Below are 72,089 nucleotides of genomic sequence, written 5' to 3'. Positions count from 1 at the left end.
CATACTGGAGCCGGGACTGCTGACCGAAATCTTTGTTGCCAACTATAATGTGGAAACTCAGCCCCGTGGTGGGGCCCCTAATCGAAGCTTGTGCAGGGGGGACCATGTGACCTACACCCGCCACCGGGGTGAGCAGGGGTAGTATGCCAAGAATGTCCAACAATATGAGCCTACTGTGGCGCCCTCTACTGCCATGACTGAGATTAACAACAGTCGTCCCCTGGTATTTGGCCTAGCGGATGCTAGCACTACTACCACCGTGCGTACCGTTACTCCTGCAGGATCTGCTGTAAAAATTGACATCCATATCAAACCTGCTAATGACTTGACCACACCGGAGAAACAAACCCACAACGGTGATACAGCATCGGATGATAGTTCGGATACAGACCTTCCCCGGTCAGGAAGTGTGCGTTTCCGACTGGTGCCATGCAACCTACCGTCGCGAGGATAAACCTCGAAAACCTGAAACTGTAAATAGTTAACTAACTGTCTCTTGCTCTTTTTCTACTTAAACCCGTCTAGGGTTAATCCTTAAGGGGGCCCCTTTGTTTACCCGGGATCCCTATTGTTTTATGTTTTCTTTTGCACAAGTTCATCACTGTTTAAAAGGACTGCCGAATCATGGACGGTAAATGATTCACAAACTGTTTTGTATATAGTTCGCACCTTCTTAAAGGTGCCCTTTACTGGTTTCATAACGAAAGAAGGCTTTGTGAAGAGACTGTTTTTGAATGCAGCACAGAAGCTCTTGCTTTCTAACCGACTTGCAGACAGAGAGAATTTGCACTACCTCAAAGAGACTTGGTTCCCTCTTAAAGGGAATGTTCACATGTTGCACTTAAGTATGATGTTGCCTTAGGAAAGTTAAATTTGTAATAATGTTGAGATTTAGACACTGTTGATAATGTTACTAGAGATTGAGGACAGGAAAAGTTGGAAGCCGAATTTCCACATAGTGAACCCGTAGGGGTTAGAGAGAGTCCTCCTGAGAACCATAGGAAGATGGTTGGTTGCTGATAGAAAAGCAAAGACAGTAGGCCCAGCCAAGGAGCTAGGCGGTCCTGCATTGTGATGTTAGAAAAATAAAGAAAAGTTGAGTTTGCATTAAAGTACTTTATAGTAATCCTTTAGTGGGTTCAGTCTATACGCCCTTAAAGGAGAAGTTAAATTATTGTTCAGGGTTTGAACTTAGTAGAATACCCGGCAGGGTACCAGAAGTTATTTATAGTCAGAATGTTATTTAAAATATTTAACCTTGTTTTTGTTTGTAACGTTCAAGTGTCCTCACCTCCTCCCATAAAGGGAAGTATTGTTATATTTACTTGTTTCAAGCATTCCAAAATTTTGCATGTCTTTTGCTGACATGTATTGTTGTTCTTCTTCCCAGTCCAGGAGTACTGGATTTAACCGGGGGGAGTGCAGCGCCCCAGAGACCTGGTCATTGCAGTAATGTCGCTCTGCCACAAAGGGGAGTGACTGAGAAAACACTGACACAATCTAAGCTGGACAAGAGAAAACAAATAAATAGCACAAAATTATTAAGCACACAGCATGTGTGCCACAGAAAAAAAAAACCCAAACACTTATCTTTGCTGAATTGGCAGCAAGGCAGGAGGAACCAGACAAAGATCCAAAACCTCCCTGAACCATGGACAACTGGCAAGGACTAATGAATCCTGCACACCTAAATACCCCAGTCAGAACTGCAATCAGCAGATACACCTGACCATGACTGCCACTCAGGGACAACTGCATTACCACCTACAACCACTGGAGGGAACCCAAAAGCAGAATTCACAACAGTACGAAAGCCTTTAGTGATCTGTATGATTTTGTTGGTGTTTCTAAAAAAGTTTAGTTGCACATGTTACTGAAAAATGTTAATAAAACTTTTTGGTTGAAAACTATCTTGTATTTATTCATTAGGGACAAATAACACTTTTGTTAAACAAGGTTTATTGGTAAGAGGTAAAGTACTTTGGGTACAACCCAAACAGAGGCACATCTTGTTTAAAAGGTAAAACCAAACAGGTACACAACATGGATAAAAGGTAAAACCAAAGTGGTACACAGCATGGGTAAAAGGAAACAGGTACACAACATGGGTAAAAGGTAAAACCAAATAGGTACACAACATGGGTGGTAACAGTTATTACTAGGTTACATACAAAGTGTTTGAACTCTCTCATCCTGCCAGTGTATTCTACCTTCGGGTGAAATAAAATATTCTGCAAAGTGATCCCGCATTCTGGAAACTGTGGCAGAACTTCTGTACATCTGGTTGCTATAATCTGTCAAGGTGGTTTCGGCAGAGTGGTCCTCAATGGAAAGCTGTTCCATGGATATAACATAATTGTGCAGGGCAACACACGCTTTCACTACCTCATCCACAGTGTCTGTCTTCAAGTTAGTGGATTTCAGGAGAACTCTCCATTTGGTGGTTAGGATCCCATACGCACACTCCACCATTCTCCTTGCACGTGTGAGTCTGTAGTTGAAAATTCTTTTAGTATTGTTTAAACCATGGCTGGAGTAGGGTTTCAAAAGATGCTTGGAAAGCTGAAAAGCTTCATCCCCAACACAAACGAATGGCATTGGTGGCTCTGAGGTTTGAGGCAGTGGTTTGGGGGGGGGGGGAATTGAAGGGTTTGCCCATATAAATGCCGCCCCATAGAAGACAGTTTGAAAACTTGCGAATCATTAGAACGGCCATATGCCCCAATGTCCACCGCTACAAATTTGTAATCCGCATCAGCAATGGCCATCAGCACGATGGAAAAGTACTTCTTATAGTTGAAATACTGAGATCCAGAACCAACCGGTTTCACGATGCGGATGTGTTTCCCGTCCACCGCACCCAAGCAATTGGGAAACTGATGGAGCGCCCCCAGACACAGGGCCGCGGGTTACTCGGTACCGGTCCTCTGCTGGCTCAGTTCTGGGGATGTCACGGTGGCTGGACCCGGTCCGTGACCCTGCTAAGGGGCGTCCAATAAAGGGTGATGGTGCGTAGTGCGAGGAATAACGAGGACACAGGGTTCAGTTTCTTTACCTTTTACTGAAGGTTTCAGGATCCTCAATCCAGGGCACTGTCAACAGGGCTGTCTGAGACCGGCCAGTCCGAAGGCACATCCAGAGTTCCCTTTGCAGGTGGAAATCAGTGTCTACACCGCCTGTATGTGTAGTGCTTCCCTGCTGAGCATTCAGGATAGTCCTCACAACTTCTGCTGTCGTTCTTTCTAGATCTTTCTCTTCGCCGTCCCCCAGGTATGTTATGGCTGGGACGCACCTTTATGACAGGTAGGCCTGGAGTTATTCTGGAACCCTAGTGTCCCCCCTCTCCCTCGATTGCCTATGTCCTTCTTAGGTGCTGTATGGTAGACAGCCAACCTGTAATTAACTGTCCTGCCGCTGTTTGAAGTAATGCACGACAGTTACTTCCTCGGTGCTCCGGCCACCGGCTATGAGCCTCAGTAGGATGTTGCCGTTCTTGGGGCACGACTCCTACTGGTTCTCCTTGTGCTGATCTCGTTTCTCACTGTTCCACAATATCCTTTGCTTCGTGTCCTTTCTTTGGATACCGCCGCAAGGTAGTGCAGGCGCGGTTCCGTAACAATCTGTCCTTTCGCTAGGTACCTGCCAGATTTCCCAGTTCTGACAGGTCCTCCCTGGAGCTCTCCCAGGCTTCGTTCTCCCTAACTTCCTGTCCAACCCCTAGTTTTACCAATGTGAGGAGTGGCCCAATAAATAAAGCCTTTTACTCCCCCTAGTGGCCGGAGTGTGAAGTGTAATGTGTGCTGGTGTTACCTGGTCAAAGAACTCCTTTAGTGCAGTCAGACGTACCATCACTCCCCTTAGTGGCAGAGAACCGTTACTGCAATGACCAGATCTCTGGGGCGCTGCACTCCCCCCCGGTTAAATCCAGTACTCCCGGACTGGGAAAAGAAGAACAACAATACATGTTAATAGAAAACACACAAAACTTTTTATATATATACTATGAACAAATAAATATAACAGTGCTTTCCGTTATGGAAGGTAAGGACGCTTGACCGTTGCAAAAGATTGGTCATGCACAGTCCATGACTCCCAGTTATGTAGGTGCAACCATAGAATAGCAGGGACCCCGGGTAAACAAAGGGGCCCCTGTGAAAGTTTTGGAGTGATTCACTGTCCATCACACCATTGTCCATTTTTAACCTATAACACAGATATTTACACATGCATTTTCAACCAAATAGCAACTATCCTTAACATCGCCAAGGTCTATAACGAAGTGGAGTCTGATTCTTGGTGCTACGCGTCGACCTCCACAGCGCAGGGGCTGCTACTGGCCTGACAGGACCCGCTACGCTTGCTACCGCTAGTGTAGTGCATTGTCTTCTAGCTACACTTCTAGTGAGTCTGGGCAGCACTGGCATACTAGAGTCCTCAGTGCTACCACTATTAGTGGTGGGCATGGCAGATTCACCGCTGACAGAGGGAGGACCCGCTGGTTCGACCGTTGGCATCGCATCTTCTGGTGGGGTAGGCTGCACTGGCGGGTCCAGCTGCCTTGGCACCACATTTAGTTCTGGCGGTCTCGGTTGACGGAACGTTAGGACAGGTACCACAATGGCCTGATTTATTTGAGTCCAGGACTGGGGAAAATCACCAAGAACAGTGTGTATCATCTTCTCTTCTTCCACGGGCGGAGAAGTCCTGGGATCTATTTCCCCATCTTTCTGCTTATCAGGGCATATTTTCAGGTGGTCTCTGGATATGGCCGCTGAAGTCTCCCCTCCGTCTTTACTGATGAGACAGACCTTTGTATTGTCGAAGTCGGAGTGGAGAATGGTATACGGTTCCGCTTCCCATTGATCATCAAGCTTGTGTAGTCTCCTCTTTCTTTTGAGTACTTGCTCACCAGGTGCCAATGAAGCCGCGGGAGCATGCTGGTTGTAGTCCCTCTCTTGCTTCTGTCTGTCATGAGCGAGACTTTTTTCCACACATTCCTGTACTTTGCGGTACCTCTGCTGCCTCTCGGTATCCCAATCCGCATCTGGTGATATATCTTCGGGGGTCAGGACCCTCATGTCCAGATCGACGGATAACTTGCTAGACCTTCCTCGCATCAGGTACGCTGGGGTGCAGTTGGTGGAATTCACTGGTATGTGGTTGTACATGTCTACCAAGTCTGGTAACTTTGTAGGCCACAAGTTCCGCTCCTCTACAGGTAAGGTTTTCAGTAAGTCGATCACCACTTGGTTCATCTTCTCACACATCCCGTTGTTCTGTGGATGGTACAGCGTGGTTCTGATCTTCTTACACCCGTACAAATTGCAGAACTCCTGGAACACCTCCGCCTCAAATGCCGGCCCTTGATTGGTCAACACCTTCTCTGGGTACCCATCGGGTCGACAGAAATACTGCTGGAAGGTTTTGGCAGCCGTCCTAGCCGTCAGATCTTTGACTGGTACGACTACCAGGAATCTGGAATAGTGGTCCACAATGGTGAGAGCGTAGCTATACCCTGACCGGCTAGGTGTTAGCTTTACGTGATCCAGCGTGACCAACTCGAGCGGCCATTTGGTGATGATGGGCTGCAAGGGAGCCCGTTGGCTGTCACGATCTTTCCGGCGTAGGCTACAGGGGCCACACTCTCGACACCACTTCTCGATGGCCTTCCTCATGCCGACCCAGTAGAACCTCCCACGGAGTAGCCTCTCCAGCTTCCTCCATCTGAAGTGTCCTGCCCCATCGTGGTACGCTCCCAGGACCATGGGCACATCTTGTCTGGGGACCGCAACCTGCCACATTAATTCGTGAGTGCGAGGGTTGATGCTCCTTCGGCACAGCTTGCCATCGTGAAGAAACAGTTTGCCCCTCTCCTTCCACAACTGTAATGTCTCCGGTGGATCATTCGGGCCAGGATGCAAACCTGCCTGCGTCAGGAGCTCCTTCACCCGACGGACCGCAGGGTCACCATCCTGGTTCTCTGTCCACCCGTGGTGGGGCATGGGATTCAATGGGGCGCCCTGTTTGTTTCTGCGCCTGTTCTCCACCTGATGGGAACACTGAGTTGCCTTGGGACGATGGAAAGCGGGCAGCTCCACTTCTTCAAATGCTTCTGGGTCTTCCTCCATTTCGGGTAGGTGAGGCATTCGGGACAATGCATCGGCATTCGCATTCTTGTGCCCCGCCCGGTACTTGATGGTGAAGTCATAATTGGACAACTGGGCCATCCACCGCTGCTCCAAGGCGTCGAGTTTCGCTGTGTCCAAGTGCGTAAGTGGATTATTATCCGTGAAGACGGTGAATTTCGCTGAGGCCAGATAGTGCATGAACCTCTCCATCACGGTCCAAACGACGGCGATGAACTCCAGCTTAAAGGAACTGTAGTTGTCTGGGTTCCTTTCAGTGGGGCGAAGCTTCCTGCTGGCATAAGCGATTACTCGTTCCTTGCCCTTCTGAACCTGGGACAACACCGCTCCCAGCCCCACGTTGCTGGTGTCTGTATACAATATAAACGGTTGGTCGTATTCCGGGAAGGCTAGTACTTCTTCTCCCGTCAGTGCTGATTTTTAGCAAGTGAACGATCATTCCAGTCCATCGTTCCAATCCAACGGGGTATTCTTACCCTTGGGTTTCTTGGGCTGGCCCACCAACAGGTCTTGCAACGGCGCGGTCTTCTTGGTGAAGTCCTTGATAAACCTCCGGTAGTAACTCACCAACCCGAGGAACTGCCGGACCTCATGAAGGTTACTGGGCTGCGGCCAGTCCTTGATCACCGTGACCTTGTCGGGGTCTGGGGCCACTCCTTCGGCACTCATCACATGGCCCAGGTACTGTACTTTGGGTTTGAGCAGATGGCATTTGGACGGTTTCAGCTTTAAGCCAAAGTTGGACAGTGCTTCAAATACCTCGGCCAGGTGATTCAGATGGTCTTCATAGGTCTTAGAGAAGACAATGACATCGTCCAGATACAGCAGCACGGTCTCAAAGTTCTTGTGTCCCAAACAGCACTCCATCATCCTCTGGAACATCACCGGGGTGTTACACAATCCGAAGGGCATGTAGTTGAACTCGCAGAGACCCATAGGCGTCGTGAAGGCTGTCTTTTCCTTTTCCGCCTCTGCCACAGGAACCTGTCAATACCCACTGGTGAGATCTAAAGTAGAGAAGTAATTAGCAGACTTTAACGCGGCCAAGGACTACTCTATCCTAGGCAGGGGGTATGCGTCCTTATGTGTAATGCGGTTTAATTGCCTATAATACACACACATCCTCATGGTGCTATCTTTCTTCCTAACGAGGACTAACGGAGCTGCCCAGGGGATACAGCTGTCTCTCACTACCCCAGCCTCCTTCATCTCTCGTAACATGTCCTTGGCACACTGATAATGAGCTGGGGGTACAGGACGGTATCTTTCTTTTACGGGTGGGTGATCTCCGGTGGGGATGTGATGTTGAATCCCTTTTACCCGCCCGAAATGAAGGGGGTGTTTGCTGAATACCCGTTCATACTCGTGAACCACCCTGTAGGCCCCCTGTATCTGGTGAGATGGAGTAGCATCAGTGCCCACATGTAATTCCTGACACCAATCTTTTGATTGCTCTGCAGAGCCGTTGTCCTCCGCCGACTTGGACGGAGCCAGGGGCCCGGGCGCGTGTATCACACTATTATTAACAGTAATTTGGTTAGGTGGACTTCCTCCTCCCCGCAGTTAAGAACACGCACCGGCACCATCCCCTTGTGGACTTCAACCACCCCTCTGGCTGTCAGGAGGGTACGCCTATTCTCTGAATACACAGGTTCTACCAGGGCCTGATAGTCCTTACCCCCGAGGCCTATGGCTGCCCGACACCATATTAACATTTTACTCCTGGGGGGTATTGCAATGGGATTCGAATCACTCACTGTGACCCGGCCAATTTCACCACCAGTCAGCTCCACTTGCTGTCTCCGCATTAGGGCTCTGATTTCTTTCTGCAAAGCACATTGTTCACTGTGACCAGCTGTCTCTGCTACTTGCTGCAACAAGACAATAACTTCTGCAAGACAATTTGCTATGACATTAGTACCGATGGTCATCATGGGGTAACGTTCACGTCGGTCAATATCAACAATGACAATTCCTTGGGCCTCCAATTCTACCCGCCCCACCTTAATAGTGACCTCTTTATATCCCACTTGCGGCAGTGGCTGACCATTGCTAGCTATTATGGTGAAATCATCATCAGGGGAACGGGTAATGTCAGTGTCCTCCCAATAACGCCTATAAAGAATGTAGGGCATAGTTGTCACCTGGGAACCGGTGTCCAGCAAAGCGTTCATGGGGATACCGTCGATCACGATGGGGAGAACAGGACGCCCCCCGACGTATTTGGCTCTCCAATTTTGCGGGCCTGGGCATTCTACTCCTGGGGGTTGGCCCTTGGCCCCAGGGGTTGCTCGTTTAACTGACAGTACCTTGCAAGATGGCCCACCTGGTGGCAGCGGCGGCAGATAGGTTGTCCATCCTGATGAAAACGATTGTCGTCTCTGCCTCTGGTCGATGGAACCCTCCTTGGTCGTTGCCAGGGGACATCCTCCGGTGTGGAAGCGAGCTGGATCTTCTCCTTGGGGGCCTCCTGTAGGGACTGGACGGTCCGGGCTAGGGCAGCAACGCTCCTGGTCAGTTCCTGTACCTGGAGGCGCAGTCCTGCAGGGGAGTCGTCTTCCAGGATCTGGGCATCGGCCTCGGCGGAGACAGGTGCATCCGGCGCCACCTCCTGGTGGTATGTGAGGGCTTGCTGCCTGGGAAGTGTGGCACGGCTGGGCTGCCGCTCCGGTAGCACCTGGATAGCTTTATCTTTGAATTGTGCGAAAGTCAGATCTGGATTCTGCATGGCCAGGAAGTGTAGCTGGGCCCTTTGGTTACTGCACAGGAGCCCTTCAACGAACCGCTCTTTCAGGAGTTTATCTTCATCTTGCATGCTGTTTGGGTCACTTTGCTTGATGGCCCGCAGCGCCTCCTGCAGATTAAGGGCTATACTGCGGCCTCTGCTTGCACCCATAGAACGTCAATATAATTTCCGTAGCGGTGCGGGTGTCAAAGGTGGCTTTAAGCTTGGCAAATACTTGTTGCACAGTTTTCTTGTCCACAGAGGGCCAGGACTTTACTTCCCTCAATGCCGCTCCAAAGAGTTGGCCAATTATTATATGAACCTTCTGAGGCTCCGTCAGGGGATAAAACTCGAGCAGGCTACAAATCCCTTCTTTAAAGTAAGTTAACATATGGGCTTCTCCAAAGTATCGTGGGAGCCAGGTGGCCCCTGGTAGGTACGGCATAGAGAAGGGCATTATGGCTGCTGTAGCGGAGGCAGTATCTGGCTGGTTGGTGGGAGCGGTAAGCCCCGTGGCCTCTAGCGGTGATACCGGGTTTGTGGCTGCGCTTACCGCGGAATCCGGAAGTGCTCCCGAGTCTGCAACTGTGACCACCGCCTCCGCTCCTCCAGAAACCGACATGGCCGTTCCTCCCCCTTGCTAATCTGTCCGGGTCGGGGTTCTCCTTCCGGGGTCGGCGCCTCACCGCGTCTTCCGCTCCACGTGCTTTTCCAGCCGGCTCCACCCACGAAGCTATGGCTCCTCCCTTCGCGCCCCACACGGCGTGGCAATGGCGGACTTTTGGCGGCAAATAGCAATACACAGTCTTTGCAATAAGTCACAGTTCCAAGGCACACATGACCTGATTCTTCAGGCTTAAGTGCAATCCTGTTCGTGACGCCAAGTTGGAGCGCCCCCAGACGCAGGGCCGCGGGTTACTCGGTACCGGTCCTCTGCTGGCTCAGTTCTGGGGATGTCACGGTGGCTGGACCCGGTCCGTGACCTGCTAAGGGGCGTCCAATAAAGGGTGATGGTGTGTAGTGCGAGGAATAACGAGGACACAGGGTTCAGATTCTTTACCTTTTACTGAAGGTTTCAGGATCCTCAATCCAGGGCACTGTCAACAGGGCTGTCTGAGACCGGCTGGTCCGAAGGCACATCCAGAGTTCCCTTTGCAGGTGGAAATCAGTGTCTACCCACTAGCGCCTGTGTGTTGTAGTGCTTCCCTGCTGAGCATTCAGGATAGTCCTCACAACTTCTGTTCTCGTTCTTTCTAGATCTTTCCCTTCGCTGTCCCCCAGGTATGTTATGGCTAGGACGCACCTTTATGACAGGTAGGCCTGGAGTTATTCTGGAACCCTAGTGTCGCCCCTCTCCCTCGATTGCCTCCTATGTCCTTCTTAAGTGTTGTATGGTAGACAGCCAACCTGTAATTAACTGTCCTGCCGCAGTTTGAAGTAATGCGTGGAGATTGTTACTTCCTCGGTGCTCCGGCCACCGGCTATGCGCCTCAGTAGGATGTTGCCGTTCTCGGGGCACGACTCCTACTGGTTCTCCTTTTGCCGATCTCGTTTCTTACTGTTCCACAATATCCTTCGCTTCGTGTCCTTTCTTTGGATACCGCCGCAAGGTAGTGCAGGCGCGGTTCCGTAACAATCTGTCCTTTCGCTAGGTACCTGCCAGATTTCCCAGTTCTGACAGGTCCTCTCTGGATCTCTCTCAAGCTTCATTCTCCCTAACTTCCTGTCCAACCCCTAGTTTTACCAATGTGAGGAGTGGCCCAATAAATAAAACCTTTTACTCCCCCTAGTGGCCGGAGTGTGAAGTTTAATGTGTGCTGGTGATACCTGGTCAAAGAACTCCTTTAGTGCAGTCAGACGTACCATCACTCCCCTTAGCGGCAGAGCGACGTTACTGCAACGACCAGATCTCTGGGGCGCTGCACTGACACACTTCCAGGAATCTGTCAGCTACTTCCAACCATGTCTGCATTGTGGGATGTGGAATGTATTCTTCATGCAGAGAGTCCCACAGTGCACGGCAAGTGTGCTTCACTATTCCAGATATGGTTGAAATGCCCAGTCTGAACTGAAAATGTAGTGAAGACAGGGATTCACTAGTTGCTAGGAATCTGTGGGCAAAAGCAAGGCTGAAATTACTGCGAATTCAAAATATCAACGAAAGTGCCCTACAAGAGTAGATCCAAAAAGAATGCTTACCGAAGAGTGACCATCAGAAGCTCAGCCGGGGTAATGCAGAATCGGCAATAGGTATCACTCCTTCTTATTAGATGTTCAACCCGCTCCACCAATACATCAAAGTTCTCAGCTTTCATCCGCACATAGCTGAAAAACTTGTCAGGGTCACCTCGTAGCTCCATATACAAAGTGGAAAAGACTCCACGGGTCATTCTCTGTGCCGTGATGGGGTGGATCCACAAACGGCGGCGTCGCAGACGCATGACACGCTGTCTCTCTCGCTCCTTCTCAATAACAATTGCTTTCAATCAATTCACCTCCACGATGAAATCCACGTTTTTCTGCAGAATCTTCGCAATGATGCCGTCCATCTTGCTCTGTATCTTGCTCCTCTCCAACCCATTACAGATGTTAGGAACACTGTATATATAGTTTTCAGCGGGCCAATCACCTTTTTAGCCTTTCAGGGGGCGTTTTTAAAAGCCGGATTCGTAAAAAAACGGAAAGAAAACAGGACGAAACGGATGGTAACCGGATGGGACGGATCCGGTTTTTCGCCGGATCTGGACACCTGATCCGGCTGAAAAACGGATCCGTCTCATCCGGTGTTCATCTGGTTTCTACAAAAAAAGCCGGATCCGGTGCTGCGTCGCAACGCCGGAACCGGCATCCGGCAAAAAACCTGATGTGTGAAAGCAGCCTAATACCCCATTTTCTACATATTTTTTTAGTAATGTAACTAGACGAGGAGGCAGAAAACGCAAACGTCAGGAGAAAGCGCAAGCAAGTCTCCTGGAGGAAATAACCATAGAAGAAGAAAAAGAGGACCTTCAAGTAATAAATCTGTCTTAAAGAACTCTTAAGGTACCTTCACACTGAGCGACGCTGCAACGATCCAGACGACGATCCGGATCGCTGCAGCGTCTCTGTTTGGTCGCTGGAGAGCTGTCACACAGACAGCTCTCCAGCGACCAACGATGCCGGTAACCAGGGTAAACATCGGGTTACTAAGCGCAGGGCCGCGCTTAGTAACCCGATGTTTACCCTGGTTACCAGCGTAAAAGTAAAAAAAAACAAACACTACATACTTACCTTCCGCTGTCTGTCCTCCGACGTTCTGCTTCACTGCCCTGTAGCAGAGCAGTGACGTCACAGCTGTGCTTTCCGGCCGCTGTGCTTAGAGCAAGGTAAAGGTACCATCACACTAAGCGACGCTGCAGCGATACCGACAACAATCCGGATCGCTGCAGCGTCGCTGTTTGGTCGCTGGAGAGCTGTCACACAGACCGCTCTCCAGCGACCAACGATGCCGGTAACCAGGGTAAACATCGGGTTACTAAGCGCAGGGCCGTGCTTAGTAACCCGATGTTTACCCTGGTTACCATCGTTAAAGTAAAAAAAACAACCACTACATACTTACCTACCGATGTCTGTCCTCGGCGCTCTGCTTCTCTGCTCTGGCTGTGAGTACAGCGGCCGGAAAGTACAGCGGTGACGTCACCGCTCTGCTTTCCGGCTGCCCGGCGCTCACAGCCAGAGCAGAGAAGCAGAGCGCCGAGGACAGACAGCGGTAGGTAAGTATGTAGTGGTTGTTTTTTTTACTTTAACGATGGTAACCAGGTAAACATCGGGTAACTAAGGGCGGCCCTGCGCTTAGTAACCCGATGTTTACCCTGGTTACCAGCGAAGACATCGCTTAATCGGCGTCACACACGCCGATTCAGCGATGTCAGCGGGAGAGCCAGCGACGAAATAAAGTTCTGGACTTTCTGCCCCGACCAGCGATATCACAGCAGGGGCCTGATCGCTGCTGCCTGTCACACTGGACGATATCGCTAGCCAGGACGCTGCAACGTCACGGATCGCTAGCGATATCGTCCAGTGTGACGGTACCTTAACACAGGGCAGAGAAGCACAGCAGGGGACAGACAGCTGAAGGTAAGTATGAAGTGTTTTTTTTTTTTTACTTTTATGCTGGTAACCAGGGTAAACATCGAGTTACTAAGAGTGGCTCTGCGCTTAGTAACCCGATGTTTACCCTGGTTACCAGTGAAGACATCGCTGAATCGGCGTCACACACGCCGATTCAGCGATGTCTGCGGGAGATCCAGCGATGAAATAAAGTTCTGGACTTTCTGCCCCGACCAACGATGGCACAGCAGGATCCTGATCGCTGCTGTGTGTCAAACTGAACGATATCGCTAGCCAGGAAGCTGCAACGTCATGGATCGCTAGCGATATCGTTCAGTGTGAAGGTACCTTTACAGCGGACCATATCTCACTTTTATCTAAAGGACTTAATTACTGTTTGCCGGAAGAATTTGACCTCACGGACTTTAAAATAGATTTGTTCAAGAGTGTAAGAAAACTGCACCTACAAAAACATTTTAGCAAGGGCAAAAAACAAGATCTATTGAGCCAAACTTCACTAATTTCTTTGGAAAACAAAAACTCTATTGGTACATTAGGCTTCATGGCATACCCGCCTGAAAAATCAACTGATACCGATGATGCATTGTTGCTCCTTAGCATAAACAATCCTACTTCACTACATAATACTAATAGGGAGATTATAAGGACCCCCCAAGAAATCCCATTTAGAGGAGGAATATCGTCTAAATCAGGGGTCCCCAACTCCAGGCCTCGAGGGCCGCCAACAGTGCAGGTTTTCAGGATTTCTTTAGTATTGCATCGGTGGTAATGTGATCATCTGCACAGGTGATGATTCCAACCCCTGTGCAATACTAAGGAAATCCTGAAAACCTGCACTGTTGGCGGCCCTCGAGGCCTGGAGTTGGGGACCACTGGTCTAAATACATGCCCCCCATCTCACCAGGTAATACCATTGATCTTTTTCAAGATCTAGTAATAAAAGATGTGGAGGCAATTTTTTTTATCATACACCGAGTAGAAATTTAACAAATAGAGAACTTTTAGCATTAAAAGAGCTAAAAAAATTGGATTACATAGTGATTCGTAATGCAGACAAAGGGGGTAACCTAGTAGTCTTAGATCGTGAGTACTACATTGAAGAAGCCCTTAAACAATTAGGAGATTCTGTCACATACTGTCCTCTAACTAATAACCCAACCCAGAAATATAAAGCAAAATTAAGATCATTGCTAAGAAAATATGTAGAAAATGGGATATTAACGAAAAAACATGCAGAAAGTTTGCTACCAGAATTTCCACAATTCCCTCATTGGTAAAGTATACCTAAGCTCCACAAATGCATGAAAAGGCCACCAGGTCGCCCAATAATATCTGGCATTAATTCTTTAACAGAATCATTATCCCAATATATAGATTGGTTATTAAAACCATATTTTCCAACAATTCCATCATATATTAGAGATTCTGAATACCTGGTGCAGGCCTTAAAAGAAATAGATTGGCAATGTACATTTTCATTAACATCAACAGATGTAGTAAATCTTTATACCTGGGCCGTATCCCACAAGAGAAAGGCTTAAAAGCAATTCAGAAGGTTCTGGAAAAAACAAACACAGAGACAGGGTTAACCTTGTTTATTCTGGAAGGTTTAGAATTTATTTTATCTCATAACGCTTTTAAGTTTATGGATAAATGGTATGAACAAAGAGTCGGGACCGCGATGGGTACGCCCACCGCATGTACATATGCCAATTTGTTTCTAGCAATCTTTGAAGAAACATACATCACTAACATAACTAATCCATTTTTGAAGCATATTCGCTTTTATGTTAGATTTGTGGACGATATTCTGATAATTTGGGATGGGGAAAGGACAGAGTTTAATAATTTCGTCGAATATTTGAATGCAACTAACACAGAAAATATGTTATTCACGTCTTGCTATGGGGCTAATAGTTTAGAATATCTTGATATTAAAATAGAGATCTTGGAAGGAGAAATCATCACTAAGGTATATAAGAAGCCAACAGCTACTAATAATTTATTATATTTCAATAGTGCGCATCCACTGCACACGAAGAAAGGGTTACCTTATAGTCAGATGGTAAGATTATGCAAGATTAATAATAATGATGACATTTTCAATGAACAAGTGAATGAGTTAAAATTGCGCTTTAGAAAAAGAGGCTATCCCTCACAATTGTTGGAAGAAGCTGAAAATCGGATTAAGAAACATACACAGATAGATTTTTTAAAAAGTAAATCCCAAAAAAGGGGGAATACTGTAGAAGAAAGATTTTCCTTTTGTTTCAAACATAAAAGATAAAACATGAAAGAAAAACATAATTCTGATCCAGAGCTGTTAGGCTATGTGCACACGTTCCGGATTATTTGCGGATTTTAAGCGTTTTTGCGCTATAAAAACGCTATAAATCCGCAAATAATCCGCATACTTTAAGCATCCAATCATTTAACATGAATTCCGCAATTTTAATGCACATGCAGCGTTATTTTCCGCGAAAAAAACGCTTTGCGGAAAAATAATGAGCATGTCCATTAATTTTGCGGAATTTGCGCGGATTTCCCACTGGCTAAGCAGTGAGAAATTTTGGGGAAAATCCGCGCAAATTCCGCGGCAAATCCGCGGTATTTTCGCGGTAATTCCGCGGTAAAACCGCGGTAAAACCGCGGTAATTCTGCATGCAGATTTGTAGCGGAATTCTGGCAGAAATGTCCGGATTTTCTCCGGAAATTTCTGCTAGAATTCCTGAACGTGTGCACATAGCCTTAAGGTTCGCTGGTTCGGAAATTGTAAAATGTCCTCCGCAGGGAGGCGATCACAATAAATGGTTAATGCAAAAAGAAGCCAGATGGATACTGAATGCTAACGCACAAAGTCCGACAGGGCTAAATGACAGATTAGACCTGTTGTTTTTCTTATAAACGCAACTGATGTTATAATTAATGCCAAAAAGTTTTGAAAATGTTGCTTAAAGTTATAAGTCTGTTTGTGTTTTATGATTACTTGTTCTTAATGCACTTTCACGATTGTTTTACTTATTTGTTAGTTTATATCTGTGCACATACGTCTAACCCTCTTTAAAAGGAAATGACGAGCAGTAATCAATCACCTGGGCAACTTGAAGCACATTCCGTGCGAAACGGCCCTCGTCCTCTTTCTCTCTCCGCACCCTCCTGCACGCCTGATTTATTTCATGCACATGTAACTACTACTTCTTCATGTCGGTCCTATAAAAACAGCACGATTTCACAAGCAAAAAGGGTGAGTGCCGCATTTCTTTCTATTTTTTGTATCACGGACTTCATGCTTTTGATGCTGAGCACCTTGATCCCTGAGATTTCGTGCAAGCTGTTAAATTGGATTCACTTGTATCCAAGTCTGGATAGTATACTCCTCTAGTGCCGTTCACTTCATAAACTTTTCCCTATTTGTTCTACAATTAAAGTAGTTATATTCTTGTACATAGGAGCAGTATTATAGTAGTTATATTCTTGTACATAGGGGCAGTATTATAGTAGTTATATTCTTGTACATAGGGGCAGTATTATAGTAGTTATATTCTTGTACATAGGAGCAATATTATAGTAGTTATATTCTTGTACATAGAGGCAGTATTATAGTAGTTACCGTATATACTCGAGGATAAGCCGAGATTTTCAGCCCATTTTTTTGGGCTGAAAGTCCCCCTTTCGGCTTATACTCGAGTCATACCCAGGGGTTGGCAGGGGAGGGGGAGCGGGGGCTGTGTAATTATACTTACCTGCTCCTGGCGCGGTCCCTGGACGTCCCTGCTTCTTCCAGCGCTGCAGCTTCTTCCTGTACTGAGCGGTCACATGGTACCGCTCATTACAGAAATGAATATGCGGCTCCACCTCCCATAGAGGTGGAGCCGCATATTCATTACTGTAATGATCAGTAACGGTGACCGCTCAATACAGGAAGAAGATGCAGCGCCGGGGAAGAAGTAGGGACTGACCAGCGCCAGGAGCAGGTAAGTATACGGGGAGGGGGAGCGCAGCACTGCGCAATATTTACCTGCTCCTCGTTCCTGTGTGGCTCCGTCTCCAGCGTCCTCTGGATGTGACGCTCAGGTCAGAGGGCGCGGTGACGTAGTCAGTGTGCGCCCTCTGCTGAACGTCAGTGCCGAAGACGGAGCCGCACAAGGAGCAGGTAAAAGTGTCGGGGTCCTGAGCGACGGAGAGGTGAGTATGTGATTTTTTTTTTTTTTATGGCAGCAAAAGCAAATTGGTCAAGTGGCTGTGCGGAGCATCTGTATGGGGCCATAACACTTGTGCAGCACTATAAGGGGCAAGTGACTGTGCGGAGCATCTGTATGGGGCCATAACACTTGTGCAGCACTATATGGGGCAAGTGGCTGTGCGGAGCATCTTATGGGGCCATAACACTTGTGCCGCACTATAAGGGGCAAGTGGCTGTGCGGAGCATCTGTATGGGGCCATAACTCTTGCGGAGCATCTTATGGGGCCATAACACTTGTGCAGCACTATAAGGGGCAAGTGGCTGTGCGGAGCATCTGTATGGGGCCATAACACTTGTGCAGCACTATAAGGGGCAAGTAGCTGTGCGAAGCATCTGTATGGGGCCATAACACTTGTGCAGCACTATAAGGGGCAAGTGGCTGTGCGGAGCATCTTATGGGGCCATAACACTTGTGCCGCACTATAAGGGGCAAGAGGCTGTGCGGAGCATCTGTATGGGGCCATAACACTTGTGCAGCACTATAAGGGGCAAGTAGCTGTGCGAAGCATCTGTATGGGGCCATAACACTTGTGCAGCACTATATGGGGCAAGTGGCTGTATGGAGCATCTGTACGGGGCCATAACACTTGTGCAGCACTATAAGGGGCAAGTGGCTGTGCGGAGCATCTGTATGGGGCCATAACACTTGTGCAGCATTATATGGGGCAAGTGGCTGTGCGGAGCATCTTATGGGGCCATAACACTTGTGCCGCACTATAAGGGGCAAGTGGCTGTGCGGAACATCTGTATGGGGCCATAACTCTTGCGGAGCATCTGTATGGGGCCATAACACTTGTGCAGCACTATAAGGGGCAAGTGGCTGTGCGGAGCATCTGTATGGGGCCATAACACTTGTGCAGCACTATAAGGGGCAAGTAGCTGTGCGAAGCATCTGTATGGGGCCATAACACTTGTACAGCACTATAAGGGGCAAGTGGCTGTGTGGAGCATCTTATGGGGCCATAACACTTGTGCCGCACTATAAGGGGCAAGTGGCTGTGCGGAGCATCTGTATGGGGCCATAACACTTGCGGAGCATCTGTATGGGGCCATAACACTTGTGCAGCACTATAAGGGGCAAGTGGCTGTGCGGAGCATCTGTATGGGGCCATAACACTTGTGCAGCACTATAAGGGGCAAGTAGCTGTGCGAAGCATCTGTATGGGGCCATAACACTTGCGGAGCATCTGTATGGGGCCATAACACTTGTGCAGCACTATAAGGGGCAAGTGGCTGTGCGGAGCATCTGTATGGGGCCATAACACTTGTGCAGCACTATAAGGGGCAAGTAGCTGTGCGAAGCATCTGTATGGGGCCATAACACTTGTGCAGCACTATAAGGGGCAAGTGGCTATGCGGAGCATCTGTATGGGGCCATAACACTTGTGCAGCACTATAAGGGGCAAGTGGCTGTACGGAGCATCTTATGGGGCCATAACACTTGTGCAGCACTATATGGGGCAAGTGACTGTACGGAGCATCTTATGGGGCCATAACGCTTGTGCAGCACTATATAGGGCAAATATCTCTATGGAGCATCTTATGGGGCCCTTACTACCCTTTATGCAGGATTATATGGGGCATATTTTAATATGGAGCATCTAATGGGGCCCATCAAACTTTATGGAGCATTATATGGGGCTCCTGATTCAATATGGATATTCAAAAACACTTAACCTACTGATGTCTCAATTAATTTTACTTTTATTGGTATCTATTTTTACTTTTGAAATTTACTGGTAGCTGCTGCATTTTCCACCCTAGGCTTATGCTCGAGTCATTAAGTTTTCCCAGTTTTTCGTGGCAAAATTAGGGGGGTCGGCTTATACTCGGGTCGGCTTATACTCGAGCACATACGGGTATATGCTTGTACAAAGGAGGCAGTATTATAGTAGTTATATTCTTGCACATAGGGTGCTGTATTATAGTACTTATATGCTTGTACAAAGAATGCAGTATTATAGTCAGGGGCGCCGCTATCATGAGGCAAGTTGAGTACTTTGCCTCAGGCGGCGGAGCATCCCTAAAGACAGGGGGCAGCAGAGCGGCAGTCAGAACACGTGGGGCCGACTCTCCCTGTAATCCCTGCTGACACTGTCACAACAATGTTATGACCTGGAGGTTAGGAGCACCAGGAATGACCTGATAGTTAAACCTCAAACAGGACAAGCTCTGGGATGTGGGAGCTCTGCTGACCGCAATCCCTAATCCTATAACATACACTAGAAATAGCCGTGGAGCGCTCCTGACGCTCCCTAGGCGCCTTGTCACAGCCTAAGAACTAGCTAGCCCTAGAGATAGAAAATAAAGCCTACCTTGCCTCAGAGAAATTTCCCCAAAGGAAAAGGCAGCCCCCCACAAATATTAACTGTGAGCTAAGATGAAAGTCACAAACACAGAAATGAAACAGGTTTTAGCACAGGGAGGCCAGACTAACTAAATAGACAGAGGATAGGAAAGGTATCTTTGCGGTCAGCACAAAAACTACAAAAGACCATGCAGAGTGTGCAAAAAGACCCCCGCACCGACTCACGGTGCGGAGGCGCCACCCTGCATCCCAGTGCTTCCAGCTAGCAAGACAAAATAATGAAAGCAAGCTGGACTAGAAAACCATGAACAGAAAATAACAAACGGGGACTTAGCTTCTTGCAGGAAGAGACAGGTCTCAGAAAGATCCAAGAGCGAACTGAAGCAATGCAGAAACATTGACAGCTGGCATGGAGTAACGATCTAAGTGGAGTTAAATAGAGCAGCAAACCAAAGGATAAACCCCGTCACCTGTGTAAGGAACCTCAGAAGCAGCAGCTCCACTCACAGCCACCAGAGGGAGCCCACGGACAGAACTCACCGAAGTACCATTCACGACCACAGGAGGGAGCTCGACAACAGAATTCACAACACAACAACCTAATGTGCCTGACAGCAGGTGACTGTTACCACTTACCTGGGCTGAGGTGCAGAGGCGGTGCCCCGTCTCCTGACCTGCTGGGACACACACATTGCTGGGACTAGTCACACAGAGCAGTGATAGTATGTTTCCACTGTCAGGATTGCATCAGGATTTGACACAGGTAAAATCTGCACCAAATCTGCACCAAATCTGCACCTGAGGTCCCTGGCAGGTCACCTGCGTTTTTAATGAATTTTTACATGCGTTTTTGATGCGTTTTTTTCGTGCATTTTTTTCATGTGGATTTGTTTGTGTTTTTGTAAGCTAAATATATACCAAAAAAAAGAATTGTGATGTAATTTTTTGTCCAACCTCTTCATTTACATACTCCATTGAAGAATAATGTTTACACACACAGAAAGATAGATGATAGAGGATAGATAGATAATAGATAGATAGATAGATATGGGATAGATAGATAGATAGATAGATAGATAGATAGATAGATAGATAGATAGATAGATGTTATTCTGGATGTTATTCGGGATGTTATTCTGGATTATCTCAATGAGAATAACTGTTTAACTCCATATCAGCATGGGTTTATGAGAAATCGCTCCTGTCAAACCAATCTAATCAGTTTTTATGAAGAGGTAAGCTATAGACTGGACCACGGTGAGTCATTGGACGTGGTATATCTCGATTTTTCCAAAGCGTTTGATACCGTGCCGCACAAGAGGTTGGTACACAAAATGAGAATGCTTGGTCTGGGGGAAAATGTGTGTAAATGGGTTAGTAACTGGCTTAGTGATAGAAAGCAGAGGGTGGTTATAAATGGTATAGTCTCTAACTGGGTCGCTGTGACCAGTGGGGTACCGCAGGGGTCAGTATTGGGACCTGTTCTCTTCAACATATTCATTAATGATCTGGTAGAAGGTTTACACAGTAAAATATCGATATTTGCAGATGATACAAAACTATGTAAAGCAGTTAATACAAGAGAAGATAGTATTCTGCTACAGATGGATCTGGATAAGTTGGAAACTTGGGCTGAAAGGTGGCAGATGAGGTTTAACAATGATAAATGTAAGGTTATACACATGGGAAGAGGAAATCAATATCACCATTACACACTGAACGGGAAACCACTGGGTAAATCTGACAGGGAGAAGGACTTGGGAATCCTAGTTAATGATAAACTTACCTGGAGCAGCCAGTGCCAGGCAGCAGCTGCCAAGGCAAACAGGATCATGGGGTGCATTAAAAGAGGTCTGGATACACATGATGAGAGCATTATACTGCCTCTGTACAAATCCCTAGTTAGACCGCACATGGAGTACTGTGTCCAGTTTTGGGCACCGGTGCTCAGGAAGGATATAATGGAACTAGAGAGAGTACAAAAGAGGGCAACAAAATTAATAAAGGGGATGGGAGAACTACAATACCCAGATAGATTAGCGAAATTAGGATTATTTAGTCTAGAAAAAAGACGACTGAGGGGCGATCTAATAACCATGTATAAGTATATAAGGGGACAATACAAATATCTCGCTGAGGATCTGTTTATACCAAGGAAGGTGACGGGCACAAGGGGGCATTCTTTGCGTCTGGAGGAGAGAAGGTTTTTCCACCAACATAGAAGAGGATTCTTTACTGTTAGGGCAGTGAGAATCTGGAATTGCTTGCCTGAGGAGGTGGTGATGGCGAACTCAGTCGAGGGGTTCAAGAGAGGCCTGGATGTCTTCCTGGAGCAGAACAATATTGTATCATACAATTATTAGGTTCTGTAGAAGGACGTAGATCTGGGGATTTATTATGATGGAATATAGGCTGAACTGGATGGACAAATGTCTTTTTTCGGCCTTACTAACTATGTTACTATGTTACTATGTATAGATAGATAGATAGATAGATCGATCGATAGATCTATCTTTTATCTATCTATCGTATATATCTATCTATTATCTATCGTATCTATCTATAAATATATCTATCAATAGATATATAGCTAGATAGATATATCGATAGATAGATAAAAGATACGATAGATAATAGATAGATAGATATATCTATAGATAGATAATACCAAGCCCGATGTTTAGTAATAAATATAATAAAATGGTAATAAAGAGTTAGGCCGGGATCACACATGTGAGAAACTCGGACGACTCTCGCATCTTAATACCCAGGACTCCTGCCCTCACTCGGGAGCGGACTGTGCTGTTGCATATATTTCTGTGCAGCCGCACGCTCCGCTCCCGAGTGCCGGCGGCAGTGCAGGTTATTGAGGTGCGAGACTTGTCCGAGTTGCTCGCATGTGTGATATCGGCCTTAAATAAAGACACACACACACAAAATCTGCGTTAGGCCGGAGTCACATTTGCAAGAAACTCGCACGAGTCTCGCACCTCAATACCTGGTGTCATGAATCCTAGCAGTTTCTAGTTCACTTATAGCTGGACAAGAGCTTACATGGCAGGAAATGCTGGTCGTAAATACTTCTGCTCTCCGAGCTAGAGGTAATAAACTCTTCTTCCCCCATCTACATTGGCAAAGCAGCTCTTGGCTGAGTGAAAGGGAAGGGGGGCTTGTTAGCCCACAGACTTGAGCAAGAGAAGCTACTTATATGATATTTCATACCATATCATGACACCTCCCCCTTTTGGTGTGCGCTAGGGAGGTAGAACCCCACGGTATGCCTCCATGAGCACCTCAGTAGGTTCACCCTGGCGGGACAGTCCATCTGCATTCCCATGCTCTTTGCCCGTTTTGTGTTCAATGGTGAAGTCAAACTGCTGAAGGGCAAGGCTCCAGCGTAGCAACCTGCCGTTGGTTCCACACATGGTGTTTAGCCAGCGCAGAGGGTCGTGGTCGGTCACTACAGTGAAGGTGCGACCGTACAAGTAGGGCTGCAAGCGCTGCAGGGCCCAGACTATGGCCAGGCACTCCTTCTCGATGGTGGAGTAGGCCACTTCCCTCGGCAAAAGTTTCTGGCTCAGGTATAACACGGGGTGCTCTTGGTCCTCCGAGTCAACCTGGCTGAGTACAGCACCAAGGCCAAACTCGCTGCCGTCGGTTTGCACCAAGAACGGTCGACTGCTGTCAACTGCTTTCAACACAGGGGCGTTGCACAGTGCGGTTTTCAACGCCTGGAAGGCCCCCTCACAGCCATCTGTCCAGTTGACAATGTGAGGTAGCTTCTTCCCTGTGAGGTCCGTCAAAGATTTTGCCAGGCTACTATAGTGCTGTACGAAGCGCCTATAGTACCCTGCAGTGCCCAGGAAGGACATCACCTGTTTCTTGGTCACGGGAGTGGGCCAGTTCACGATCGCGCCCACTTTCTCCGGCTCTGGCTTCAGGGTGTTCCCGCCTACCCGGTGCCCCAGGTAGTGAACCTCCCTCATGCCCATCTGGCACTTTCCCGGCTTGATAGTCAGTCCTGCTTGGTGAATTCGCCTGAGCACCTCCTCGAGATGCTGCAGGTGTTCCTTCCAGGAGGGGCTGAAGATGGCAATGTCATCCAAGTACGCCACGGCGTACTTCTCCAGTCCCTGAAGCAGGAGGTTGACCATCCGCTGGAAAGTGGCAGGGGCATTCTTCATGCCGAAGGGCATGACCGTGGGCTCGTACAGTCCAAAGGGTGTGATAAAGGCGGACTTCTCCTGTGCCTCAGGGCTCAGGGGAATCTGCCAGTATCCTCGACTCAGATCCATTATTGTTAGGTAATTTGCGCCAGCTAACTTCTCAAGCAGCTCCTCGATGCGTGGCATGGGGTGCGCGTCAGAGGCTGTAATGGCGTTGAGCCCCCTGTAGTCCACGCAGAACCGGGTGGTCCGGTCCTTCTTTGGCACGAGAACTACAGGTGATGCCCACGCGCTCTTTGACCGTCGAATCACCCCCAGCTGTAACATCTCATCGATCTCTTGGCGCATAATCTGCTGCACCTGGTCAGAGATTCGATAGGGTGTTCGCCGTAGTGGGGCGTGATTCCCGGTGTCCACCTCGTGGACTGCTAACTTAGTCCTCCCAGGTCGGTTGGAGAACACGACCTGGAAGGGTTCCAGTGTGGTTTGCAACTGCGACCGGAGGCGCTTACCTCCACGTCCTCTATGGACCCATTGGCCTTGGCTTGGGCCAGCATATCCAGGAGGGTGTCTTCCTCCCCGTCTTCGAGCAAGCTGCAGATCGGTAGGATGAAAGGTTCACGTTTGTGATGAGCCTTCATCATGTTGACGTGAAAGGCCTTTTGCCTACCCCGAGCGTGGTCAAGCGTGACCACGTAAGTGACCGGGTTGAGCTGTTGGTGGACGACGTACGGGCACTCCCAGGCTGCCTGAAGCTTATCCGTTGGTACGGGAACCAGCACCCACACCTTTTGACCCACCTGGTAGGTCCGCTCTCGGGCGTTCTGGTCGTACCAGTGCTTCTGGTCAGCCTGAGCCTGCGTCATGTTGTCATGCACCAACTGCGTCAAGGTCTGCATCTTGTCACAGAAGCGCATGACATACTCCACTATGGACACTTCAGAAGGGTTCGGCTCCTCTTCCCAGGATTCTCTTACCAACCCAAAGGGTCCCCGAACTCGTCTGCCGTACAGGAGCTCGAAGGGGGAGAACCCCGTCGAGGCCTGCGGTACCTCTCGGTAAACGAACAGCAGGTGGGGGAGGTACCACTCCCAGTCGCACCCTTGAGTCTCAACCAGCATGCGTAGCATCTGTTTGAGGGTACCATTGAAGCGTTCACACAAGCCATTGGTCTGTGGGTGATACGCACTCGATACCAGGTGCTTCACCTGCATTCTCTTACAGAGAGCCTCCATTAGGCGAGACATAAATTGGGTCCCTTGATCAGTAAGCATTTCCCTGGGAAATCCTACACATGAAAAGATAGCCAACAGGGCATCCGCCACCTTATCTGCCCTAGTTGACGACAGAGCTACTGCCTCTGGGTACCGGGTAGCATAGTCTACCACAGTAAGGATGTATTGCTTTCCAGAGCTGCTGGGGACGGCCAGCGGGCCCACAATGTCCACCGCGATCCACTGGAAAGGCTCCTCTATCACTGGCAAAGGGATCAGGGGAGCCTTAATAGCAGGCCCCGCCTTCCCCACTCTTTGACAGGTGACTCAGGAGCGGCAGTAGTTTGACACATCTGTCCCCATCTTAGGCCAATAGAAGTGTTGAGACAGCCGGGCCTTAGTTTTGCTGATCCCCAAGTGTCCAGCTAGCGGGATCTCATGGGCAATCCGCAACAACTCACCCCGGAATTGCTGTGGGACGACCAGCTGTCTTTCCCTCAACCAATCCTTTTGTGATTCTCCGGGTACTATCTCCCGGTACAACCTTCCTCGTTCCCAGAACACCTTCTCCTTATCAGCCTCGGAGAAGAGCGTCCCGGCAAGTTGTCTCAAACTCTCTAGGCTCGCATCTGTGTGCAGAGTGGCCTGAAACTCCTGGCTAGGGGAAGGCAAAAGCAACATCAGGGTCCCTTCCCCACGGGAACCCTCTTGGACCTGCTCTGGGTCCACCTCTGGTTCAGTCACAGTGATGACTGAGGAGGGTCCGGAAGGCAGACAGTTATCTGCGTTCCGGGCACTCTGACTGCGGGTGACAGCAGCTACGTAGGCTGTCTCCCCGGGGGTTTCTACAGTCCCATCAGCCGGCGCTGCTATGGGCTCTACCTCCCCATCCACCCCCAACACTCCAGGGGCAGTGCTACTTATGGGCCAGTTACCTTCCTCGGTGGCACTGGTCACCTTCATGGCGTCACCTTCCTCACGGTTCCCATGCATCTCCCCATTTCCTGTTGCACCAACACTTGCCCCTGTTAGGGGTTCCTAAGCCGTCTCACTCCGCAGAGCGACGTGGCTGGGCACGCCTGTACCTTTGGACACATTAACCTTCACAGAAAAATCATTATCAGGTTCAGCTGGCACAGGTACACCATTTTTACCATCAATCCTAGGGAAAAAATGGTTATTAGATGCATCATTACAAGATAAAGCATGGTCAGGTAACACATGCGATTTCCCATCATCATCATCATCATCATCATCATCAGGGTTAACGTTACCCTTATTAGTAGATTGGGGAGGGGTGTCAGGGACATAGTGTGCAACCAACCTCCCCAAATCAGTCCCCAACAAAACATCAGTGGGCAAATTATCAGACAGCCCCACTTCTTTCACCCCGCTCCCGACACCCCAATCAATAAAAACCCGGGCCATCGGTAAGGGACAGCTGATGCCCCCAATCCCAGTGACAGTTAGGGTTTTCCCCGGAATGATTTCTTCAGGGGCCGCCAGTTCGGGTCGGATGAGGGTTCGTTCAGCCCCGGTGTCCTTGAGACCTGTAGCAACATGGCCTCCCACAGTGACGTGCTGTACGTTGTCACACACCCTCCCAACCACACCACCCACCAAAAGAACTGCTGCATTAGGCCCTGGGGCCTTGGCTGGGGTGTTCTTCTGCTTGGTTGGGCAGGAGGGACTGAGATGACCAGTCTGATTGCAGGAGAAACACTTGCGAGGTTCGGTGGTAGGTCTGGCGCTGTTGGCTACGGGGACAGGACCTCTGGTGTGCTGGCTGGCAGGGGTACTGGCGTTGGTTGCAGGCTTACCCCTTCTCCAGCTGGTGGTGACTGGCTTCCGCACTTCCGATCTACGGTTGGCCTCATAGGCATCGGCAATCTGCGCTGCTTTCGTCACGTCTTTGGGTTCTCTGTCCTTCACGAACTGTCGCACCTGAGCTGGGCAAAGATGAGCTGGTCTTTGATCATCAGGTCTCGCAGCTGTGCAAAGGTGGTCACTGACAGTCCTTGGGTCCACTGGTCAAAGTGGGTCCCCAGTCCATGCACCACATCACTGTAACTGTCGTGTGGGCCACGTTGGAGGGTCCGAAACTTTCTACGGTACACCTCGGGTGTAAGCTGGTACTTGGCTATCAGAGCCTGCTTGATGGCCTCATAGTCACCATCTTGTTCTTGAGGGAGGGCAGCAAACGCCTCCAGAGCTTTGCCTCTCAGCCCTGGTGTCAGGTATCGTGCCCATTCATCTGTAGGCAGCCGGTACTGTCTGCAGGCTTTCTCAAAGGCCCGCAGAAAAGTGTCCAAGTCTCCGTCCTTCTCCATAACAGGAAAGTGATCGGGCCGGGGCTTAGGTATCTGAGCGCTGCTGGGCTCACGGCTGGACTGGGACGACCCCTGCATTTGCAGTTGGGCCATCCGCAGCTGGTACTCCCGCTCCACTTGCCGCTCGGCTCAGGCCTCCTGCCAGTATTGCTGAATCAGCTGTAGGCGTCCATCATGGTCATCATTGGGGAGTTCTCCCAAGGCCGCCTGCAGGTGGGGGTCCAATTCACCCGGATTGCTAACAGGGCCAGCATTCAGTGGTTGGACCTCTGCTGCAGCACCATGTTCGCTTGTGCTGGCTTCTGCGGCTACTGAGCTCTGAGAGTGGTCTAGAGCGGCTTCCCATTGCACCAGATCTGCGACCAGTTGGGCTTTGTTCTTGCTTGCAAAGTCAATGTGCTGTGACTTGCATAAGGCAACAAGGGTGTCTCTGGTCTGCTGCTCATAAAAGACTTCTCCCAGCACAACCATGGTTGCCAAATAAAAGATAGGATAGAAAAACGAAGAGAAAGGGAGTGGATAATTACCAGTACACAATTGTCTCAAGACTAATAAGTACTGAATTCGTTCTCCAAACTTATTTGCGCAGAGTCCTCGCAAGAACTTTCTGCAAGTTTTTAGTGAGGGGAATGATTGCTCAAACCAAATCACTAATGCTCTAAGATCCCACCGCCTTGCCACCAATTTGTCAGGAATCCCCTGACCGCTGCCACCAATTTGTCACGATTCACACAGTGACCGTCACCCCTACGTCACGGGTTGGGGTGACTTTAGACCAACAGACGGCTATCACATGTGCAGGGGGGCTTATCTTAGTTATCCCTCCACTCCACAATGTGATGAAACTACACACACAAGGCTATTGACCTCTCAGTTTACAGCAGAGGCTTATTTTAGGTATCCCACTGCTTTTCAATATACCACGAGCTACAGGGATTTATGTATATCCCGCTTACAGTTCCACTTAACACTTGCAGCTCTCTGGCACGCCCCTTACTCTCAGGCCAGATTAGGTACTGCACCCTGGGTAATTAGTCGCCAGACAGGCTGCCTGCTATGTACTGGCTATTGGGCACGCTGCAGCGACGCGATAAACTACTCCCACTGAGGCAGGAACAATAATTATCAACGCCACAGTCGCTACAACATCACCCAAAAGTCTGCACACGGTATCGCTGCCACCAGCTTCGATTAAACGGGTCCGAAGCTAACCCAACACAGTAGCGTATTTCTCTTAAGGAGACTTAGTACGTTTTTAGAGCATGGAGAAAGAACTGGCATGAAATAATATACCCCACCAAAATTTAGGCAGTGTTTTATCAAAATATTTTACAAAGATGTTACAAATGAGACAATTGCAAATATGTACAAGATAATTATAACATAAAGGGATTAAAGGAGAAAAGATAACACTCACATGTTCTCAGTTCATTGCATTGCAGGCAACCATACGTCCCAGTTCAATGGACGTGCTCAGGGCTCTTCCAGAGAAGACAAGAAATCAAGAAGAAGACTGAGCTGGGGATCCTGCCACAAACTTAAAACCTGCAGCTAGTGACATCACAGAAAGGCTGACTTATCCAGACCCTCCTCTCTCTACATTCTGAGTACTTCAATCTTAAATTTATCTACTTTCTATAACTTCGCTACAAAACATGTCATAGTCATAACAAACCCAGCATTCATCTCGGATTAACGTGGGCATTCTAATGAGATCAAATATGTCCTATCTGGGATACATATTTACAGAGAAATCCCTACTTCTTTACCAGATGGAGTTAGAAGCCCGTGTTTCGAGGGATGGGTAGATCCACCGAGGGAGATTACGAATATATATTTTCGTGTTCTTAACGTAAACGCTTTGCGTAATATCTTACAAAAACAAAACAAAGAACTTCCATGGATTTCTGGAAACTTCTAGACACTTCCAAACAATGCTCTCTGCTGGAGGAGAGTTTACACTGCAGGTAATGCCGGTTGTAAATACCTTTGCTCTCCGAGTTAGAGGTAATAAACTCTTCTTCCCCCATGCCTTGGAAAGGAGAGCTCTTGGCTGAATGAAAGGGAAGGGGGGCTTTTTAGCCCACAGCCTGCTAGCAAGGGAAACTACTTATATGATATTTCATACCATATCGTGACACTGTATAATGACCGCACATGATGCTCCATACTGTATAATGACTGCACATGATGCTCCATACTGTATGACTGCACATGATGCTCCATACTGTATAATGACCGCACATGATGCTCCATACTGTATAATGACCACACATGATGCTCAATACTGTATAATGACCGCACATGATGCTCCATACTGTATATTGGCTGCACATGATGCTTCATACTGTATAATGGCTGCACATGATGCTCCATACTGTATAATAGCCGCACATGATGCTCCATACTGTATAATGACCGCACATGATGCTCCATACAGTATAATGACCGTACATGATGCTCCATACTGTATAATGACCGCACATGATGCTCCATACTGTATAATAGCCACACATGATGCTTCATACTGTATAATGACCGCACATGATGCTCCATACTGTATAACAGCCACACATGATGCTCCATACTGTATAATGACTGCACATGATGCTCCATACTGTATAATGACTGCACATGATGCTCCATACTGTATAATGACCGCACATGATGCTCCATACTGTATAATGACCCCACATGATGCTCAATACTGTATAATGGCCGCACATGATGCTCCATACTGTATAATGACCGCACATGATGCTCCATACTGTATAATGACTGCACATGATGCTCCATACTGTATAATGGCCACACATGATGCTCCATACTGTATAATGACTGCACATGATGCTCCATACTGTATAATGACTGCACATGATGCTCCATACTGTATAATGACCGCACATGATGCTCCATACTGTATAATGACCCCACATGATGCTCAATACTGTATAATGGCCGCACATGATGCTCCATACTGTATAATGACCGCACATGATGCTCCATACTGTATAATGACTGCACATGATGCTCCATACTGTATAATGGCCGCACATGATGCTCCATACTGTATAATAGCCACACATGATGCTCCATACTGTATAATGACCACACATGGTGCTCCATACTGTATAACAGCCACACATGATGCTCCATACTGTATAATGACTGCACATGATGCTCCATACTGTATAATGACTGCACATGATGCTCCATACTGTATAATGACCGCACATGATGCTCCATACTGTATAATGACCCCACATGATGCTCAATACTGTATAATGGCCGCACATGATGCTTCATACTGTATAATGACCGCACATGATGCTCCATACTGTATAATGACTGAACATGATGCTCCATACTGTATGACTGCACATGATGCTCCATACTGTATAATGACCGCACATGATGCTCCATACTGTATAATGGCCGCACATGATGCTCAATACTGTGTAATGACCGCACATGATGCTCCATACTGTATAATGACTGCACATGATGCTCCATACTGTATAATGACCACACATGATGCTCAATACTGTATAATGTCCGCACATGATGCTCCATACTGTATAATGGCCGCACATGATGCTCCATACTGTATAATGACTGCACATGATACTCCATACTGTATATTGGCTGCACATGATGCTCCATACTGTATAATAGCCGCACATGATGCTCTATACTGTATAATGACCGCACATGATGCTTCATACTGTATGACTGCACATGATGCTCCATACTGTATAACGACCGCACATGATACTCCATACTGTATAACGACCCCACATAATGCTCAATACTGTATAATGACTGCACATGATGCTCCATACTGTATAATGGCCGCACATGATGCTCCATACTGTATAAGAGCCGCACATGATGCTCCATACTGTATAATGACCGCACATGATGCTCCATACTGTATAATGACCGCACATGATGCTCCATACTGTATAACGACCCTACATAATGCTCAATACTGTATAATGACTGCACATGATGCTCCATACTGTATAATGACTGCACATGATGCTCCATACTGTATGACTGCACATGATGCTCCATACTGTATAATGACCACACATGATGCTCCATACTGTATAACGACCCCACATGATGCTCAATACTGTATAATGACTGCACATGATGCTCTATACTGTATAATGACTGCACATGATGCTCCATACTGTATAATGACTGCACATGATGCTCCATACTGTATATTGGCTGCACACGATGCTCCATACTGTATAATGGCCGCACATGATGCTCCATACTGTATAATGACTGCACATGATGCTCCATACTGTATATTGGCTGCACATGATGCTCCATACTGTATAATGACCGCACATGATGCTCCATACTGTATAATGACTGCACATGATGCTCCATACTGTGTATTGGCCGCACATGATACTTCGTACCGTATAATGGCCACACATAGCTACTCCTACACACGCGGCTGCGCTCCGTACACTTTGCACACACGGCTCCGCTCCGTACACACGGCTCCACTCCATACATCTCATACACACACGGCTCCGCTCCATACACCTCGTACACATTCAGCTCCGCTCCATCCACCTCGTACACATTCAGCTCCGCTCCATACACCTCATACACGGCTCCACTCCATACACCTCATACACACACGGCTCCGCTCCATACATACATCTCGTACACACGGCACTACTCCGTACACCTCATACACACACCGCTCCGCTCCATACACATTGCACACGCTGCTCCACTCTGTATACCTTGCACACACACACGGCTCCGCTGCGTACACCTCATACACATACGGCTCCTCTCCATACATCTCGTACACACACGGCACTACTCCGTACACCTCGTACACACACGGCTCTGCTCCGTACGCCTTGCACACACACAGGTCCGCTGCGTACACCTCATACACATACGGCTCCTCTCCATACATCTCGTACACACATGGCACTACTTCGTACACCTCGTACACACACAGCTCCGCTCTATACACATTGCACACTCAGCTGCGCTCCGTACACCTCGTACACACGCGGCTGTGCTCCGTACACCTCGTACACACGCGGCTGTGCTCTGTACTCCTCGTACACACGCGGCTGTGCTCCGTACACCTCATACACACGGCTCCGTACACCTCTTACACACGACTCCACTCCGTACACCTTTCACATGCTGCTCCGCTCCGTACACCTCGTACACACGCAGCTGCGCTCCGTACACCTCGTACACACGCGGCTGTGCTCTGTACACCTCGTACACACGCGGCTGTGCTCCGTACACCTCGTACACACGGCTCCGTACACCTCTTACACACGACTCCGCTCCATACACCTTTCACATGCTGCTCTGCTCCGTACACGTTGTACACACGCGGCTGTGCTCCGTACACCTCGTACACACGGCTCCACTCCATACACCTTTCACGTGCTGCTCCGCTCCGTACACCTCATACACACGCGGCTGTGCTCCGTACACCTCGTACACACGCGGCTGTGCTCCGTACACCTCGTACACACGGCTCCGTTCTCCTCTTACACACGACTCCACTCCATACACCTTTCACATGCTGCTCCGCTCCATACACCTAGTACACATGCAGCTGCGCTCCGTACACCTCGTACACACGCGGCTGTGCTCCGTACACCTCGTACACACGCGGCTGTGCTCCGTACACCTCGTACACACGCGGCTGTGCTCCGTACACCTCGTACACACGCGGCTGTGCTCTGTACACCTCGTACACACGCGGCTGTGCTCTGTACACCTCGTACACACGGCTCCGTACACCTCTTACACACGACTCCGCTCCGTACACCTTTCACATGCTGCTCTGCTCCGTACACGTTGTACACACGCGGCTGTGCTCCGTACACCTCGTACACACGGCTCCACTCCATACACCTTTCACATGCTGCTCCGCTCCGTACACCTCGTACACACGCGGCTGTGCTCCGTACACCTCGTACACACGCGGCTGTGCTCTGTACACCTCGTACACACGCGGCTGTGCTCCGTACACCTTGTACACACGCGGCTGTGCTCTGTACACCTCGTACACACGGCTCCATACACCTCTTACACACGACTCCGCTCCGTACACCTTTCACATGCTGCTCTGCTCCATACACGTTGTACACACGCGGCTGTGCTCCGTACACCTCGTACACATGGCTCCACTCCATACACCTTTCACATGCTGCTCCGCTCCGTACACCTCGTACACACGCGGCTGTGCTCCGTACACCTCGTACACACGCGGCTGTGCTCCGTACACCTCGTACACACGGCTCCGTTCTCCTCTTACACACGACTCCACTCCATACACCTTTTACATGCTGCTCCACTCCATACACCTAGTACACATGCAGCTGCGCTCCGTACACCTCGTACACACGTGGCTGTGCTCCGTACACCTCGTACACACGCGGCTGTGCTCCGTGCACCTCGTACACACGCGGCTGTGCTCCGTACACATCGTACACACGCGGCTGTGCTCCATACACCTGGTACACACGGCTCCGTACACCTCTTACACACGACTCCACTCCGTACACCTTTCACATGCTGCTCCGCTCCGTACACCTCGTACACACGCGGCTGTGCTCTGTACACCTCGTACACATGGCTCCGTACACCTCTTACACACGACTCCGCTCCGTACACCTTTCACATGCTGCTCCGCTCCGTACACCTCGTACACACGCAGCTGCGCTCCGTACACCTCGTACACACGGCTCCGTACACCTCTTACACACGACCCGGCTCCATACACCTTTCACACGCTGTTCCGATCCATACACCTCATACACACACAGCTCTGCTACATCCACACTGTAAACACCTCCTGACCTCACACATACACTTACCCTCCTCTGGCGCCATGGCAACCAGCAGAGTCCTGTACACGGAGGTCCTCCCGATCATGTGACCCCTGACTCCTCCCATCCTGTGACCTCATCACAGGTCCTGTGTGCACAGAACAGCCATTATGTGGTCTGTGCTGCTGTGCGGGCCGGATGCAGGGACTCAGGGAGCTCTCAGCTGAACGGGTGATATACACACCTCCCAACCAGTGCGGGACAATTAATGTCCCGCCCGGGATCGCGGGGCTGACTGTCAAAATCAGGACAGTCCCGCTGGATCCGGGACAGTTGGGCGGTATGGTCAATTCCGGCGCTTAGCCTCTCTCTTCCCACTCTCCCTGTAGCGGTGGGATATGTGGTAATAAGGGGTTAATGTCACCTTTGTATGGTGACATTAAGCCGGCTTAGAAATGGAGAGGCGTCAATAAGATACCTACCATTACTAATCCTATACTTGTAAAAGGGTTAATAAAACACACAGACATGCAGAATAAAGTATTTTAATGAAATAAAACACCACACAATTTTGACCATATTTTATTGTACGCTCAATCCAAGCGATGTCTTCGTCTCCTGGAAAAAAAAGAAAATAATAAACCAACAGCATACTCCCTCAGTCCGACGTAGTCCTTAATAACGAGTGTCCCATGACGAGTCCAGCTCTGCTACATCTGGATGCCTGACATCCAGATGTAGCAGACTTTGTAGATAACCGCCGAAGATAAATCTCCAGCGATCACCCACACTGCAGCATTCTCACAATCAGCTGATCATGAGAACCAGACTAGTGACCGGAGATAACCCCCGGTCACATGCACGGAAGTTCTCGCGGTAAGCCAAGTTATCGCAAGAACTTAGCTTACTGCGAAAACTGCAGTGAACATGGACTTCCGGTGGTGGAACAGGTAAGAGCTTATTTAAATTAGGAGACATGCGTAGTGGAGCGCCCCCGTTAGGGCAATGGGGTACTCGGAGCCGGGCCCTTCGGTTCTCAAGGGGGATGTCACGGTGGCTGACCCACTCCGTGGCCCTAGGGGACGTCCATTGATAAAAGGGGGAAAGGTCTTTAAAGGGATAATGTTCGTGATGCCACCTGTGGTATTCGGTCAGGGTGACCGACGCTGCTTAGAGGTCCGCTGGGGTGATGTTATGGCAGCTAGATGGTATACCTTCCCACAGGTGAAGTATGTCCCCAGGGCTTCCCAGAGTGTAGATGGTGATGGTGTGACGCGCAGTGAAGAACGAGGACACAAGTTTGCAGTCACCACTGCAACCAGACCACAGGGCGGTCAGAGTCCAGCCGGTCTGAAGGCAATTCCAGAGTCCCCTTATCCAGGTGGAAATCAGTAGCCTTCCTCTAGCGCCTGAGTGTTGTCCCTCCCTGCTGAGCTTCTCGGTGAGGTCCTCACAACTGTTGTTGGTGTTCTAGATATTAAGTCTTTCTCTCTGTCCCCCAGATGGACAGGAACAACCCGTATGACTGATGGCCTGAGGCTTTTTACAGGGACCCTATCATGCCCCAGCCCCCACAAGTTGCCACCATGCCTCCTGGGTATAAGTTCGGGCAGCCAACATGGAATTAACTGTCCTGCCAGTCTCTGAAGTAAAGCATAGAGATCCTTACTCCCTCGGTGTTCTGGCTACCGGCTTCTGGGCCTCAGAAAGGAGGCAGCCTTTTACAGGGCAGAACTCCTTCTGGTTTCTTTTCCTTTTGCTATGACTTCGTTTCTCACCCGCTACAACATAATTCTCTTTGAGTCCTTTCTTAGGATGCTGCCGCACGTCGGGCAGGCGCAGCTCTGTGGCCTTCTATCTAGGCCTCTGACAGGATCCCACCCCTCTCAGGGACCACTCTGTCTGCAGCTCTTAGATGTTCCTCCTTCCCCTGTCTGCCTGACAGGTGCTGCCTGGGTGAAGCCCAGTCAGCTTCTGCCTAACTTCCTATCCAGCCCACCAGTTTTACCTAATTGTGAAGAGTGCCCTACTAAATTGGAGCGTAGCTCCCCCTGGTGGACTGGAGTGTGAAGTGTGGTGTATGGTTTGTGATACCTGGTAAGAAGATTTCCTTTATTGCCATCAGACGTAACATCACTCCCCTCTAGAGGAGAATGATATTACCGCAACGACCAGGACCCTGGGGCGCTGCACATAGTAACCTGCCTTTACACAGGTACTACACATGTGACTAATCATTAGATGCGATTTTACCACATCTAATGATTATCTATGAGAAAGTTACGGTGCGGCGATGGAGCATCGCCGCATTGTAAACAGACATGCTGCGTTCTGAAAAGATGTGCCGCATGTCTGTTTACGCGGGTCTGCCGCATGCGTGTTTTAACGACCATCCTGGTATATATATCCTCATCCTGATATATGTCCACCGTTCTGCCAATGTTCTTTAATGTATGGAGAAAAAAAAACATTATACTAACCAAGGGAGTACATAGAAGTCATGGGGCTCTATAGATGCATAATGCACTCCCCATAGTCCTACCTATATCATAATGCACCCCCACAGTCCTCCATACAGTATATTGCACACTCATAAGCTTCCATATAGTATAATGCACCATAATAGTCCTCCATACAGTATAATATATAGCCCATAGACCTCCATATAGTATAATGCACCCCATAGTCCTCCATATAGTATAATGCACCCCATAGTCCTCCATATTGTATAATGCACCCACATAGTCCTCCATATAGTATAATGCACCCCATAGACCTCCATACAGTATAATGCACTCCCCATAGTCCTCCATACGGTATAATGCACTCCCAATAGTTAACCATGTAGTAGTATGGCCACCATGTACCCACTGATTTAAAAAAAAAAAACAACTCCTCCCATTCACTCCTTCACCGTGCAGCATCCTTTGATTTCAGCATGCAACTGACGGGAGTGCATCATGTCACAGCCTTGCGCCCCCAGTTACATGCACACCAACTTCAGCTACTGGCTTCTGATTGGTCGGCAGCATGTACTGCTATACACTGACCCGAAGGGTCTGAGCAGCAATGTGTGTCCAAGGACTCACATCTAGCTGCAGTACATGCTGGAGTCAGCGGGCCCCTCAGCCACCGGGCATGGTCATAGTGGCAACATCGATTGTTACACCCCTGTTAAACACCTTAGAGAGAGCTACAAAGAAATTAGCTAGTCGTTATTTAATAGCCTGTTTAGACTTGAATACCGCGCTATCCATGCGCACAGAACAATCTTGGCATCACATGTTCTCGGCAGCACATGTTCAATGTTCACAGGACAATAAACCATTCTATACAAACAGTAGAAGAGGTTGATTTACGGCTCATTGAAATTCTGCTCGGCAGGTCACTATACACCGCTTCGTCTCTGCCTGTCTGCCCACACTCAGCAGGCAATGTTTGCTCCCAGATAGTCGGTGTATAAATATATCTCTGGACATTATATATTATACATTTACCTGGACATTATATATTATAGATCTCTGGATATTATATATTATAGATCTCTCTGAACACTGTATATTATATACTAGCTAAAGAGCCCGGCGTTGCCTGGGCATAGTAACTAACTGTGGTTATAACAAATTATACACAGCCTCATACTGCAGCAGCATCTCACTTCTCTCATTTTCCCATCACGCCTCTCATTTTCCCCCTCACATCTGTAATTTTCCCTCTCACATCTCTCATTTTCCACTCACACTTCTCATTTTGACTTCACACCTGTCATTATCCGATCACTCTACTATTTTCCCATCATTCCAGTATTTTCCCCTCCTCTCATTTTCCCCTCCACTCATTTTCCCCTCACGCCTCTCACCTGCACAGCAACTTCCTATTATGAGCACAGCGGTGTAATCAATGAGGCTCCTCCCTTTCCCTTGACATCATGCCTCCCAGGAGCAACTCCATTTTGGACACGACGGAGCTAGATGTGGCACTGATACTCTGAAGGCGGCGGCCCTGATTGTAGCTCGCAGCAGCTGGAATATTGCAGCCGGTGAGTTTTGCAGGGTGGCTTTTGAGGTGAATGTGTCTCCACCCTTGTGCGCTAACAACGTGGGCCGCATGGACAGGGCTTTGCATGTGGAGTGAGTGTGACTATGCAGAGTGGGTGGGGCTATGTGGAGTGGGCGGGGCTTGATACACATACGTATACATAAACTCAGCTTTATATATATACAAGCTTTGTTATACTGAGAATGTCCTTTGTTGCCTATATTAACCAATCAGAGCTCAGATTAATTAACTGTAGCAAAATAGAAGCTGAGCTGTGATTGGTTGCTATTGGCAGCCTGATAAATCCCCAGCCAACAGGAAGCCCTCCCCTTTGGCAGTATATATTAGCTCACACATACACATAATAGACAGGTCATGTGACTGATAGCTGCCGTATTTCCTATATGGTACATTTGTTGCTCTTGTAGTTTGTCTGCTTATTAATAAGATTTTTATTTTTGAAGGATAATACCAGACTTGTGTGTGTTTTAGGCTACTTTCATACTTCCGTCAAAGTGCCTACGTCGCAATGTGTTGTTTTGGAGAAAAAACTGCATAGTTGCCCGCAGGATGTGTTTTTTCTCCATAGACTTGCATTAGCGACGCATTGCGACGTATGGCCACACGTCGCATCCGTCGTGCGACGGATGCGTCGTGTTTTGGTAGACCGTCGGCACAAAAAAAGTTCCATGTAACTTTCCTTGTGTGACGTTTCTGTCATTTACGACCGCGCATGGGCGGCCGAAACTCCGCCCCCTCATCTCCAGACATTACAATAGGGCAGCAGATGCTTTGAAAAACTGCATCCGCTGCCCCCGTTGTTCATTTATTTCACAACGTCCGTTGGTACGTCGGGCCGACTCATGGCTACGGCCCCGTACCGACGGAAGTGTGAAAGTAGCCTTAGGGCGAGTTTCATGTGTCAAGTTGTGTGTGTTGAGTTGCGTGTGGCGACATGCATGTAGCGACTTTTGTGAGATGAGTTTTGTGTGGCGACACGCGCGTAGCAACTTTTTGTGTGTCGAGTTGCATGTGACAGTTTAATGTAGCAAAATATGTGCCGCAAATTTTTCGCGTGGCGAGCTTTATGTGTGGTACGTTTTGAGTATGTGCAAGTTTTGTGTGAGGCAACTTTTGCATGCGTTGCAACTTTTGGCCATGTGGCAATTTTTCCGCGTGTGCAAGTTTTGTGTGTGGCAAGTTTTCCATGAGGTGAGTTTTGCACGTGTGGCGAGTTTTGCGTGAGCCTAGTTTTGCATGTGGAGAATTTTCCGAGTGGCGAGTTTTAAGTGGTGACTTTTGTATTTCGACTTTTATGTGGCGAGGTTGGTGTATGTGTGGTGAAATGTGTGCTGAGGGTGGTATATGTGTTCAAGCACGTGGTAGTGTGTGGCGCATTTTGTGTGTGTTTTCATATCCCCGTGTGTGGTGAGTATCCCATGTCGGGGCCCCACCTTAGCAACTGTATGGTATATACTCTTTGGCGCCATCGCTCTCATTCTTTAAGTCCCCCTTGCTCACATCTGGCAGCTGTCAATTTGCGGCCAACACTTTTCCTTTCATTTTTTCCCCATTATGTAGATAGGGGCAAATTTTGTTTCGTAAATTGGAAAGTGCGGGGTTAAAATTTCACCTCACAACATAGCCTATGACACTCCCGGGGTCCAGACGTGTGACTGTGCAAAATTTTGTGGCTGTAGCTGCGACGGTGCAGATACCAATCCCGGACATACACACATACTGTTAATAGATACATACATACACACACATTCAGCTTTATATATTAGATAGCTCTGGACATTAGATATTTTAGGTCTGTGTGTATGCGGGTGTCTGTGTGTGTGTACGGGTCTGTGTGTTTCTGTCTGTGTAGCCAGGCATTGTCTGATGGGACTACTACTCCCATTCGTCTATGTCTACTGTCACATATAACAGTGACAGCATGAGACGATGATGGGACAGTAGTCTCATTATCCTGCGACTGTGTTCAATTGTAAACCAAAAAAAAAAACATTCATACTCACCAAACACCTAGTCCTCAATGCCCGCATCTCCTGCAACAAAAATTAAATAATAAACCAACATATACTTACCTTTCCGCCGTAATCCAGGTAATCCAGAGTGTCCCACAACGATCTTGTGTGTAGAACAGTCACATCAGGAGATGTAATCCTCCCGCAGTGTATAACTCTGTTGATTTCTGAAGCTGAAACCATACAGTGAGTAGTATTCTTAATCCTTTATTTTCTACTACTTAAACAGAAATTTAACAAGTGTAAAGATCGATGTTTCAAATGTATACACTTTTAAATAGGAATATATTTTACATGTGCGTCAGGTTAGGTGAGTAAAGAGCAAACCAGATTTATTCATTCTGATTTTACTACGTGGGTGGGGGGGCACCGTTTTGCAGTTCGCCTCAGGCAGCAGAAAGGCTAGATTCACCCCTGATTATAGTAGTTATATTCTTGTACATAGGGGCAGTATTATAGTAGTTATATTCCTGTACATATGGTCAGTACTATAGCAGTTATATTATTGTCCATAAGGAGCAGTATTATAGCAGTTATATTCTTGTACATAGGGGCAGTATTATAGTAGTTATATTCTTGTATATAGGGGCAGTATTATAATAGTTATATGCTTGTACAAAGGATGCAATATTATAGTAGTTATATTCTTGAAAATATTGGCAGTATTATAGTAGCTATATTCTTGTACATAGGGGCAATATTATAGCAGTTATATTCTAGCACAAAAGGAGCAGTATTATAGTAGTTATATTCTTGTATATAGCAGCAGTATTATATTAGTTATATTCTTGTACATATGGGGCATTATTATAGTAAATTCTTGTATATATGGGTAGTATTACAGTAGTTATATTCTTGTACATAGGGGGCAGTATTATAGTAGTTATATTCTTGCAGAAAGTGGGCAGTGTTATAGTAGTTATATTCGTGTACAAAAGGAGCAGTATTCTGGTAGTTATATTCTTGTATACACAGTCATGGCCAAAAGTATTGACACCCCTGCAATTCTGTCAGATAATACTCAGTTTCTTCCTGAAAATGATTGCAATCACAAATTCTTTGGTATTATTATCTTCATTTAATTTGTCTTAAATGAAAGAAACACAAAAAGAATTGTCCTAAAGCCAAATTGGATATAATTCCACACCAAACATAAAAAAGGGGGTGGACAAAAGTATTAGCACTGTTCGAAAAATCATGTGATGCTTCTCTAATTTGTGTATTTAACAGCACCTGTAACTTACCTGTGGCACCTAACAGGTGTTGGCAATAACTAAATCACACTTGCAGCCATTTGACATGGATTAAAGTTGACTCAACCTCTGTCCTGTGTCCTTGTGTACCACATTGAGCATGGAGAAAAGAAAGAAGACCAAAGAACTGTCTGAGGACTTGAAAAACCAAATTGTGAGGAAGCATGAACAATCTCAAGGCTACAAGTCCATCTCTAAAGACCTGAATGTTCCTGTGTCTACCGTGCGCAGTGTCATCAAGAAGTTTAAAGCCCATGGCACTGTGGCTAACCTCCCTAGATGTGGATGGAAAAGAAAAATAGACAAGAGATTTCAATGCAAGATTGTGCTGATGTTGGATAAAGAACCTCAACTAACATCCAAACAAGTTCAAGCTGCCCTGCAGTCCGAGGGTACAAAGTGTCAACCCGTACTATCCGTCGGCGTCTGAATGAAAAGGGACTGTATGGTAGGATACCCAGGAAGACCCCACTTCTTACCCCGAGACATAAAAAAGCCAGACTGGAGTTTGCCAAAACTTACCTGAAAAAGCCTAAAACGTTTTGGAAGAATGTTCTCTGGTCAGATGAGACAAAAGTAGAGCTTTTTGGGCAAAGACATCAACATAGAGTTTACAGGAGAAAAAAAGAGGCATTCAAAGAAAAGAACACGGTCCCTACAGTCAAACATGGCAGAGGTTCCCTGATGTTTTGGGGTTGCTTTGCTGCCTCTGGCACTGGACTGCTTGACAATCTGCATGGCATTATGAAGTCTGAAGACTACCAACAAATTTTGCAGCATAATGTAGGGCCCAGTGTGAGAAAGCTGGGTCTCCCTCAGAGGTCATGGGTCTTCCAGCAGGACAATGACCCAAAACACACTTCAAAAAGCACTAGAAAGTGGTTTGAGAGAAAGCACTGGAGACTTCTAAGGTGGCCAGCAATGAGTTCAGACCTGAATCCCATAAAATACCTGTGGAGAGATCTAAAAATGGCAGTTTGGAGAAGGCACCCTTCAAATATCAGGGACCTGGAGCAGTTTGCCAAAGAAGAATGGTCTAAAATTCCAGCAGAGCATTGTAAGAAACTCATTGATGGTTACCGGAAGCGGTTGGTCGCAGTTATTTTGGCTAAAGGTTGTGCAACCAAGTATTAGGCTGAGAGTGCCAATACTTTTGTCTGGCCCATTTTTTGTGTGAAATGATCAATGTTTTGCTTTTTGCATTCATTCTTCCTTCATTCTCTTTTGTGTTTTTTCATTTAAGACAAATTAAATGAAGATAATAATACCAAAGAATTTTTGATTGAAATCATTTTCAGGAAGAAACTGAGTATTATCTGACAGAATTGCAGGGGTGTCAATACTTTTGGCCATGACTGTAGGAGCAGTATTATATGAGTTATCTTTTTGTACATAGGAGTAGTATTATAGTAGTTATATTTTTGTACATAGAGAGCAGTATTATAGTAGTTATATTCTTGTACATTGGGGCAGTATTATAGTAGTTATATTCTTGTACATAGGGAGCAGTATTATAGTAGTTATATTTTTGTACATAGAGAGCAGTATTATAGTGGTCATATTCTTGTACAAATACTGTATATGGTGGATTGCTTCTCTGTGCTGCACAGACTTGCTTTAGATCTCTGTTAATAACAGGAGGCATACATTGCCCAAGAGTGAAAAAACCCACACTAAGTCCTGTGCTGCATGTGGGGTGATAATGGACACAGCATCGGGGATGGGAGGACTTCTATATTGGAGCACATGATTAGAGATCTGCCAGTTAGTGTGTCCTGGGGACAGTGTCCTGAAACGTTCTGAGTTTTATTAGGTTATCATCTGTCCTAGTTAATATTATTAATCTTCCAACCTTATTCAAACATCTGACCCAATTGCCTACACCTACTGTATGAGCCAAATTTAGGGTCTGATTATTTGGCTTTGATGCTTGCAGAACTTTTCTGATACTGACCCATAAAATGAGTGAAATTGCAACAATTCCTATATCTACTATCATTTTACACCTCTCACCCACTTATTTTCACAAAATGTCAGCACTGCTGTGACTGTAAGGCTTTTCACAATTGGTGACTGTTCTGTTCTTAATATAGGCACAATCAATCCTGTGATATAATGGGCCTGAAACCCGCAGACGACATTAAGAAAGTACAAATAGCAGAAATGGGGTTACGGACCAGGAATCATGAAGAATAGCAAGAAACATTAGGAATAGCAGAGATGAGGGTACGGATCAGGAATCATCAGGAATAGCAGGAAGCATCAGGAATAGCAGAAATGAGGGTACAGATCAGGAATCATCAGCAGAGACAAGCGGAAGTGACACTAGACCCACGGAAAGTTCATAGAAGCAGAGTGCACAACTACCTGAATACTGATCTGGCCTCAGTGACACCAGACAGACATGTCGGGCTACTGTAGCACCTTGCGAGGACTAGCACAAAGCGAGCCATCCATAGGGGAACGAGGCAGAAGCCAGCACTGGACCTGGGACAAGTGAGTAGCAAAATTGATGCTTAACTGGGTCATTTAAGATGTCTAATGGAACTGAATTGGTGACCATATTGAGAACAATAGAAGTGGAAATCAATTGTACAGAGAAAGATAAGAACCTCTGTAACATATCTTGTCAGAGTAATATACATCTTTTTTCCAAATATGAGCGCTCAATTTCCTCCCACTCCCATTTTCCTAAGTTTAGGAAAACTGGATTCACAGCTACACTGCTAGGTTCTGCTGTGTAATGTCCTCCATGCTGCTGCTGCTTCTGAGCACATGCTACATAGTGGCAGAACAGCAGGAATCCCTCATGTCTGGGTGTACAATACATGAGAGACATTATAGCACCTAGTCTGCTCCTACTAACTCAACGACAGATGAAAATTTGGGATAGTGCCTGGGAAACGTGTTTACAGTGCAGGACACAAGTGATTTAGTGACCAGTGGTAGCGATATTCCGTATTCACACATAACAGCTTATTCTGAACAGTCGCCTAAAGCAGAATATACTGTTTAAGGATTTTGTAATTTTTCCACACCACTTTTGGGCTGAGCTGGCATGCAGCTTTACCTGAGCATCTTGCATCACTGTTTAATCAGTGGAATCAACAAAACAGGACAAAGATTGCTGCACTCTGATTTGAAGAAAATCAACATTGCATAAGTGTGAAAGTAAATATACACATATATATATATATATATATATATATATATATATATATATATATATATATTATATATACAGGGAGAGACGGCTTTATATCTCCACTCATCCCGAAGCTGCTGGTGAGTATTACAGCTTAAATTTCTACTTAGTCTTCTGTCCTTACTGTAATTCAAATTATCTCTCCTGGTGCCGACTTCTTGTATTTTATCAAAACAAGCAAAGCTTAAGTGTAAAGTGTAAAGTATGGGAGAGGTAGAGGATAGCGCCTGAGCCTCTGATAAAGCAGGAGGCATATGTGAGACTAATGGCTCTTGGAGACCATGGGATAATCTTACTGATGCTCATTCCCAATTACTGGCCCATGTAATACACATATCTGCGATCACCTGACAAACGTTTGATCAGATGTTTTATGCCGGCATGAAAATAGCAGTTATTGGCAGAACATCGCACTCCTTCACTTTCTCCCGTTGATTTCCAACCTACTAATCTTCTTTAATATTTCTACTTCATATTCTCTCTCTTTCCTTTATTCTTCTTTGTGTGTAATTCATCTCATATCCCTGAATTTCCTCTTCTCTTTCTGTCCTTCTCCTTCTTGTTTCTATTACTTTTCATCTACTTTGTTACCTCCTACTCTTCATTCTTTTCATTCTTTACCTATTTTTCCTTTTTTTATTTTTTCTTGCCCTCCTTTATGTTCATTTTCTCTATTACTTGTTTGCTTTTCCCATTTTTGTCAATTTTTTCTCTTTTACTTCTGTCTGCGTTTACTTGTGCTTTTCATTTCCTGCTTATTCTTCTCATTGCTCTTCTCCACTTCATATTTTTTATTTTTATCTTTTTGTCTTATTTTCTTCCGTGTTTTCTTTCTTTCTTTTCTCCATCTCCTTTTCTAGTTCTTCTTCATTCTCTTCTTATTTTTCATTCTTCTACCAATTATTCTTCTTTCTTTATTTCCATCTATTCTTCTTTTCTTTCTTCAATTTTTAATTTCCATCTATTCGTATATTCTTGCTTGTCCTTCTTCTTATTTTCTCTTCCTTTCTCCTTTTCCATTTCATCTTCCCTTTCCTCCCCTTGTTCTATTTTTCATTTTCTCTTCTTCTCTCTTTATTTTCATTTCGTCTTTCATCTTCATTATTCTTCTTTGCTCTCTGCTCTTTCTGTATTTACTTCCATTACCTCCATCTACTTTTCTGCTTTCTTTTCTTCTACTTCTCATTCATCTCGTTGCTTTTATTCTTCCTTACCTGCCCTTCTTCTCCTCCATCCACCTTTCTATTCCTTAACTTTGCAATCACTAATTCTCCCTGTTCTAATTCTTGACTTTGTCTACCATTTCTGATTTTCGTTTCTATTTATCCTCCTCCTTATTGTCTATCATCTTAATCTTTCTCCTTTTCTTCCATTTTTTTCTCACTAATCTCTCTAGTTTGAGAAGTTGCTGTTGTCTCTTATCTTCTCCTTGCATTGTTTCTTCTTGGACTCTACCTTAGTTTTGTTCTCCTGGTTTTTGCTGATCTTCTTACAGACTTTTTCTCCTCTGTATTTCTTATCCACACTGGTATTGTTTAATATATTCTTTATTATATTTTGTAAGTGAAAAATAAACAGAGAAGTGAACAATCACTATGTAGTTGTATTGTATACATAACAGCGTATTGGAATAAAATGTAAATTTTAATGTATAAAATTAAAAGAAAAAACAAAAAACAAACATGCAAAAATTCTCTAAAGTGCAAGGTGCTAAACACAAAGACAACTGTTGTGAATTCTGTGGCAGAGCTCCCTCTTGTGGTCACAAGTGGTACTTCGGCTGATTCTCTCTGTGAGCTTCCGTTGGTGGAGGAAAGTGGTACTGCGGCTTCTGAGTTTCCTTCCTCAGGTGATATGGTGAAGTCGTTAGGTGCTGCTCTATTTAACTCCACCTAGTGCTTTGATCCTGGCCTCCAGTCAATGTTCTAGTATTGGACCTGTCTCCTCCTGGATCGTTCCTGTGGCCTGCTGCTCTGCATAGCTAAGTTATTCTTTGCTATTTGTTTGCTGTTTTTTTCTGTCCAGCTTGTCTATTTGTTTTTTCCTGCTTGCTGGAAGTTCTGGGACGCAGAGGGTGTACCTCCGTGCCGTTAGTTCGGTACGGAGGGTCTTTTTGCCCCCTTTGCGTGGTTTTTGTAGGGTTTTGTGTTGACCGCAAAGTTACCTTTCCTATCCTCGCTCTGTTCAGAAAGTTGGGCCTCGCTTTGCTAAATCTATTTCATCTCTACGTTTGTCTTTTCATCTTAACTCACAGTCATTATATGTGGGGGGCTGCCTTTTCCTTTGGGGATATTTCTCTGAGGCAAGGTAGGCTTATTTTCTATCTTCAGGCTAGCTAGTTTCTCAGGCCGTGCCGAGTTGCATAGGGAGCGTTAGGCGCAATCCACGGCTGCCTTTAGTGTGGTTGGAGAGGATTAGGGATTGCGGTCAACAGAGTTCCCACGTCTCAGAGCTCGTTCTTGTTTTTTGGGTTATTGCCAGGTCACTGTATGTGCGCTGACCTCTATGTCCATTGTGGTACTGAATTACCTTTCATAACAGGCCAAAAGTACTAATGATTCTCAATAGAGGGAAAAAAGAAGTTCTGAGACCATTTTTTTTTCTTTGCACTGTGTTTTGCCTTTTATTTCCCCTAGACATTTGGGTAGTTCAGGACACAGGTGTGGACATGGATATTCAGGGTCTGTGCTCTTCATTGGATAATCTCGTTATAAATGTACAAAAGATTCAAGATTTGGTGGTTCAGAAGCCTATGTTAGAACCAAGAATTCCTATTCCTGATTTGTTTTATGGTGATAGAGCCAAGTTTGTGAATTTCAAAAATAATTGCAAACTGTTTCTGGCCTTGAAACCTCGCTCCTCTGGTGATCCAGTTCAACAAGTGAGAATTGTTATTTCTTTTTTGCGTGGCGATCCTCAGGACTGGGCATTTTCCCTTGCGCCAGGGGATCCTGCATTAAGTAATATTGATGCGTTTTTCCTGGCGCTCGGATTGCTGTACGATGAGCCTAATTCAGTGGATCAGGCAGAGAAGAATTTGCTGGCTCTGTGTCAGGGTCAGGATGAGATAGAGGTATATTGTCAGAAATTTAGAAAGTGGTCTGTACTCACTCAGTGGAATGAAGGTGCGCTCGCATCTATTTTCAGAAAGGGTCTCTCTGAAGCCCTTAAGGATGTCATGGTGGGATTTCCTATGCCTGCTGGTCTGAATGAGTCTGTCTTTGGCCATTCAGATCGGTCGACGCTTGCGCGAGCGTAAATCTGTGCACCATTTGGCGGTATTACCTGAGCTTAAACCTGAGCCTATGCAGTGCGATAGGACTTTGACCAGAGTTGAACGGCAAGAACACAGACGTCTGAATGGGCTGTGTTTCTACTGTGGTGATTCCACTCATGCTATCTCTGATTGTCCTAAGCGCACTAAGCGGTTCGCTAGGTCTGCCACCATTGGTACGGTACAGTCAAAATTTCTTCTGTCCGTTACCTTGATCTGCTCTTTGTCTTCGTATTCTGTCATGGCATTTGTGGACTCAGGCGCTGCTCTGAATTTGATGGACTTGGAGTATGCTAGGCGTTGTGGGTTTTTCTTGGAGCCCTTGCAGTGTCCTATTCCATTGAGAGGAATTGATGCTACGCCTTTGGCCAAGAATAAGCCTCAGTACTGGACCAAGCTGACCATGTGCATGGCTCCTGCACATCAGGAGGTTATTCGCTTTCTGGTGTTGCATAATCTGCATGATGTGGTCGTGTTGGGGTTGCCATGGCTACAAGTCCATAATCCAGTATTAGATTGGAAATCCATGTCTGTGTCCAGCTGGGGTTGGCAGGGGGTACATGGTGATGTGCCATTTCTGACTATTTCGTCATCCACCCCTTCTGAGGTTCCTGAGTACTTGTCTGATTACCGGGATTTATTTGATGAGCCCAAGTCCGATACCCTACCTCCGCATAGGGATTGTGATTGTGCTATCGATTTGATTCCTGGTAGCAAATTCCCAAAAGGTCGACTGTTTAATTTATCTGTGCCTGAGCACGCCGCTATGCGGAGTTATGTGAAGGAGTCTTTGGAGAAGGGGCATATTCGCCCGTCATCGTCGCCATTAGGAGCAGGGTTCTTTTTTGTAGCCAAGAAGGATGGTTCACTGAGACCTTGTATAGATTACCGCCTTCTAAATAAGATCACGGTTAAATTTCAGTACCCTTTGCCATTATTATTTGATTTGTTTGCTCGCATTAAGGGGGCTAGTTGGTTCACCAAGATAGATCTTCGTGGTGCGTATAATCTTGTGTGTACTAAGCGAGGCGATGAGTGGAAAACTGCATTTAATACGCCCAAGGGCCATTTTGAGTATCTAGTAATGCCATTCGGACTTGCCAATGCTCCATCAGTGTTTCAGTCCTTTATGCATGACATCTTCCGAGAGTACTTGGATAAATTCCTGATTGTGTACTTAGATGACATTTTGATCTTCTCGGATGATTGGGAGTCTCATGTTAAGCAGGTCAGAACGGTGTTTCAGGTCCTGCGTGCTAATTCTTTGTTTGTGAAGGGATCAAAGTGTCTCTTTGGTGTCCAGAAGGTTTCACTTTTGGGGTTCATCTTTTCCCCTTCTACTATTGAGATGGACCCTGTTAAGGTCCAAGCCATCCATAATTGGACTCAGCCGACATCTCTGAAAAGTCTGCAAAAGTTCCTGGGCTTTGCTAATTTTTATCGTCGCTTCATCTGCAATTTTTCTAGTATTGCTAAGCCATTGACCGATTTGACCAAGAAAGGTGCTGATGTGGTCAATTGGTCTTCTGCTGCTGTGGAAGCTTTTCAAGAGTTGAAGCGTCGTTTTTCTTCTGCCCCTGTGTTGTGTCAACCAGATGTTTCGCTTCCGTTCCAGGTCGAGGTTGATGCTTCTGAGATTGGAGCAGGGGCTGTTTTGTCGCAGAGAAGTTCTGATTGCTCGGTGATGAAACCATGTGCCTTCTTTTCCAGGAAGTTTTCGCCTGCTGAGCGAAATTATGATGTGGGCAATCGAGAGTTGCTGGTCATGAAGTGGGCATTCGAGGAGTGGCGTCATTGGCTTGAAGGAGCTAAGCATCGTGTGGTGGTCTTGACTGATCATAAGAACTTGACTTATCTCGAGTCCGCCAAGCGGTTGAATCCTAGACAAGCTCGTTGGTCATTGTTTTTTGCCCGTTTTGACTTTGTGATTTCATATCTTCCGGGCTTTAAAAATGTGAAGGCGGATGCTCTGTCTAGGAGTTTTGTGCCCGACTCTCCGGGTGTATCTGAGCCGGCGGGTATCCTCAAAGAGGGAGTAATTGTGTCTGCCATCTCCCCTGATTTGCGGCGGGTGCTGCAAAAATTTCAGGCTGATAAACCTGATCGTTGCCCAGCGGAGAAACTGTTTGTCCCTGATAGGTGGACGAATAAAGTTATCTCTGAGGTTCATTGTTCAGTGTTGGCTGGTCATCCTGGAATCTTTGGTACCAGAGAGTTAGTGGCTAGATCCTTTTGGTGGCCATCTCTGTCGCGGGATGTGCGTACTTTTGTGCAGTCCTGTGGGATTTGTGCTCGGGCTAAGCCCTGCTGTTCTCGTGCCAGTGGGATGCTTTTGCCCTTGCCGGTCCCGAAGAGACCTTGGACACATATCTCTATGGATTTTATTTCAGATCTTCCCGTCTCTCAAAAGATGTCAGTCATTTGGGTGGTCTGTGATCGCTTCTCTAAGATGGTCCATTTGGTACCCTTGTCTAAATTGCCTTCCTCCTCTGATTTGGTGCCATTGTTTTTCCAGCATGTGGTTCGTTTACATGGCATTCCAGAGAATATCGTTTCTGACAGAGGTTCCCAGTTTGTTTCGAGGTTTTGGCGAGCCTTTTGTGGTAGGATGGGCATTGACTTGTCTTTTTCCTCGGCTTTCCATCCTCAGACTAATGGCCAGACCGAACGAACCAATCGGACCTTGGAAACATATCTGAGATGCTTTGTTTCTGCTGATCAGGATGACTGGGTGTCCTTTTTGCCTTTGGCTGAGTTCGCCCTTAATAATCGGGCCAGCTCGGCTACCTTGGTTTCACCGTTTTTCTGCAACTCTGGGTTCCATCCTCGTTTCTCTTCAGGGCAGGTTGAGTCTTCGGACTGTCCTGGTGTGGATACTGTGGTGGACAGGTTGCAGCAGATTTGGACTCATGTAGTGGACAATTTGACCTTGTCCCAGGAGAAGGCTCAACGTTTCGCTAATCGCAGACGCTGTGTGGGTCCCCGACTTCGGGTTGGGGACTTGGTTTGGTTATCTTCTCGTCATATTCCTATGAAGGTTTCCTCTCCTAAGTTTAAACCTCGTTTTATTGGTCCGTATAGGATTTCTGAGGTTCTTAATCCTGTGTCTTTTCGTCTGACCCTTCCAAATTCTTTTTCCATACATAACGTATTCCATAGGTCATTGTTGCGGAGATACGTGGCACCCGTGGTTCCATCTGTTGATCCTCCTGCCCCGGTTTTGGTGGAGGGGGAGTTGGAGTATATTGTGGAGAAGATTTTGGATTCTCGTGTTTCTAGACGGAAACTCCAGTATCTGGTTAAGTGGAAGGGTTATGCTCAGGAAGATAATTCCTGGGTCTTTGCCTCTGATGTCCATGCTCCCGATCTTGTTCGTGCCTTTCATATGGCTCATCCTGGTCGTCCTGGGAGCTCTGGTGAGGGTTCGGTGACCCCTCCTCAAGGGGGGGGTACTGTTGTGAATTCTGTGGCAGAGCTCCCTCTTGTGGTCACAAGTGGTACTTCGGCTGATTCTCTCTGTGAGCTTCCGTTGGTGGAGGAAAGTGGTACTGCGGCTTCTGAGTTTCCTTCCTCAGGTGATATGGTGAAGTCGTTAGGTGCTGCTCTATTTAACTCCACCTAGTGCTTTGATCCTGGCCTCCAGTCAATGATCTAGTATTGGACCTGTCTCCTCCTGGATCGTTCCTGGGGCCTGCTGCTCTGCATAGCTAAGTTATTCTTTGCTATTTGTTTGCTGTTTTTTTCTGTCCAGCTTGTCTATTTGTTTTTTCCTGCTTGCTGGAAGCTCCGGGACGCAGAGGGTGTACCTCCGTGCCGTTAGTTCGGTACGGAGGGTCTTTTTGCCCCCTTTGCGTGGTTTTTGTAGGGTTTTGTGTTGACCGCAAAGTTACCTTTCCTATCCTCGCTCTGTTCAGAAAGTTGGGCCTCGCTTTGCTAAATCTATTTCATCTCTACGTTTGTCTTTTCATCTTAACTCACAGTCATTATATGTGGGGGGCTGCCTTTTCCTTTGGGGATATTTCTCTGAGGCAAGGTAGGCTTATTTTCTATCTTCAGGCTAGCTAGTTTCTCAGGCCGTGCCGAGTTGCATAGGGAGCGTTAGGCGCAATCCACGGCTGCCTCTAGTGTGGTTGGAGAGGATTAGGGATTGCGGTCAACAGAGTTCCCACGTCTCAGAGCTCGTTCTTGTTTTTTGGGTTATTGCCAGGTCACTGTATGTGCGCTGACCTCTATGTCCATTGTGGTACTGAATTACCTTTCATAACAGACAACACAGTGGAGCATACAACAACAGGGTTGATACAATAGTATGATAGGACTTATTGGGACCCTAAGTCCTTTTGGTGACACCCTGGGTATGGCAATCATTGGTGTTCTCTATAACCAATATCGTACACTGACTGTACACAATATCATCAGGCGACACATTCAGGTACTCAACCAGGCCATGTGTAAACCCCACCATTATGCATCCGTAAGAGACCACAAGATGGCAGGTTCTGTGGACCGCCTCATGTAGGACATTCCCTGAGTCCCACAGAAATCAATGCCCTGGTCCTAAAACGATTGCATATAGATTAAACAAAAATTAGCAGGTGCTGTACACAGCGTTCTTGCCACCCAGAACCTGCTTGCCACTAACCAGACATTATTATTATTATTATTTATTTATATATATAGCACCATTGATTCCATCGTGCTGTACATGAGACGTTGAGACCTTATATGTTATAACATGTCCCACAGCTCATCGGTGGACTCTCATAATTCTCTTTACTTTTCTAAGGTCATAATACACGACAAATGGACCATAAGGAGGTGTCACCAATATTATGTAATGTTATGCTCTGCACATATACTCTGTACTATTGTACAGTGGGAAGCAACACTCCTAACTCTGGTCCTTCATGACATCCATAAGGTAAAACAAATGTGACCTGTGAACAAAATACAAAATGAAGTGGGAGGAGAAGCCGAGGGGCCACACTGACAAAGGGGTGGTGCTTCATACCGCCCACTGTACACTGAGCACCTATTTTGCATATTCATTCAAACATAATTCTCTTTAAAGGTGGGTTGAAATGGTGAAAAAATGAAAATTTGACAATTGTTTTTAGGAGGTTTGTATTTAAAACATTTAGATTGCAGTAAAAAGGACTTTTTATTTAAAGAGGAGCAGGTCAAAAGGAAGCAGGTTCTTGTCGTGCATAATTCCCGCTGAGTATTGCATTTTTTCTTTTTTCTAAAATCCGACATGTTTCCAAAGCTATGTGTCTTTTTATTTGGTGCTGATTTTTATGGTCTTTATCAAGAGGGCAGTGCTCAATCACATGGAAATTATGCAGAGCAGCTCAAGACACGCCCCCAGAAAAAATCCTATGAGTCACGCCCACTTGGTAAACACTACAGTAATTAGCATTAAATAAAGAAGCCCCACATCTCTGGAGCCGTATGGCGGACTTTAATAAAAGAAAGATTGGCATACCCAGAGGAGCAGTGGGAATAAAATTAGAACAAAAACTGACTGCGACCTGGTGAAAAAGGATTATTAAAAAAAAACCCAGTTAAAAAAATTCTAACTCAATAAATTTGGTCTGTGTAGCCTTTTTCTGAAAAGCATAACTTTTTTTTTAGTTTTCTATCAATGGACATTGGGGTTGTTTTTTGTCTGGCGAGTACATTTTTTGTGAGGTACATATATCGTTTCATGAGTGCCGTATAATGAGAGACATGGGGGATTGTGCCCTTTACTCTCACTTTTACCTCTGACTTTCTAATTTTTGTACCTCATTGGGGGAGACACTATAAGGCCATACCATGCGTTATTATATAAATGAAGGAGTATGCTGTGGCACCGTGCAGTATCAACTTATCTTACCTCCTGATGAGCCATGTGGCGAAACGTGGAGAGGTCACATGACATCTGATTGATAAGTACCTCCTCTCTGGCTGTTTCTATGTTATCATATATGCTTTACAGACATGTTTTCTTCTTAAATAGACAGGGGTTGACCCACACTGCACCACTGTGGGGATTTAGCTGTTGCAGGCATCTTTGCCACTTTCTGCTTCCACTCATCATTATTGGCTCCTGGGATTGGTGTTGATCAGAGATTCCCAGGGACAGCCATTGTGGAGCAGGGGCACCATATCCACTGACAAGTAGGATGCCAACCTCCACTGTATAGGCAGGTCTTCAGCTCAGGTGCAGCTCAGAGGGGTCACTTATCACATTCTTTATCATATACTAACTATTATAACTATACATGGTGAGTCACCTTCACATTGACCTTTTAAACACCTGCTTTCCCATTCATCTTCCCTTTTTTCTCCGGCTGTTCCAATACAGTACTGTCTACCCAACCTTGATGATATTAGTGTATATTAGAAATCACTTATCTATAGGGCACTTCAGAGCAGATAGGGCCAGTCGCTGACGAGCGGGGGCTCCATTCTCATACTGTTTCATATAGGGTGCCAATCTCCGCAAGTAGGCAGGTGTACAGGTCAGGGACTGCCCATAAGTTGCATGCAGTGTGCACTTTATAGTATGGTGTTTGTTTCTGTATTTGTTGTTTGTCCCTTTTAACTGCATTTTGTTATATTTTAATATCAACATTTTTTCGGGGTTCCTCCATGATGGCCTTTTTCAAACTAAAACTCCCCTATTTATTTACTCTTGTAAATATCATGTTTTCATTACTTTTTACTACATTAGATTGGGGTATCAGCGGCGGCCATAATACAGAAGGAGCTTTGTTTACTAACCTGTACATCAAGCCCTGAACATACCGTAATTAATGAGAAATATAGTGGCTCACATACGTATGATGAATTCTTGTCTTTTTCAGAGAAAATGAAGCTTTTCGTTTTCCTGTGTTTCAGCCAAGCTCTGCTTTGTGCATTTGTGTGTGGACACCATGGTGGACCACATGATGATGAGCATGACCACGATGGTCACCAACACAACAATAAACCAGAAGCTTTCCACAAGGTATCCACTGCAATCCTCAATTTCTACTACAAGATCTACTACCAACTCGCTGCTGATCACCATCATGACAACTTGCCCTTATCTCCATTGAGTGTCGCAAAAGCTTTTGCTTTACTCTCACTTGGTGCCAAGTCCAAGACCCTCAGTCAGATCCATGAAGGAATTGGTTTTAACAAATCCACATTATCAGAGGAAATGATCCACAAAAGCTTCCATAAGGTTCAAAACATCTTCAAGCAACTGAAAAGCGGACTTGAGATGAGCAACAGCAAAGTGTGGTCCATCGATCCCAAGCTGAATCTTCTAAAGAAGTTCCTAGACGACGCCCAAAAGTACTACCAATCGGACGTCATGCCCCTCAACTTCGAAAAACCAGAAGCCTTAGAACAAATCAATAGTTACGTGGAGAAGAAAACAAATGGGAAAATTAAAGCTCCTTTGGACAATATTGATCCGATGACAGATCTAGTTATCACCAACACAATATTCTTCAAAGGTAAGGAAGAAAACGATCATCAATTGAATTTAGGAAATGAATATATCATGAAACGCTGGTATGGGGGTCAAGAGAGAGGGAAGCCCCTGTTTCCCCTAAAAATCATAGCAAGGTTCCATAGGCAGCAAAAGGAGACAAGGGATCGTAGCATTTTTTAAATTTCATATTGGGCTCCTCCTCATTAAAGAAGTTTTAGTAATTTATGGAGGATGAATTCCCTTCACCTTCATCAGCTGAATGAAAAAGGCCAAGTTGCTCTGTTGAGTGTTGCGTTCTCTTTGTTTACCAGGCATGGTCCTGTATATTTGGTAGTGACCATTCCTGGTGCTGTAGATCAGTCCCAATCAAGTGATTGAACTGTTGGATTGGGCACTAGTAAATGAAAAGGACCGTGCCTGGTAAACAATGACTCAGGCTGGAGTCCGCAATCTCAATGAGGGAGGTGGGAGTGAGACCGTTGGAGATCAGATTTAATGACCTATTATAAAAGAAAAGTATCAATTTTATAGCATCTGGAAACCTCGATAAAGAAATGTAAGAAATGTAAGAGCGGCATCACTTATTTGTAAGGAAACACAACAAATGTCACATCACCATGATGCAAATAGAGAAAGAATGAAAACTTTGGAAGTTCAAAAACTGCAGAAATGTAGCAAATGCTAAATAAGGAATAAGTGAAATACTGATGGGATTTCTTGTAGAATCCTGGGAACACGCTTTCAACGTAGACCATACCAGAGAAGAAGACTTCCATGTGGATGAGAACACAGTAGTGAAGGTTCAGATGATGAGCAGAAAAGGAGAGTATCTCACGGGTTATATACCTGATGTTGGATGCACATTGGTCGAAATCCCCTACAAAGAAAACACCTCTTCAGTTTTTGCCTTAATAGAGATGGGGAAGATGAATGATCCTAAAAAAGGTTTTCAGAATTTGCCAGAAGAGGTATACAACAAAGCAATGAAACCAAGGTGACAATATCTATAGGATTTCTTTGCACACATTCACAAATGTACAGAACTGACTTCATATTATACTCCAGAGCTGCACTCACTATTCTGCTGTTGCAGTTAATGTGTACATACTGTACATTACATTACTGATCCTGTACTGATCCTGAGTTACATTTTGTATTACACTCAAGAGCTGTATTGACTATTTTGCTGGTGCAGTCACTGTGTGCATACATTACATTACTGATCCTGCACTGATCCTGAGTTACATTTTGTACTATACTCCAGAGCTGCACTCGCTATTCTGCTGGTGCAGTCACTGTGTACATAAATTACATTACTGATCCTGTACTGATCCTAAGTTACATTTTGTATTATACTCCAGAGCTGCACTCACTATTCTGCTGGTGCAGTCACTGTGTACATACATTACATAACTGATCCTGAGTTACATTCTGAAGTATACTCCAGAGCTGCACTCACTATTCTGCTGGCGCAGTCACTGTGTACGTACATTACATTACTAATCCTGTACTGATCCTGAGTTACATCCTGTATTATACCCCAGAGCTGTACTCACTATTCTGCTGGAGCAATCACTGTGTACATACATTACGTTACTGATCCTGAATTACATCCTGTATTATACTCCGGAGCTGCACTCACTATTCTTCTCGTGAAATCACTGTGTACATACATTACATTACTGATCCTGAGTTACATTCTGTTTTATACTCAAAAGCTGCAATCACTATTCTGCTGGTGCAGATACTGTGTGCATACATTACATTACTGATCCCATACTGATCCTGAGTTACATCGTGTATTATACTACAGAGCTGCACTCATTATTCTGCTGGTGCAGTCACTGTGTACATACATTACATTACTGATCCTGTACTGATCCTGAGTTACATTCTGAATTATATTCCAGAGCTGCACTCGCTATTCTTCTAGTGCAGTCACTGCGTACATACATTACATTACTGATCCTGAGTTATATTTTGCATTATACTCCAGAGCTGCACTCACTATTCTGCTGGTGCAGTCACTGTGTACATACATTACATTACTGATCCCGTACTGATCCTGATTTACATTCTGAAGAATACTCCAGAGCTGCACTCACTATTCTGCTGGCGCAGTCACTGTGTACGTACATTACATTACGTATCCTGTACTGATCCTGAGTTATATCCTGCATTATACTCCACAGCTGCACTCATTATTCTGCTGGTGCAGTCACTGTATACATACATTACATTACTGATCCTGAGTTACATCCTGTATTATACTCCAGAGCTGCACTCACTATTCTGTTGGTGCAGTTACTGTGTACATACATTACTGATCCTGTACTGATCCTGAGTTATATTTTGAAGTATACTCCAGAGCTGCACTCACTGTTCTGCTGGTGCAGTTACTGTGTACATATATTACTGATCCTGTACTGATCCTGAGTTACATCCTGTATTATACCCCAAAACTGCACTCACTATTCTGCTGGTGCAGTCACTGTGTGCATACATTACATTACTGATCCTGAGTTAGATTCCCTATTATTCTCCAGAGCTGCACTCACTATTCTGCTGGTGCAGTCACTGTATACATACATTACATTACTAATCCTGCACTGATCCTGAGTTACATCCTTTATTATACCCCAGAGCTGCACTCACTATTCTGCTGGAGCAATCACTGTGTACATACATTATGTTACTGATCCTGAATTATATCCTGTATTATACTCCAGAGCTGCACTCACTATTCTTCTGGTGAAATCACTGTGTACATACATTACGTTACTGATCCTGAATTACATCCTGTATTATACTCCGGAGCTGCACTCACTATTCTTCTGGTGAAATCACTGTGTACATACATTACATTACTGATCCTGAGTTACATTCTGTTTTATACTCAAGAGCTGCAATCGCTATTCTGCTGGTGCAGTCACTGTGTGCATAGATACATTACATTACCGATCCTGTACTGATCCTGAGTTACATCGTGTATTATACTACAGAGCTGCACTCATTATTCTGCTGGAGCAGTCACTGTGTACATACATTACATTACTGATCCTGAGTTACATTCTGTTTTATACTCAAGAACTGCAATCGCTATTCTGCTGGTGCAGTCACTGTGTGCATACATTATGTTACTGATCTTGAGTTATATCCTGCATTATACTCCAGAGTTGCACTCACTACTCTTCTTGTGAAATCACTGTGCACATACATTACTGATCCTAAGTTACATTCTCTATTAGGCTATGTGCACACATTGCGGATTAGGCTTAGGAATTTCTAGTGCGGATTCTGCCTCTCCTGGCAGAAAACGCACCTGCGGATTTGTCGCGTTTTTTTGTGCAGTTCCGCAGTGTTTTTTTGTGCGGTTTTGCTGCGGTTTTCTTGTGGATTTGCTGTGTTTTTTACCCCTGCGGTTTTCTATAATGGAATGGGTACAAAAACGCTGCAGATTCACAAAAAAAGAAGTGACATGCTACTTCTTTTAAACCACAGCGTTTCCGCAGCGGATTTTCCGTAAAGTGTGCACTGCATTTTTTTTCTCATTGATTTACATTGTACTGTAAATCAATTGCGGATCTGCACTGCAAAAATCGCTGCGGATCTGCAGAGAATCCGCAACGTGTGCACATACCCTAACACTCCAGAGCTGCACTCACTATTCTGCTGGTGCAGTTTCTGTGTAAATACATTATATTACTAATCCTGTACTGACCCTGAGTTACCTCCTGTATTATACTCCAGAGTTGCACTCATTATTCTGCCGCAGCAGTCACTGTGTACATACATTACATTACTAATCCTGAGTTAAGTTCTGTATTATACTCCAGAGCTGCACTCGCTATTCTGCAGGTGCAGTCACTGTGTATATACATTACATTACTGATCCTATACTGATCCTGAGTTACATCCTGTATTTTACTACAGAGCTGCACTCACTATTCTGCTGGTGCAGTCACTCTGTACATACATCACATTACTGATCCTGTACTGATCCTGAGTTACATCCTGTATTATACTCCAAGGCTGCACTCACTATTCTGCTGGTACAGTCACTGTGTACATACATTACATTACTAATCCTGTACTGATCCTGAGTTACATCCTGTATTATACTCCAGAGCTGCACTCACTATTCTGCTGGTGCAGCCACTGTGTGCATACATTGCAATAATAATCCTGTACTGATTCTGAGTTACATCCTGTATTATTATTATTATTATTTTATTATTATTATTTATTTATATAGCACCATTAATTCCATGGTGCTGTACATGAGAAAGGGGTTACATACAGAGTTATAGATATCGTTTACAGTAAACAAGTTTACAGTGACAGACTGGTACAGAGGGGAGAGGACCCTGTCCTTGCGGACTTACATTCTATGGGATAGTGGGAAAGAGGCAGAAGGTAGGGGCGAGGCGTTGGCGAGGCAGCGGCTCTGGCGATGGCGAGGCGGGGGCTCTGGCGATGGAGAGGAAGCGGCTCTGGCGATGGAGAGGCAGCGGCTCTGGCGATGGAGAGGCAGCAGCTCTGGCGATGGAGAGGCAGCGGCTCTGGCGATGGAGAGGCAGCGGCTCTGGCGATGGAGAGGCAGCGGCTCTGGCGATGGACAGGCAGCGGCTCTGGCGATGGAGAGGCAGCGGCTCTGGCGATGGAGAGGCAGCGGCTTTGGAGATGGAGAGGCAGCAGCTCTGGCAATGGAGAGGCGGCAGGATGGTTATTGCAGGCTGTAGGCTTTCTTGAAGAGATGGGTTTTCAGGTTCCGTCTGAAGGATCCGAGGGTGGTGGATAGTCGGATGTGTTGAGGCAAGGAATTCCAGAGGATGGGGGATATTCGGGAGAAATCTTGGAGGCGGTTGTGTGAGGAACGAATAAGTGTGGAGAAGAGTAGGAGGTCTTGGGAGGATCGGAGATTACGTGAGGTAAGATATTGGGAGATTAGTTCAGAGATATAGGGAGGGGACAGGTTGTGGATGGCTTTGTAGATCAGTGTTAGTAGTTTGAACTGGATTCATTGGGGAATATGGAGCCAGTGGAGAGATTTGCAGAGGGGAGAAGCAGGGGAGTAGCGAGGAAAGAGGTGGATTAGCCGGGCAGCGGAGTTGAGGACAGACTAGAGTGGTGCAAGAGAGTTAGCGGGGAGGCCACAGAGGAGGGTGTTGCAGTAGTCGAGGCGGGAAATGATGAGGGCATGCACAAGAGTTTTTGTAGATTGTGGGCTGAGGAAGGAACGGATTCTGGCAATATTTTTGGATTGGAGGAGACAGGAGGTGGCAAGAGTTTGGACGTGTGGTTTGAAGGACAGGGTAGAGTCGAGAGTTACCCCGAGGCAGCAGATTTCAGGTGCGGGAGAGAGCGTGATGCCGTTTACCATAATAGATAGGTCAGGTAGGGGGGATACGTGAGATGGGGGAAAGATGATGAGTTCGGTTTTGTCTACATTGAGTTTTAGGAAGCGAGAGGTGAAGAAGGAGGATATGGCTGACAGACACTTCGGGATTCTGGACAGCAGAGAGGTGACATCTGGGCCAGAGAGGTAGATCTGAGTGTCGTCCGCATACAGGTGGTACTGGAAGCCGTGGGACTTTATGAGTTGTCCTAGGCCAAGGGTATAGATGGAAAAAAGTAGGGGCCCTAGGACAGAGCCTTGAGGGACTCCAACAGAGAGAGGGCGGGATGAGGAGGTGGTGTGGGAGTGGGAAACGCTAAATGTGCGGTCGGAAAGGTATGAGGCAATCCAGGACAGGGCAATGTCTTTGATGCCAAGAGAAGAAAGAATCTGCAGCAGTAGGCAGTGATCGACTGTGTCGAAAGCAGAGGACAGGTAAAGAAGGAAGAGGATGGAGAACTGTCTGTTAGCTTTGGCTGTGAGTAAGTCATTAGTAATTTTTGTCAGGGAAGTTTCGTAGGAGTGGTGTGGGCGGAAGCCAGATTGGAGGTTGTCAAGGAGAGAGTTAGATGAGAGGTGGGAGGAAATTTTAGCATGGACTTGCTGCTCAAGGAGTTTTGAAGCAAAAGGGAGCAGTGATATGGGGCGGTAGCTGGGCATAGCAGTTGGGTCAAGGTTAGTTTTTTGAGGATGGGTGTGATGGTGGCATGTTTGAAGGCAGAGGGGAAGGTACCAGAAGATAGCGATAGGTTGAAGAGATGGGTTAGGGCTGGAATGAGCATGTTAGTGAGGTTGGGGAGCAGGTGGGAGGGGATGGGGTCAAGTGCGCAGGTGGTGAGGTGCGATTTGGAAAAGAGGTGAGTAAGCTCTCCTTCAGTGATGTTGGAGAGGGAGGTTATTAGGGAAGGGCAGAGGTCTGGTATATGGAGTGGTTGGGGTCGTGGAACAGTTAGGGTTTGCCTTGTTTGGTCGATCTTGTTTTTGAAGTAGGTGGCAAAGTCCTCCGAAGAGAAAAGGGGAGTTTGAGGTGGCAGTGGTGGGCGAAGGAGGGAGGTAAATGTGCTGAATAGTTGTTTTGGGTTGTAGGATAGTGAAGATACAAGGTTAGTGAAATACGTCTGTTTAGCGGAGGTGAGGGCTAATTTGAAGTCAAATGTAGCTTGTTTGAAAGCAGTGAAGTCGTCTGGCAGGCGTGTTTTCTTCCAACGCCGCTCCGCAACCCTGGATGCTTGTCGAAGTTTTTTTGTGAGATTGTTATGCCAAGGTTGCCTATTGGTTCGTCGCACTCTAGAGCTGCACTCACTATTCTGCTAGAGCAGTCACTGTGTACATACATCACGTTACTGATCCTGAGTTACATACTCTATTATATGCCAGAGCTGCACTCACTATTCCTCTGATGAAATCACTGTATACATACATTACATTACTGATCCTAAGTTACATTCTGTATTATACTCCAGATCTGCACTCACTATTCTGCTGGTGCAGTTACTGTGTACATACATTACATTACTGATCCTGAGTTACATTCTGTATTATACTCCAGAGCTGCACTCGCTCTTCTTCTAGCGCAGCCATTGTGTATATACATTACATTACTAATCTTGTACTGATCCTGAGTTACATCCTGTATTATACTCCAGAGCTGCACTCACTATTCTGCTGGTGCAGTCACTGTGTACATACATTACTGATGCTGAGTTAGATCCTATATTATACCTCAGAGTTGCACTCACACTTCTGCTATTTACAGGCTGTGACTGGTATGCTATTCATCCTGGGTGCAGGTTAGTTGCTCAGTATGGTTTTGCAGATGAAAACTGACTTATTATTGTAACGGTACAATTAAGTTATGATTGCAGTGTGAACATGGACTTTTTAGTGGGACATTTCTATGATATAATGAGACTTCTTCCCATTACACAGAGAGATTATTCTATCAATGCCAAAATTTTCCATGTCCGGAGAACTTGATCTTAAGAACATACTAGAACGTTTGGGTATCACAAAGGTATTTTCTGACCACGCCGACCTGTCCGGGATTACGGGAGACTCCAGGCTAAAATTGTCAAAGGTAAAATTAATTTTGGGTTTGAGCAAAGAATCATTTTTAGGGGCTGAATCTCCTTAATGAGACCGACTGGAATCACATTGGCACTGCTCCATGGGAAGAATTATGTAAATTAGAGCACCCCTCCCAACATATTTTAGTCAAAAAATAGAAATTTTTATTAAAATAAATTGTCCAAAGATTTACGCATCATTTCTCGAGCAGCACACGGAATGGTCAGTTGCCTTCTCTGGTCATTGCATTTGATTCTTGTGGGACTTGTGGGAGGGAATGTTCCTAATTTGACCACTCCCTTAAAGACTAAATAAGAGAGCAGGTGACCTATGTTTTATGACTTTTCTGCTCTCAACCTCTGTAGGCTGTCCATAAAGCCATGCTGAAAATGGATGAGGAGGGAATAGAATACGCTGCTGCCACAGTCATTGGGATATCCAAGCACAGTTCTCCAACACATGTCACATTTAACAGACCGTTCTTATTCTCCATCTTCAACAAAGTTACTTCCAACGATATTTTGATTGGAAAAATGATGAACCCAACAAAATAGAATGAGATCCAACACGTTTGTCACACAATAAAGCGCTGTGCCTACTCTCTGTCTGTGCCGTTCTTACTCTAGTCTTGTTTTCAGGGTTACGGCAGCTGCACTGATAACATGATGTACATCCCTCCATTACTGTTGCCATCAATTGCTGTCTTTAGCTGTCACTCATTACACATGAGAGTCCAATGATTGACTGCAGTGGTCACATGGATGTTTGGTAAGTGGCAGCTGCAGGAAGTATGTAGACACCAGTGGAGGGGCACTGGCCAGCAGAGTAGTCAATAGGATGAGTACAGGATATTTTTGTTGTATCTCACCTATACCTTGATAGCAGGGCTGGTTTTACACCAAGTGGGGCCCTGGGCAAAATGTATAATGGGGCCCTAAGTGCTCACATATTACACCATCACACGCAAACATTTAGGTTGCATTTCCATGCAATGAGTTCAGACCACTAAACGAGCATGATTGACAATATTGAAGTCGTTTGGTGCAAGTTTATCGGCCTCTTTACACGATGACAAATTTTGGGCAGAGAACGATCACCAGTAGATCAATCTGTCCTCATAAAGTATCATATTATTAGCAGCACATCTGCAGTTTGCACCGAGCGATGTGCTGATGAGAGCAGTGGTTTTTGTTCCACCAAAAACAATCCAATGGCCCAATGAATAAGCAGCGTTTTGCTCATTTGCTGTTTGTTTTCTGTCATGTTTACAACTATAAACTCTTGCCTGTGCATTTGGGATTTATAAGTGGATGCTACATACACACACACAGTATGTGACATACACACATTGTATGTTACATACACATATGTATACACATATCACACACGCGAGTATACACCGATCACATACATGCACACACATGTAAAAACACAGAACACATACAAATATGTATAAACAGAGCAAATACATACAGATACATACATGTACAGAGCAATTACATACACACAGACATGGTTATACACAGAGCACATACATACAGAAACATATATATCTATGAAGAACCCATAACCTCTGATGTATTCACTAACATATACAACCAGGAGCCCATACACTCTGACATCATCACTAATATATACCACCAGGAGCCCATACCATTCTGATGTCCTCACTAGCATATACCTAACTGGAGCCCATACATTCTGATGTCTTCACTAATATATACCACCAGGAGCCCATACATTCCGATATCCTCACTAATAAATACCCCCAGGAGCCCATACATTCCGATTTGCCCAATATTATATACCATCAGGAGCCTATACATTCTGATGTCCTCACTAATGTATACCTAACAGGAGCCCATGCATTCTGATGTCCTCACTAATATATACCACCAAGAACCCATACATTCTGATATCCTCACTAATAAATACCCCCAGGAGCCCATACATTCCGATTTGCCCAATATTATATACCATCAGGAGCCTATACATTCTGATGTCCTCACTAATGTATACCTAACAGGAGCCCATAGATTCTAATGTCTTCACTAATATATACCACCAAAAACCCATACATTCTGATGTCCTCACTTATACCCCCAGGAGCCCATACATTTTGATTTGCTCACTATTATATACCATCAGGAGCTTATACATTCTGATGTCCTCACTAATGTATACCTAACAGGAGCCCATGCATTCTGATGTCCTCACTAATATATACCACCAAGAACCCATACATTCTGATATCCTCACTAATATATACCACCAGGAGCCCATACATTCTGATTTGCTCACTATTAAGTTGGATCGCCCACAGGCGCAGGGCACTCCGTCGTCGTTCAGGTACTCGCTGGTCGCCCTCACCAGCTCGAGGTCGGCTGCCACGCATGCACACTGCTCCTCCATTTTCTGAGGGTTGAGCTCCTTCTTGTCCTGGTTCCCGCCGTTGCAAATCAGGGGTCGGTTCTTTTGTGCTTTGGGGCACGTCGTCTTCTTGCAGCAGTAGTCCGAGAAGGCGGTCGTCACTTTTGGCGCCGCTTCCGTGGTCTCCTCCCATGGCACGTCCTTCTTCTTCTCCTGCGCTCCTCGTGGCGCTGTAATAGCAATACACAGTCTTGGCAATAAATCACAGTTCAAGCACAATTCAGACACAGTTCCAAGGCACAAATGACCTGATTCTCAGGCTTAAGTAGATCCTGTTCATGATGCCAAAGTTGGATCGCCCCCAGGCGCAGGGCAATGGGGAACTCGGCACCTGGTCCCTCTGTCTCGGTCCTGGGGATGTCACGGTGGCCCGACCCGGTCCGTGGCCCTGCTAAGGGGCGCCCAAATAAAGGTGATGGAAGTTTGTCAAGTGTTCGTGACGCCACCTGTGGTATTCGGTCAGGGTAACCGATGCTGCTAGGGGTCCGCTGGGGTGATGGAATGGCAGCTAGATGGTATACCTTCCCACAGGTGAAGTATGTCCCCAGGGCTTCCCTTGATGTGTAGGTGTTGATGGTGGACGCTGTAAGGCGCAATGAATAACGAGGACACAAAGGTTGCAGTCTCTTTACCTTTTACTGAAGACTTCAGCGTCCACAGTCCAGAGTACCGTTCACAGGGCTGGCTGAGTCCGGCCGGTCCGAAGGCACATCCAGAGTTCCCTTTGCAGGTGGAAATCAGTAGCCTTCCTACTAGCGCCTGTGTGTTGTAGTACCTCCCTGCTGAGCACCATGGGATAGTCCTCACAACTGTCATGTATGTTTCTGTTTCTCTCTCTCCATCCCCCAGATGGTATGGATAGGACGACCCGTATGACAGGGTAGGCATGGAGCTATTTTATAGGGACCCTAGTGATGCCCCTCTCCCACAATTTGCCTCCATTGTCTTCATTAGGTTAAAGGTTGGGCAGCCAACTTGGAATTAACTGTCCTGCCGTTGTTTGGAGTAATGCGTAGAGCCAATTACTCCCTCGGTGTTCCGGCCACCGGCTACACGCCTCAGAAGGATGTTGCCGATCTTAAGGCAGGACTCCTCCTGGTATTATCTCCTTGTGCTGTGATTTCGTTTCTCACTCTCCACAATATACTTCGCTTCGTGTCCTTTCTTAGGAGAGGTGCAGGCGCAGCTCCGTAACGTTCTATCTCTCGCTCTGTCTCTGTCAGGATCCCACCCCTGACAGGGACCTCTGTCTGCAGCTCAGATGTTCCTCCTTTGCTCCCCCTGGTGGCCGGAGTGTGAAGTGTAGTGTGTGACTGTGATACCTGGTCAGGTGAACTCTTTTAGTACAATCAGACGTACCATCACTCCCCCTGGTGGAAGAGTAACATTACTGCACGACCAGGATTCTGGGGCGCTGCAATATAACATCAGGAGCTTATACATTCTGATGTCCTCACTAATATATACCCCAAGGAGCCCATACATTCCGATTTGCTCACTATTATATACCATCAGGAGCTTATACATTCTGATGTCCTCACTAATGTATACCTAACAGGAGCCCATGCATTCTGATGTCCTCACTAATATATACAACCAAGAACCCATACATTCTGATGTCCTCACTAATATTTACCACCAAGAGCCCATACATTCTGATATCCTCACTTACACCTATATATACCACCAGGAGCCCATACATTCTAATGTCCTCACTAATATATACCACCAAGAACCCATACATTCTGATGTCCTCACTTATATATACCACCAGGAACCCGTACATTCTGATGTCTTCACTGATATATACCACAAGGAGCCCATACATACTGATGCCCTCACTAATATATACCACCAGGAGCAATGCATTCTGATGTCCTCACTAATATATACCCTCAGGATCCCATGCATTCTGATGCCCTCACCAATATATACCACCAGGAGACCATATATTCTGAAGTCATCACTTATATATACCACCAGGAGCCCGTACATTCTGATGGTCTCACTAATATATACCACAAGAAGCCCATACATTCTGATGCCCTCACTAATATATACCACCTGGAGCATTACATTCTGATGTCCTCACTTATACACTACCGTTCAAAAGTTTAGGGTCACTTAGAAAGTCTTAGTTACTCACAGGTTAACTGTATTTTTCGGAGTCCATGACAGCACCACTGGAGAGAGGGGATCCGCCCTTCAGGAACAGAAAACCTACAGATACAAAAGGGCGGCACCTCTCCCACACATCAGTTGGTTTACAGAGCACAAGAGGACCACCAAGGTTAATGACATGATTTATGTACAATATTATTACTACTAACTATTTACCACTGTGATATAAATACCAGATAACCACATCGTAACAACACTATGCGCAAAGCAAAACTTCAAAAAAGAGAGATTAACCAACTCCATATAATAATGAAAAAATTGGAGAAAAAAGGGAGTAATTAGGTTAAAAGAGAATATTTTATTAACATATCATAATAGTACTAAATACAACACACAAAGTAATAAATGGTGAAAAAGGATGATGTATAGGATCACCGGTGCAACATGCCCCATAAAAGGGAAGTATAAAAATGGGAAGTGTTCTCTCACTAAAGTGCAAGCATATTATGACCAAATGGTCTTCAAGTAAATATATAGAGCAACGCTTACCAGCAGTAGCGTCGGGCTCATGCGTGGGAACCTCGATTCACTATGCAGCGCCCCAGAGACCTGGTCGTTGCAGTAGTGTTGCTCTGCCACTAAGGGGAGTGATGGTATGTCTGATGGCACTAAAGGAGTTCATCTGACCAGGTATCACCAGCACACATTACACTTCACACTCCGGCCACTAGGGGGAGCAAAAGGTTCTATTTATTAGGCCACTCCTCACACTGGTAAAACTAGGGGTTGGATAGGAAGTTAGTCAGAAGCTGACTGGGTTTTGTCCAGGCAACATCCCGTGGCAGGGGGTGTTGCGGGGAAGATTCAGGGGGGGTCCCTGTCAGGCGTGGGAACCTGGCAGTTACCTAGCGACAAGGCAGAACATTACGGAACCCCGCCTGTACTACCTTGTGGCGGTATCCTAAGAAAGGACACGAAGCGAAGGATATTGTGGACAGTGAGAAACGAGATCAAGTGCAAAGGAGAGCCAGTAGGAGTCATGCCCGGAGAACGGCAACATCCTACTGAGGCGCTTAGCCGGTGCCCGGAACACCGAGGAAGTAACTGACTTTAGGCCTTACTTCAAATACCGCAGGACAGTTAATTATAGGTTGGCTGTCTACCTTGCATCACCTAAGCAGACATAGGGGGCAACGCGTGGAGAGGGGCGTCTCTAGGGTCCCGGAAGAGCTCCGAGCCTACCCATCAAACGGGTGCTTCCTAGCCATAACATACCTGGGGGACGGAGAATAGAAAGAACTAGAAAGAACTGGAACGAACGAGAATAGAAGTTGTGAGGACTATCCCGAATGCTCAGCAGGGAAGCACTACAACACACAGGCGCTAGTGGTAGGCAACGATTTCCACCTGCAAAGGGAACTCTGGATGTGCCTTCGGACCGGCCGGTCTCAGACAGCCCTGTTAACTGTGCTCTGGATTGAGGATCCTGAAGTCACCAGTAAAGAGGTAAAGAGACTGCAACCCTGTGTCCTCGTTATTGTCTGCACCTCACACCATCACCATCCACCTTACTGGGAAGCCCTGGGGACATATTTCACCTGTGGGAAGGTATACCATCTAGCTGCCATCACATCACCCCAGTGGACCCCAAGCAGCGTCGGTCACCCTGACCAAACACCACAGGTGGCGTCACAAAACTTTGACAGACTCGTATCACCTTTCATTGGACGCCTCTTAGCAGGGTCATGGACCGGGTCCAGCCACCGTGACATTCCCAGAACTGAGCCAGCAGAGGACCGGTACCGAGTAACCCGCGGCCCTGCGTCTGGGGGCGCTCCAACTACCCATGCACGAAGGGCTGTATGGACGCCACGACAGGGGAAGGAATCGCTGGATCAGCAGCGCACTCGCACACTGCCGTATGAATATCTAAAAAAAGGTACTGTTTTAAGCCAAACATATATCCACATATTCACAACATGTCACAAAATCTCTAATTGTAATAAAATAAAACTTAATAATGATCCCAAAGCAGCTCTTAGTTCATAGTAGATTTCATAACGGCGACATGCAATATAGAGGAAAGTCCATGTGCTGGAATACTCCAATTCGTGTCGAAGATTTGAGTTCAGGATCAGGGGTGCAATTATTTCTACCGAGGGGACATACGGTATGGCTGAAGGTATATACAGATGAATATGATTACAATCCAGTCCTTGCCAAAGAATGAATTAAATCTTTGAAAATAATAAACAGAAAAGAAAATTTACAGTTAAAATATCTACTATATAAAGCTGAATGTGTGTGTGTGTGTATGTGTGTGTGTATGACCGGGATTGGCATCTGCACCGTCGCAGCTACAGCCACAAAATTTTGCACAGTCACACGTCTGGACCCCGAGAGCGTCATAGGCTATATTGTGAGGCGAAATTTTAACCCCGCGCGTTCCAATTCACCAAACAATTTTGCCCCTATCTACATAATGGGGAAAAAAGTGAAAGGAAAAGTGTTGGAAGCGTCGCAGCTACAGAAACAAAATTTTGCACAGTCACACGTCTGGACCCTGAGAGCGTCATAGGCTATGTTGTGAGGTGAAATATTAACCCCGCGCTTTCCAATTCACCAAACAATTTTGCCCCTATCTACATAATGGGGAAAAAAGTGAAAGGAAAAGTGTTGGAGGCGTCGCAGCTACAGAAACAAAATTTTGCACAGTCACACGTCTGGAACCTGAGAGCGTCATAGGCTACGTTGTGAGGTGAAATTTTAACCCCGCGCGCTCCAATTCACCAAACAATTTTGCCCCTATCTACATAATGGGGAAAAAGTGAAAGGAAAAGTGTTGGAGGCGTCGCAGCTACAGCCACAAAATTTTGCACAGTCACATGTCTGGACCCCGAGAGCGTCATAGGCTATGTTGTGAGGTGAAATATTAACCCCGCACTTTCCAATTCACCAAACAATTTTGCCCCTATCTACATAATGGGGAAAAAAGTGAAAGGAAAAGTGTTGGAGGCGTCGCAGCTACAGCCACAAAATTTTGCACAGTCACACGTCTGGACCCCGAGAGCGTCATAGGCTATATTGTGAGGCGAAATTTTAACCCCGCGCTTTCCAATTCACCAAACAATTTTGTCCCTATCTACATAATGGGGAAAAAAGTGAAAGGAAAAGTGTTGGAAGCGTCGCAGCTACAGAAACAAAATTTTGCACAGTCACACGTCTGGACCCTGAGAGCGTCATAGGCTACGTTGTGAGGTGAAATTTTAACCCCGCGCGCTCCAATTCACCAAACAATTTTGCCCCTATCTACATAATGGGGAAAAAGTGAAAGGAAAAGTGTTGGAGGCGTCGCAGCTACAGCCACAAAATTTTGCACAGTCACATGTCTGGACCCCGAGAGCGTCATAGGCTATGTTGTGAGGTGAAATATTAACCCCGCACTTTCCAATTCACCAAACAATTTTGCCCCTATCTACATAATGGGGAAAAAAGTGAAAGGAAAAGTGTTGGAGGCGTCGCAGCTACAGAAACAAAATTTTGCACAGTCACACGTCTGGACCCTGAGAGCGTCATAGGCTACGTTGTGAGGTGAAATTTTAACCCCGCGCGTTCCAATTCACCAAACAATTTTGCCCCTATCTACATAATGGGGAAAAAGTGAAAGGAAAAGTGTTGGAGGCGTCGCAGCTACAGCCACAAAATTTTGCACAGTCACATGTCTGGACCCCGAGAGCGTCATAGGCTATATTGTGAGGCGAAATTTTAACCCCGCGCTTTCCAATTCACCAAACAATTTTGTCCCTATCTACATAATGGGGAAAAAAGTGAAAGGAAAAGTGTTGGAAGCGTCGCAGCTACAGCAACAAAATTTTGCACAGTCACACGTCTGGACCCCGAGAGCGTCATAGGCTATGTTGTGAGGTGAAATATTAACCCCGCGCTTTCCAATTCACCAAACAATTTTGCCCCTATCTACATAATGGGGAAAAAAGTGAAAGGAAAAGTGTTGGAGGCGTCGCAGCTACAGAAACAAAATTTTGCACAGTCACACGTCGGGACCCTGAGAGCGTCATAGGCTTCGTTGTGAGGTGAAATTTTAACCCCGCGCGTTCCAATTCACCAAACAATTTTGCCCCTATCTACATAATGGGGAAAAAGTGAAAGGAAAAGTGTTGGAAGCGTCGCAGCTACAGCAACAAAATTTTGCACAGTCACACGTCTGGACCCCGAGAGCGTCATAGGCTATGTTGTGAGGTGAAATTTTAACCCCGCGCTTTCCAATTCACCAAACAATTTTGCCTTTATCTACATAATGGTAAAAAATGAAAGGAAAAGTGTAGGAGGCAAATTGACAGCTGCCAGATGTGAACAAGGGGGACTTAAAGAATGAGAGCGATGGCGCCAAAGAGTATATACCGTACAGTTGCTAAGGTGGGGCCTCGACATGGGATACTCACCACACACGGGGATATGAACACACACACAAAATGCGCCACACACTACCACGTGCTTGAACACATATTACCCTCAGCACACATTTCACCACAAATACACCAACCTCGCCACATAAAAGTCAAAACACAAAAGTCGCCACTCAAAACTCGCCACGCGCAGAACTCGCCACATGCAAAAACTAGGCTCTTGCAAAACTCGCCACAAGTGCTAAGTTCTCCTCATGAAAAACTCGCCACACGCAAAACTTGCACACGCGGAAA

The 72,089-nt window shown here is 46.2% G+C and overlaps 1 protein-coding gene across 2 annotated transcripts; it reads left to right on the top strand.

Annotated features, from left to right (window-relative positions):
* Nucleotides 1-16,108: 16,108 nt before the first annotated feature.
* Nucleotides 16,109-63,423, top strand: LOC138658117 (alpha-1-antitrypsin-like protein CM55-MS). 2 transcript variants are annotated; one of them, XM_069745656.1, is made up of 5 exons: nt 16,109-16,225; nt 54,739-55,377; nt 56,079-56,349; nt 62,683-62,830; nt 63,186-63,423. In XM_069745656.1, exons 2-5 carry the CDS (start codon nt 54,744-54,746, stop codon nt 63,372-63,374), a joined length of 1,242 nt encoding a protein of 413 aa, XP_069601757.1. In that variant the 5' UTR covers nt 16,109-16,225; nt 54,739-54,743; the 3' UTR covers nt 63,375-63,423. The 2 variants fall into 2 exon arrangements, with proteins under 2 accessions (XP_069601757.1, XP_069601758.1); XM_069745657.1 differs by lacking the exon at nt 16,109-16,225 and adding an exon at nt 44,667-44,693.
* Nucleotides 63,424-72,089: the final 8,666 nt, after the last annotated feature.

Source organism: Ranitomeya imitator, chromosome 1, assembly GCF_032444005.1.
Source record: "Ranitomeya imitator isolate aRanImi1 chromosome 1, aRanImi1.pri, whole genome shotgun sequence".
Taxonomy (NCBI): Eukaryota; Metazoa; Chordata; class Amphibia; order Anura; family Dendrobatidae; genus Ranitomeya; species Ranitomeya imitator.
The sequence above is the reverse complement of the archived record's forward strand: the minus strand, read 5'-3'. Positions and strand labels throughout refer to the sequence as shown.

What these genes read in the sequence shown, in the direction of transcription:
- LOC138658117 (XM_069745656.1), top strand. Translation starts at nt 54,744, where the DNA reads ATGAAGCTTTTCGTTTTCCTGTGTTTCAGCCAAGCTCTGCTTTGTGCA. An exon ending in CAACACAATATTCTTCAAAG is followed by an intron (nt 55,378 to 56,078) that starts GTAAGGAAGAAA and finishes GATTTCTTGTAG; the next exon opens with AATCCTGGGAACACGCTTTC. An exon ending in CCAGGCTAAAATTGTCAAAG is followed by an intron (nt 62,831 to 63,185) that starts GTAAAATTAATT and finishes CAACCTCTGTAG; the next exon opens with GCTGTCCATAAAGCCATGCT.